This window comes from Seriola dumerili, unplaced genomic scaffold, assembly GCF_002260705.1.
Source record: "Seriola dumerili isolate Sdu_G_001 unplaced genomic scaffold, Sdu_1.0 BDQW01000290.1, whole genome shotgun sequence".
NCBI lineage: Eukaryota > Metazoa > Chordata > Actinopteri > Carangiformes > Carangidae > Seriola > Seriola dumerili.
In genome coordinates, this window is record NW_019174545.1 from 3,640,169 (window position 1) to 3,694,125 (window position 53,957).

Here is a 53,957-nt window from a genome sequence, read left to right on the forward strand (position 1 = left end):
AAACACATTTTATCAATTACTGGTGATTTTCCTCATTCAGCTCAATGAAAAAGAACCAAGTTATCACATTCAACTCTGATTTCTTCACTTTCCTCTCTTCAATCTTGCAAATGTGAATTTGATCAGATAATTCTAATTTTTTAATGAAGATAATGTGTAAATCAATGTATTATACAGAAAATGTATCAATGTAATAAAAAAAACTATTTAACATGAGCAGATGTTTTTTGTAATTTTGAACATAAGTGATGTTTGGTCATACCAGTGCATTATCGCAATTCACAAACTTGTCACAAATCAAGGGAAGTATAAGAACATCACAACAGATATACTCTACACAGTCATTATATACTCATTACTTACCATCTAACATTCTGCATTGTATTTTTATGAAAGTCTAATATATTCAGTAAATGATGGAAAATGACACTGTCATCTCAAACTAAAGCACCAAATGTTTATTAGATACTGGTTCATTTAAACCGTGATTGCAACACTTGTGCAAGTGTTTTAAAATGACATTTAAATTGGTTCTAGTCTGAATAATTTTACTTCCTATAAAGAAAAAACTAAACCATTGATGTTAATAGTAACTGCGCTGATATTAAAAGTTAAATGAAAATCATAATTTATATAGCTAGTAAACTACAATTTTACACATTTAATAAAAGCATGTTTGACTGTAACACACCCCGTAGTTATTGTTAACAATGAATGCATTTCCATTCTGAAAACACTTGAAAAGCCTGTTTTGTTAAATATATATATATATATATATATATATTTTAAATCCTGCACTGTTAACATCCACGGTAACTTGACAGCAGTCTTCTTCACTGCCTTTGTTGGCACATTGCTACATTTTTTTGCATGTTACCACCACCTATTGTCATCAGCAGGAATGGGTATCGTATCAAAACAACAAAACAGGGACCCATTCATAAAATCCCGACCTTTAAAGCTTACACATCCAGCAGTTAGAGCAAAATTAGCATTCATTGGGAGTTGGCGAATGTAAATCCAATATTCACTCTCTTTTAGCTCCGTTTTTGGCCTCTACCAAATCCTGGGTGAATATATCCCTCTCTTCAGCTGCTGGTGCTGAGCAGGTAGTGCACAGTGGGTTTTTAGAGTTTTTCGGTAGAGAAACTGCCGCAGCCAGACAACTAAATGCCTTAAAGCCGAGACGAGCTGCAGATTCGGGTGATAAATCTTTGTAGGTTCATTACTGTGAGCAACGGCTCTCACATTTCCCTGTCATTTGATACATTGTTATTTAAAAAAAAAAAAAATCAATCATAGTTGTTTTAATTAAACATACAGAAATAAGGTTCTGGATGAATTTATTTTCATAGAGGAGCTGTCATTGAATTACATTACAATTACACTGAAATGATATAAAAAAAAAAAAGTGAATCATTATTTTCATAACCAGCAAACTACATTATTATACATCTCAAAGTTTCTGTTATGATTACAGTATCAGTTACATGAAACCGTTTCTGACTTAAATTAAATTAGTCATCAGAATGAAATAACAGATGAATTATGACTTTAGTAAAGCTGAGATTAAAAATTGGTTTATCATCATCACTTCACCCAGTGCATTTACCAAATGTCCGGCAACATTTTGGTTCTTCACTGTGGTAGATTCTTGTTTCTACTGACACCAGAATACCATGACTGATTGAAATAGAAAATGTAATTAAATTCATGAAGACAAACGGTTAATTTCCCCATTAGGATTCTTTAAAGGCAGGTGTGTTAAGTGCACATTCAGCAAGGATGGACCAACCAAGTTAAACTCTAACCAGCTGAAATGAATTATTGCTTCTGTTGCCAAGAACTGAAGATGTGAGAAAAAGTAAAAGAAATCTCGTTTCCCTCGAAACATCTGTATCCATGTGATACAATGAAGGATATTTCCCACCTGATCAACATTTTATGACTGCAGAGAAATTTTACTTAATATGAGAGAGTTCATTCCAAAGTGGTACTAATCTTACTGGATAATTTTTTATGCATTTCTCTTTAGAGGCAAAGCATTTTAGTACGCACACATGAATCAGGACAGAAAGGTGGACAGATGGAGAGAGCTGGTAGGTTGGTTAGTTCCCTAAAGTCATCTGGGTGCTTGGCTGAGGGGCTCACAGTTTGGCGTGGTCCTTAAGGATGACCTCCAGCTTCTGACTCAGCATGATGTTCCCTCTGACCTTCAGCTTGCCTGAGAAGAACGCCTAGCAAAAAGAAAAAAAAAAACAAAAAAACAAACACACACATGATTAATTTTTACCAATAAAGCACAAAGTCTCTTCTGATTTCTAGCCGGTCGGCTGTTTCTTCCTTTCAAGTGCACAGGGAGTCAAAGAGGGCCAACACGCCTGCAGCTAACACTACATACAAATGAGAAAAGCAACAAGCCAGGACTCGGGCAAAAGGGAATATGTGACCATTGTTGCTTTGGCAGCAAAACAAATGAAATAATATTCATACGCATAAAAGGTTCACAGCTGAGAGGTGCAGCAGGAAAGTATTGAGTGAACTGAACCACTGAGGATGTGCAATGAGTTCCTCGGCTAAAATCAATCACGGGATGGCGCTTAGACGGCCCTGGATGACAGCAGTGTCCCTTTCAGCTCCACCAACTAATCTTTCTCCTGCCGCTCCTTTCATCGTCCGAAAGGCTGGGAAAGACCCTGCCTGAGGGATCTTCAGTACCACGGTCTGCTGACGCTCTTTGTAGAGAACGAACGTGCGCACACACACACACACACACACACACAGGCCTCAGATCAATATCAAGGGCTCCAGGAAGCATATAAATTCTGTACAGCGATGGCCACTCCCTGTGACAGATGAGATGCTACAGACATAACAAGTAGCGTCGATTGATTACTCGTTCTGAGTGCTTCCTGAACTTGGTTTGATAGATCAATGCCTTCCATTTTTTTATTTGACATTAGTAGATCAAGGAAGAAGTCATTAGAGATTGAAAGGCTCTGCAAAGACACTTTCGCTTTAATTAAAATGTTAAAGAAGTGATTTTAATGTCAGGAAAAGAAAAAAAAAAGAAAAGCTGTTTCATTTTAACCAACACCTCATTATTTCAAGGCCTTCCGGCATCTGTTTTGCAAAACCGTTGCGAAAAATGCTCCGTTCTGTGAGCACAAAAAGCTTCACTGCAAAGCAGGAGTTAATGTGATACACTCACAAGGATAAACATGCAGAGAAAGAAAAAAAAAAGATAAAACAAGGCCGTTCACAGAACAGCATGTAAATAACTCTTTTGTCAAAGCGTGTCACGTCAGAAGAGATAAGTGAACAGGCCTGACTGCTTGTTTGTCACCTTCTGAGGGTTGAGTTTCCCCTGCACCACCTCCATGAAGTCTTCATCCGACACCGTGATGGTCACATCTGCCTTCCCGCTGTAAGGGCCTTTATGCAAGGAGCCGCTGCCGTTCTTCAGATCAATGGCTACAGGAAGACAGTGAGGTAAAAGAAAAAAAAAAAAAAAAAGTAAATGCAATGCGGAGACGGAAGACGGAATAAATCATATCAACTTGACAAAGCTTCACTTTCCCTGGGTTTGGCTGGCCTTGGTCTGCTTTGCCCCCACAACTCATTCGTGCTTGCAGTTATTTTTCAGTCATTAGCGCAAATTTTATTTGACAGCTTGTTAGCAAAATGTCAATCTGGGTCAAATCAACTTGTCAACTTTACAGCTCATACTCATATTTCAACCTTTGTCTCATGAGCCAGTGTCGGAGCGAATCATGATGTCTGACTGATTTTCTGAGTGTTAGTGTAGCATTAGTCGAGAGACTGACAACGTGTTGAGACCTACGAGGAGGAAAACAGTCACCAACAAACTTCAAGAGTGTGACGATCCAGCGAGGTGCAATATAATCATTTAAAGATGACAGGAGGTTCGTGGTGTTACAGATCCATCACAGAATCAGTCCTGACCCTCTCAGTGAGTTGCTGGTGAGGGAAGTTCAATGTGCAAAGCGGGAATGAACTGGGCAACACTGTCTCATCGGTGAGCAGCAGCCCTCTCGTGTTCAGAAGACAAGCTGTCAATCAATCTTGGCAGAGAGCCCGGTTTCCAAAATGTAGGTGCAACAGGTTGAAGCACTGATTTATCATTTTTATAAAATCCAACATAATAAATTCTCTTAATTCTGACGTACCATAAACTGCGTCTTGCTCCCCCTCAGCACTACCCGTCTTCTTACTGCTGCAAATTTTCTTGTTTTTAATCACATGAATCTTTTATTGTATTCAGTATTGCATGTAAAGTAAAAACACTTTTAAAGTCCAACTGAAATTAAATAGCTTTTTTTTTTGTCTGCTACAGCACATATCTGCTCTATAAATGACTTGGCTTGTGTTCTCCTTTGAGAAAAATTTCGTCTACACAGAGGGAGAACTCATTTCAATACAGCCAATCAAAACTTGCATAGAAGGAGTAAGGCCAGCATAGTATCATATGCAGAGCACAAGCTGAGCCTGCCAGCAGACTGCTACATCACAGCTGCTGTCAATCAAACACAGACTATAGTTTACTAAATTTATGTTTTTTACTGCAAAAAGAATTTCCTCTTGTGAATAAACACCTGAACTGAAACAAACTGATATTTTTCCCATCCTGCAATGGCACTGTAGAATTAAGGGCGTGTTAGCATTCAGTACACTTACTCCACTGTGCAGTGTTCTTGCCATCTTTGGTGATCTCCCAGCCGAACACAGCATTCACCTTCTTGACCAACTCTGAGCCCAAGTCTTTAATACGACGGCCAATCTCTGCAAACACCAGCTCACTCTGCAGGCCTCCTCCCTGCACAAAGGTAGACAGAGCCAACACTTGCGGAGGTCTATCTTCATGTCAAAAGTACAAATCGACTTTATTATCTACAGAACTAAAAGGAAAGGAACTTCTGGGCTACATGAAGGAATGTGATTAAAGGAAAAAGAGGAGGATTGTTGCTTAAATGGAGCATTTTCAGGCCAGCATACTTGGCTGAGATTTACTGGAGAAGCGTCTGAAGCGGCATGTAAATCCACGTAGGCCCCCGATAGCACAACTGCACCGGTCTCCTTCACCTGACGGAAAGAGAAGTGCAGTGATCAGAAGGACACATTGACAGAAGAGCAGAGAGCAGCAGTGAAATGACAAGTCAGACTCATTCATCCACAAATCTGTTAAGATGATTGGAATCCACACTAATGCTAGCTACTGACTTTGCACTGGATGTGAATCCTGCTGCCTTCCTTCCACATCTCAGTCTGCAGCGACTGACCCGGCATCACCGGCTTCACAAAGCGAACCTGAGAAAGAGAGGCGGGGGATCAGAGAGGGCGGTGGAGTCAATGAATCTCTAATTAAATGAATTTATAATATTTAGCTAGACTGATAAATAGTTTATCAAGCACTAAACTCCCATGTCCCCATGGTGCAGGCACAATCCAAAAGATTTTTTTTAATTGTAAAAATAAAAAGGTTAAAACTGTACATGTCAATGGGCCTCATGAAACACATTTTTGTATTCTTATCCTAAACCTCTCTCATTTTTCTATGTGAACTGTGGTCGTATGAGAAGTGACTTACTGGCATAAATTTATTGTAAATCTGTCATTTTAAGATGATGAGGTTATTCATTCCTGTTCATGTGTAGATGCATGTTTCTGAGATTACATTTGCATAATCGACACCCCCTTAAATTGCCATATTACATTGCCTCTTCCACTCCACTTGTTTCAAGTTCATAAAAATGAGTGAAAAGATAAAAATGCAGAGCTTTAAGTCCTACTGTCAGATATCAGGTGAAAACCTGACAAATGTCCACAGTGTCAGTAATCAGTATACAGCTACAGATAATGTCATCAGAGCAGAGCCGCACTGCGACAGAAATAAAGAGGGAACGTTTTGATGTGAAGTTAGATAAAAAAAAATAAAACATTGTGCCTTTTTTTTTCCTGCTTTTGTAGACCAATAGGTCCAACAGAGGATGTTAATCTGGAAAACAACTCACATAAAGACCCTGAGGCAGCTGTTTAAGTTGCCATGCCAAAAGCAATTCATTACATCTAAAGAAAATTTTAAAAAAATAAATGAATTTAAAAAGCCTCTCAGTCAAGTGGTGAGTCATGATGATGATATGGTGGACAGAATATTAACTGTTCCAGTCCATTTTTGTTACTCCATTAGTTTTAGGTAATTCTGACTGCAGACTCACTCAGCTCAACATAACTCCTGAATCAAACAAGTGTTTTCTCCTCCTCTTTTGGAGGAAGACAGACTATCTGTACATGGCCTCGGACTAATAATCTCAAATCACTCAAACCTGTTCATACAAGTGGTTCTTGCATGAGGCCCAGTGACTCATAAAATGTATGACAGGGTTTAAATCATCCAGTGCTTATTTACCTTGATAGCCTTGAATCTGGAGGGATCATTTTCAGCAAACTGCTTGAGGACATGTCTTGCAGCAAAGCCGAATGAGCACAAGCCGTGCAGGATTGGAGTTTTGAAGCCTGACCAAAGAGCATTTTTAAAGTACATCATGTTTAAGCATACATGAGATCAAAATACACCATTTGCCTGAAAATCCCAGGGAAAGACTTAGTCCTGAGCAAAATTAATTAAGACATTTAATTGAATGGAAAAAAAAAAAAAAAAACACCCATGAAGCCACAATAGATGTACAGACTCTCACCTCCCATGGCAGCAAAGCTGGGGTCTATATGAAGAGGATTCCAGTCTCCACTAAGACGGTACAAGGCCGCCTGTGACCGCAGGGGAAACAGACGTTGTTTAGATCTATATCTAATTCATAAACCCCTGAACTTTTCCTACACAAATGTGGAATGAAATTAAATTATCATGAAGGCAATAGAAGAGATACCTAAAATAAGAATGGCTTTGAAGTGATACAGTTGCAGTCATTTAAATTGCTCAAGGGATTTAGTTTTTTTATTCCCCCTCTCTTTTTTATTTTCCGCTGCAAACATACAGTCAGCGTTCTTGTTTTGAGACGGTATGAAAACCTTGTTCAACACTTCGAATTTTGTCTGAAACTTTATGGTTATTACGGAGGCACAAAACAATATGTCCCATTTCCGCCCACATATTATCAATGCAGCTGATTTATTCTGCAACAAAACCCACACAGACACACTCACTTGGTCTCTTGTGGTAGAATCAATCACCACGGCATCTGGTGCCCGTTGAGGTGGCGGCAGAGGAGCCTGGAGGAAATAAAACAGGTAAAACCAATCATATATGAGTCAACATTTATTAATGATGTCTTATTTTTTTTTCCATTTTGGTAAAGTACATCAAATATGGAACATATACCTTGGCTTTCTCAGAGGTTCTCTTCCCTCCAAAGCCTCCAGCTCCGACCACAAACACTGAAAACTGGTTGTAGCACACCAGCTCGTCGCCACTGTAGGTGTTCACTGTAAAACAGCGCACATGCAGAATTCACACTATATACATGATAGAAGTATTCAGAGCCTTTACCTACAGTTTGTAAAATGAACAATACTGTGAAATAATAGGAAAAGTTAAGTTAAAGTCCTGCCAACAAAATTTCACAATCAGCAAAAAACACTGAAACAATAAAAGTACTGATCATGCAGCAGAGTGTCTCCTGTCAGTGGTATATTATTATTCATCATATTTTTTAAATTATTATTACTGTATATTAATGTGTGAGCAGCATATTAATCTTGCAACAGTTTGAAGTGGAGCCAATTTGAACTATTCAGCATTGATTGGGGTAGTTTAATCTATAAAAATCCATCATATTTAGTGATCAATGTTTTAATGTTTGCAAAGTAATCAAAACTGTATCCCTGTGGAGTTTTCAACCACTAGCCAGAATGTAGTTTCTACAAGTATGTTCTGAGTGTTAATCCTGTATTAGAGACACTAGCGAGATGAGGAAGTAAAACATACAACAAAGGTCCTCGGCTAGAAACAAACCAGGGTTGTTGTTGATGTTAATGGTCAGTGTCTTATCCCCTATGCTTTGGGGGACACCCCATGTTTTTGTCTGCAAGTCCCTGATTTGTTTGTAACTCATGTACACGCTTGAGGACACACATGCATCCGCACAAACGCAGCCAGTGTTGGGCTTTTTCACTGATCGATAGCCAAAGGGCAGGGAAGAAGACTGCCTGCAAGCAAATACTGATACTCTATGAGGAAGGAACTGCATTCAGTGTGTTAATTAGGCCTCAAGGACACACAAGATGTGTTTTGGTAAGAAACAGTTTGTTTACTAGAAAACTCCACAAGGTACCTACAATATAAATAAATGCGGTGGAGTAAGAAGTATGATATTTGCCTCGGACGTTTAATGAAGGACCAGTCTTAAGTAGTAGAGAAAGAAAACATTCAAATAACGAGCAAATGTACTCACAGCAGTTAAGTTCCGTCTCTGACTATTTTAGTTAAGTAAATTCTGTCTGTATTTTGTCACTGATAAGCTTTGGGCTGATCCCCGTTATCTTTCAGAAATATAAGCTCACTACTATGTTGAAGATGTTGACTGAAGAGAGGCAAAATTACTCTAATTATTAAGTTGGTATCACTTGCCTGGCAATAGGTTTCAATACTAAGTAACAGAAGTGCCACATATAATGACATTAAGTATAACAATAAAAACACTGAGGATAACACTCGCCCCAGCTACTTTTCTTCATTACATCACATTTATAGTGAAATTAGAGCTGGAAGAAACAGTCACATGAAGGCAGACTTTGAAGAGACAATTAGTAGCTATCAGACGCAAAACAAATCCAGACTACAGCAACTCACTGGCTTGTTCATTTCATTAGGTCAGTTCAAAATATAACCAGGAATAAAGACAAAACAAAGCTACTTCTGCAGGCTGTCACTGTGACATGCTGTCTCAGGAAAAAATGTACTTTACTCGAGGAGGATAACAGAAGCTGACTGGTTTAATGTGTATAAAGAAATTACATATTTTTTTCAGCAGTGACTCCTCAGGGAACGTCAGGTCCCGTGTTATTTGTTTTAAGTCGGATTAATTATAGATCACAGTGGTTCTAATATCATCCATCTCTATGGAATTGTCAAACAGAAATATGAGCCATTCTCAGTCCATTATTTCAATCCCTGCAGACACAGACGGAAAATTAACTTTCATTAATTCAGCCTGAGAGGCAACTTTCAGGAAAAGACACATTAAAGTGATGAAAACAAATGAATATGAAATAAACACACTACATGATAAAAGTTGTGCACCCTGAAGGGCAAAGAAACTCACCGTCCAAGAGGATGACGGCTCCGGACCCTTTGTCCAACACGTCTGCTATGGTGGCCTCAGAGGTAAGTTGACCTGAAAATGTGTTTGACCCACTTACTTCCCACATTGATAACATATCATTATTTAGTCCTGTGCGTTCTTAATATTAGTAAACTAGCTCTGTACTTGATGACATGACTGCAACCAGCCCCACTTATTGCCTGACATGTATTATCGTTATATTGGAGTCACAGACCTACATGTGTCTTAGTGCAGTTTTAAAGGTAATTCCACAATCGTCTCCCTGCTTGATTTGTACTAGAGCTAAAACAAATAATTAGTTAATCTACAACTCTTTTGATAATCGATTAATCACTTGAGTAAAGTTTCAAGTAAAAATGTGTAACACGCTTCCAGCTTCTCCAGTGTGAGTATTTGCCATTTTTACACATCTTTCATACAAATAGTTAAGTGAATAATTTGGGGTTTTTCAATGTCAATGAAACAAACAAAAAAAGTTACTATTTGAAAACATCAACTTACAATGTGGGAAATGAAGATGTTAATTTTTTCACTATTTTAGAGACACAACAACTAATTGAAAATTTAATCAGCAGATTAATCAATAATGAAAATAACACAAAAAAAATATAAAGCATATTTGCGTGAAAATAGACACCGATTGACAGATATTGACAAATATCACTGACCATTTTAAAATCTGGTTCACATTCAAATCAAGCTAAAAGATAAGTCATTTTTAGTTACCACCTTTGTTTGGATTAGGAAATTTGGGGAACAGGTTCTGCATCTTTATAATGCAGTAGTCTAAATATCTGGTTAGATGGCTGGATGGTTTAAAGTGTCATCGGACATTCGTGAAATACCTTCAAAACAGCAGTTTACAGAAGTACAGAAGTACTAGCATAAGTACCTTCTGTTTTTTTGATAAATCGTCAGGGGTTTATCTTTTAGAAAAACATTGTTCTGTGACTTGAATGTAATGCTAATACACAAGAGGCACAGACTGGGGCCAGAGTGGTCCATATGTAGTCCATGCTATAACTGGATGTTAATCATACAGTTAAAAATCTATCATGGCTTAAGAGGTAAACTGGCCCAAATCAGATTTGGTAATCCTGGAGGCATCATAAAAACAGTCTCTCAAAGACCTAGAGAGGTACTCACTTCAAAGTCTAAATAATCTATTAAACTCAGACTGGTCCCAGTTACATGCCTTGTTATACATAGTAACATGAATCCAGGTAAAAAGGCTCAGTGAGGCTGTAAAATAGCTTTTATTAAATTTATTATATGGTAAAATCTATAGTAATTACATGAGGTACTTGTATAGAACGAACTGCATGTACTTTAATAGTAGAAAAAGAAATACCTGAGGTCGGTAGAGGTTTGTACAGCTCCAGATACTGCTCTCCATGCAATACCTGACACAAAACATTAGAACAGCTGTGATATATAATTACACCACAGTTTTAAAGCCTCATTAGCGTGACTAATGTGTGTACTACTATTGTTCTTCTTGTGTGCAAGACCGTGTGAAATATACCATATGGATACAAATATGCATATTACACACAACAATATCACAGACATTTACTTGCACGCATAAAAAAACAGACATTTATATGTATGTTTTCTAACCTGTGTAAAATCTATGTTGAGTCCAGGGATTGAGCTCAGCCCACCATCCATCATGGCTGCCTGGGAGGGAATGACCCCAAAGGTGGGGAGGCAGCTAAAGTCTGGATGGCCTTCATACAGGAACCTTCAAAATGAAAAAGTTGGTGTTACTTAACTGTGAAAAAAATCACACTTTCATAGGAGACAAATAAAAAAATAACAGCACAGACGGCTGCACAGGGCCCGTGTTTGGAGGCCTGGATAGATTCTCTGCACAGGTCAAGGTATAAGTACAGTAGTTATCATTTCTTTCAGTTCACTTTCACAATGGCTGGTTTATGAGACAATCATTAGCACAAACACACTTAGATACACACCTGAGATGGTCTGGGTCTTTGGTGGACATGCCGACCCCCAATGCATAGAGGATACACTGTATGTGGTTGAAGTTGAAAGTGGTCGGTGGTAATTTTTGTCCCACTGCCTCAGCCTGAGAGGAGAGGAGAGGAGAGGAAAGGAGAGGATTTTAGTGTTGACTTTGAGAGCCAAACATGAAGAAATTGTCCTATAATTTAGACAGAGAAACTTAATATGCAATCTTGAGGGTTTGAAGAAAAGTAATAAGGTTCACCTCATGGTAGATTAGATCCACAGCTCAACCTCTGAATACAAATGCTTTAATAAACGCTATATATACGGTCAGAGTGAACTAGCCAGTATTTGGAAAAGCCAGTAAATGGAAACTAGCAGCTACAAACTCGAGGAATATCAGAGACATTAGACACACGATTCAGAATTTTAAAGTGATCACAACTTGAAGGACAAGTCCAAAGATTTTCAGAAATTTCAGATTGAACAAGACTGTATCAGAAGATGTACAGCTCAGAGCTGGCACAATCGCTGGTTTGACGTAATCTGTGATCTGTGGAACCATCCACGGTCAGCAGTTTGAAGACCTGTGGGATCTCACAGAGTAAAGAGGAATCAGCAGTTCAGAAATGTACACCTGGGCCGGACCAGGCAGAGCTTTGCAAGTGATCGGCACATTTTTTTAAGTGGACCCTGAACTTTACTGGTGGCCGGGACAGAGAGGCCAGAAATTAAACAGCGGTGTTCAATTTGCTCTTGCACTTCACTTAACGAGCAGCCTGAAAATGAGCTCAAATTCCTGAACAGAGCATCGCAGCAATCAAGTGTTAGTGACACAAAATTAGGAATGCCTTTTAAAGCTCAGGAAGGTGTATCCCTTCAGTGTATTGTAAATGTTTCAAAACCCTTTTGAATCCCACCCTGAGATCCTCTGTGTGAGCTCTCTGAGATTTCAAGACTCAGTCTGATCATGAATTTTCCATCATGGTTCTTATGGAATATGAAGAAACCAGTCATTATAAAATCAAAGTCATCCGTACGTATAGTTTACATAATATTTATGATCATCTGTCTTTGATCATTTCTTTTGGTCTATATATATATATATATATATATATATATATATACAGTATATAATCTTTTTCTATAACATTGCTCATGTATTTGTTATAGACATGTCCTGTTTTATGTTATATTTGACAACAATTAACAATGCAACTTGTAATTCAACATTTTTGACATTTTTGTGTCGTAGAAAATCCAATAAACTAATTTGTTTAAAAAAAAAAGTTATCTTTGCAGAGGGAAAGGGGAGAAAGGCCACAGTACTAATTAGAGGAATGATCTTTAAAGAGATATTTCTGGTCCTCAAATCTGACTGAACCACACTCAAATATCCTAATTAACAATATTTCTTGGCAGAATGGTGTGATTCACACTATGCGTAACGCCACCTCTCAGCTGGTCGAAAATCACTATAAAGGCCGACCTCTGGAGGCCTATTCTTAATTAAAACTGCATTTAAATGCAGATGTAGGAACCAGTCCTACATCCCTGTACTGGGGATTTAATATCATATGCCCTAAAGCTAAAGCTAAGGACATAAAATAAAAAATCAGCAGTGTTCGTGGTTCATACAAGATGTAAGTCAAGTTAGGAGAAAAATCTGTTTCTCAAAACAAAAATTAGGCTTGAAGCAAAACTGATTTCTTTTTAAGAGCGTCCTGGTGGACAACACCCCAGATCGAGTCCAGCAGAGGACATCATCCCTTATCTGTCTTCACTCATTTCTTGTCTGCTTAATACTATAGACAAAAAAAATTGCCCCCAAAAAATTTGAAAAAGCAGTTGTCTAACTTTCTTCTGTTATTCAATGTTTAATTTATTTGAAATTATGTACTTAAACATGTTACTTGAAATTAGAACTGCTTAGTTTTACAAAATAAAGTCTGCTGCATTTTTGATGTTTGACATACAGTGAAGCCTTGTAATCTCATGTGAGGTGACACAAATAATTAATACAAAACCTGTTAGCACGTTTATAACTTTCTGACTTGTACTCAATACATTAAGACTGGGTCTAGTTACATACTCAGCTTCCAGTTTATTAGGTAATCCTGGCTGAAATAATGTAGCCCTGCAATAACTCTGACCTAATGAAGGCTATAATGTTCAGTTTGTGTGTGTGAAAATGTTTTAGAGAGGTTTTAATTCAACTGTATGATCATTTTGGAGTCTGCAGTTCATGGTGCTGTACAACTGTATAATGCATTTCAAGTAATAATAAAAATGCAATACAGTTGAACAGCACCACAAACTGCAAACTCCAAAACGATCATCACGTTAAATCAACATCCCTCTGAAACACTCCAGTCTTACTGTTATTTACCTCCGCCAACCAGCCAGGTTACAGTGTTAAATAATGGCCAGAGGTGTTTCTGCAGAAAATCATGATGTCACAGTGGAGTTGACCTTTGACCATTTGGATATAAAATGTAATCACTTCATTATTTTATCCTATTAGACATTTCTTTTAAATTATGTCGTAATTAGCAGATGAATTTGTGAGTTGTGGCCAAAAACCTATTTTGTGAGGCCACAGGACCAAAGTGTAATCAGTTCATTCTAGAGTCCAAATGGACACATTTGAAGGGAGTTCCCGAGAGATTGCGTTCACAAGAATGGGACCTGACAGTCGGGCAGACGGACGGACGGACAGATGTATGAACAAACTGAAAATATAATGCTTAAGGACACACAATATAACCATGTGATGCTCCAGATGTTTTGCTTCAAATATCAATCAATCAATAAATTATGACATAGAACAATATTTAAGATGATTAGACCTCTATGCAGTGGGAGGGTTGCGTGAAATAAATGTAAAAACACAGAAGGGGCACAGTGTAGCATAACTTCAGCAATACATGGTCCCAAAGAGGTAACAAAAATGCATGTACACACACACATGCACACTTTTCACAAAGCTATGTCAGCTGAGGACACAATGGTGATGTTTGTCTTGAGGCTACTTGTGACTCTGTTCCAAATCTCCTCTCTAGACAACCACCCTACCACGCACACGCGCATGCACGCACGCACGCACGCACGCACGCACGCACGCACGCACGCACGCACGCACGCACGCACGCACACACGCACACACACACACACACACACACACACACACACACACACACACACACACACCTCTTCTAAAGACAGTGGAGAGGACACTGAGTGTACTGTACATCATTTAACCTTTTAGGGACTGAATCATGATATTACTGAAGCAGGCTGGTGAGTGTTAAATGTCTCACAGGATGTAAAAAAAAATGAGGAGATTTCATCACATACCATTTAAAAAATAGTTAAAATCTTTCTACTATCATACACAGACCCAAAGAATAAGCTAGTTTCTAAATATTTTAGGAATTCAACACAGCAAGGAAAGGTCTCATTCCTCCGTTTGAGTAATACTACAAATGAGTCTTTAAACAAAGTCTCACTATTACACTACAACTATCTTAACAGAAAATGGTGGCTGGTTTCTGTGGATAATTATTTGATGTTATGCAATTATACTTGTGGGTCAATGTTTTATTTAAGCAACTCAGCCATGTGTGAGCTGTAATCAGTTCACTTTCTGTGATTCAGTGACAAGGAACACAGCGAAGTGAAGGAGCATTCATCCAGGGAACCATCGCTGCACCATTGTGCTCTGACATCTTTTGTACGTTACATTTTAAAAGCTAATCTGAGTTGCCACTCGTCTGGTGTGTCACCATTTCATATTTACAGGAGACATCAAAGTACTTATGTATGTTGTAGGAGAAGGTTATTATCGTCTCTTACTAAATACAGTGTGGTGGTATTAAAGAGTCATGAGCTGCCATGTTTCAAACAGTCTAAGAGGTTACAGCTCCAGACTTTCAAAAGTAATTGTCAACCAACCGTTACAAACACTTCCACAGTCTGTGGGGGAAATGACAGAATATAAGTATATGAGAAGGAGAAAAACATTGATAGGCATGAAGTAACTGTGGTGAAAATAAGGTTAAAAACTGCAGAGAACAGAAAATAATGAAGGAATCAAAAAAAAAAAAAAGGGACAAAAGGAGGAAGAGGAGGACAGTGGAACAAAGAGGGAGCCCACACGTCTAAGCCTGACATATATTCACATCAGGGTTTCAGAGAAGTTTACCAAGGACAATTTTGATACCGCACAAAATAAAATCTAATACCTCTTTCACAATCATACCAGCAGTATGAAAGTATGATGGGAAACAAGTAGGGATGACATGGCCTAGAACTATTTATTCACATTTTTTCAATACTTCCCAGCAGTACACGGCAATTATGACTAATGATATAATTGATTATATTAATGCGAGCGAGACCTGCATTAGCAGCAGAAAATTTATGGTAGATATGACCCAATAAAAATGAACAATCCATTCATTCATCGATGAGCTTCCTAGCTACTGTAGCTTGCACTTGAGACGGTGTTTGCTACAGGTCTGGAGGCGCTGACTGAAACACACACAGTGCACACACTCCACTGTCGCAAGCAATCCCACTTTCACTTAACAGGCGTGTAAAGTCTCCCAACAGCCAACACAACTGGATACCACCTTTTTTTTGACGAAACGAATTCATTGATTTTTTGAGACTTTCCAAGACCCGCGAGTACATTACAGTACATTAGTGTCAAAGAAAAAAAGCAGCAATAGCAGTCTCTACTCACAGGATTAATGCCTGAAGTCGAGGCTGCAGAGGCTGCAGCAGCTGTTGGACTTGCACCGACGTCTCCCTCCGACTCCACTCGAGACAGCACACTCACAATTGACTGTAGAGACTCTACACAAAAGGTGAGAGATGACAGATGAGTGGAAGCACACCAGAACAAGACACTGACATAGCAGAAGATGAGGTCATAGACAAAATAATTCATCGGTGTCACCCAATATGCCTTATGAATGTGAATTTCTTATTCCACAGACCAAGCAGAAGGACAGAAATACTTGTATATTACGCAAGTAAATAAACTCTAAAGTGATGATACAACTTTTTGCTGCGTGATACAAAAGGAAAACTCGGTTCTCACTTTCCGTGATGAATATACAAGAGACTTCTGTTTGATGTAACATAATCTACTCCAATTTAAGGGTTCTTGAATGCACAAAGTTTAGCTCTCATGATTGGCTGGCTGACATTGCTCAACGGCTTCAGGCTGTACTATTTTATTGCAGCTGCATATTACTTAATCTAAGGCTGAGCAAACTATATTCTTAAAAGGAAAATATCAACATTTTTGAACATACACTTATTTGAGTCAGATGAGAAGATACAAGTCTTATGTCTATAGGTTAAATATGAAGCTACCACTAGCAGTCAGTTGTCTTAGCTTACAATAAAGAATAGAAACAGGGAAACAGCTGGCCCGGCTCTTATCAAAAGTAACAAAAATCTGCCTCCCGCTAATATACCTCATATCTGACAATTTATTCACATATCAGGTTCATCTTTAAGTCATGACCCAGATAACTATCATGAAACCTGCACTTTTTCAGGAATGAGCTTGGGGATTTTTTTTCTTTGACAGCTAAGAAAAAATGATTAATCTCAAGTTAAATGGATCAAAGCAAAGTTAAATAGAATTCCAATAGAATTTCAATCTAACATATACTGATCCAGGAGCAGCTTTAAAATGGATAAAAGGATGCGAGAGCCACGTGCACTAAGAATAAACATGATGAGTTCCCTGTTCCAACATTAGTTGTTAACACACTTAAGACTTTGAGTCTACACTGTGTGTTCTTTGTTTGTCTAGAGATTGCCTAAAAACAGAATGTAAATATATCCACCCCGGTAACACAAGCTACGAATACCTATGCAGATTCAACACAAACAATGGAAGACGGCTGAGACAACAGAGAAACAGAAACACAGTGAGACTGGGAAGACCAGAGCTACTAATTACCATCACTCAGTGGCAGGCAGTTACAGAACAGAGGCAGCAACAAGTCTCTGTAATAAGCTACAAATGAGGAGGCACCTCAAAGCCATGCTAATGAGCCCAGCTAGTGCCCTGTGGGACTGCCACCCCAGTTCAGTTAATGTTAGCACTGCCGCCCTTTCTTCAATTGTACATCTGAGAGCGTGGAGAGGGATGGAGGAGGCGGAGAGAAACAATAATCAGGAACAACTCTTGTCTTGTTCATACTCATCATCTTATTCACCTCAAGTTCTTTTCTCCACCTCATTCTCTTGATCTCTAACACCATCTTGTCCTCTCTGTACATACAGATGAACTGATCGTAAAAGGGCTCATTCGGTTGAAAACAGAGTTCATGCAGTTGCAGAAGTTTCTCACTCTCACGAAAGTTCAGTCAAACAGTGCGACTACATGACGACAATTTTTTGTTGAAAATAATGGTGTTTGAGCTCTCCAAAGGTGGTGTTTTTTTACCATGCCTTCTGTTCCGCTCCACAGACCAATGACACCTTTAATCATAAGTATGTCCCAACTGAGTATAAACACTATCTATTACCAACTTTCCTTTTTTCCTCTCATATCATAACAATCTACCAATGTCACACTAAAAGCCCCAATAATAAAGATCAAAATCTTGCATTCCTTCAATGTTCATTTCAATTACACACCCATTGCATTATTCTGGCAATTGGTGCAAATCAGTGGAATACTGACACATCTGTATTTTTGACTTTTCGACTCTACTTTGTGTCAGAGATTCTGGTGAATATTCGCTGCATTTCTTGAACAAGATGAATATAAGATGTTTCAAGACCGTTTTGATCCCCCACTGAAAGCGATTCAGTACCTGTTACATGATCATACTGGCCGGAGTATGAACATATGATGGAAAACCATGTGGTTTGGCAAAGAATTATTTATTTTTATTATCATCTATTGTATTCTATTTTTCCCAGTATTTCCCCACGGTATATTACAGTAATTCTTAGTGGTACATTTAAAGTAACGATGCTTGGACCCAGAGAATCGGAAGAAAATGGATGGATGAATTAACCAATTAAAAATGGTTCAATCATTTCAATTTCATTAAAGTTTTTACCAAAACTGACATTATTATGAATTGATGAGCTTCCTAGCTACTGTAGCTAGCAGTGGTGACAGTGTTTCGTACAGGTCTGACGGTGCTGCCTGAACAGCCTCTTGCACAATCCACTGTCAAAGCAACACTTTTAGTTAAGAGGTGTATGACGTCTCCTGACAGCCTGCAATCGTATCAAGAAACGTTTTATAATCAACACTTCTGCCTACAGCAGGCAAGCGTTTTTTGCTGATTAAACGTAAGACTTGTTAATACCTTCTAAGACCTTTTTTCAAGGAAAAGAGAATTCAATGCTTTTGAAGACTTTTTTCTAGACCTGCAAATACCCTGTTTAAGCCACCTTTCTGGGTCTCACCCCTGGGTCTCTGTTCCACTGCTAAAATCCTTTTTGAAAACATGAAAGATAATTGTTACCAAAGAGTACCAGGTTGTCAGCCTACACAAATCCAAAGAGCAATGACCGTGGTTACTTCATTGATAAGTATATTTGATTACATGCAGTGTAGCGGATCTGCAAACTGAATCATTCTGACTCAACACAGAGTGAGTCAAACCAGTGAAAGCAGACCAGCAAGGTTATGAGGCGGATGGGGGCGATCCAACTCAGATTCGGACTCAAAGAAAATCTGTGTGAAAACCTGCCTTAACGGCATCCAAGCAGCAGTTGAGCTGTTACTGGTTTTAAGAGAAATCATCATGTTTGGAATGAAAAAATGACCATTCAAGACAAAAGGAATGAGGTCATGAAGACCTACATCACAGGAAAGTCTTAACATGACATTTACTGTAGGGTCTGCACGTCAATGTGTGTGTGTCTGTGTGTGCATGAATGCACATGCATATGTAAGGTTGCATGTACAGTATGTAAACTTTGTACATACATGCACCAATATATGCGCTTTTGTCAGTTACTATGTGTATTTGAGTGTGTGTTTACTAGTTTGTGTATTTCTGACCTTGTACATTAGTAGGCTTGGTGGCGTCTGTAAAATCACATATTTTGTCCCACTGGTCTCTGACTGCCTCAGGATTCATGGGTTGGTTCTTCTGTCTCACAATGTGGCCCTGAGTACGCTCCCAGCGCACTGCACAAATGGAAACACACAAATAAAGAGGTCGTTGCATAGTGAACATCACACACATCCAGTACTGGTGAACTAGGGGCTAATGAATATCACAGATGCATACAGACTTTTCAGACATTTCCTTAGGAAAAACACACAGTACTTACATTTACCAATCCAGCCTGCTCCGACCTGAAAGGAGATGAAACATGAGCAGATGACACAAAAAAATATTGTCTATTTATGGAAGCTGAATATGTCATTTGTACATTATTGTTCTCAATGACAAAAGAAAAAAATAGACACAAAGCTACAGGCAGTAGAGAGGCAGTGAGACTTTACTCTTATCTTACTGAAGAGAAAGAAAGAAGATGTTTTCTTCTGTTTACCTCAAACAGTCCTCCATTTTCTTGACATTGGTCATGACAGAGCCAGAGGACCAGGGGAGCAACATACTCAGGCTTCAGAGATGCCACAAGGTCTAAATGAGACAAAACAAAACATATAAGTCCTAAACAAGTGCTACCACTTTAGTGTCTCTGCTTGGTAGTTAGTGTATCTTAAAATGATGCAGTGTTTGTTCAATTTTCTCATTTTGAAAATACTAGAGATACATGGTCTGAGTGATTACACAAGCCTAAAGTATTCATCCTCTTTCCACAGAACTAATAGACGTGGATTAATAGTCACTGATTATTCCTTACAAATACGACAGAGGGTGATAGAAAAAAAACCTGCTGGACAAATATTAAATATAAAACAACAAAGTAATACTGGTATAAGTCTGAGTGAAAATAAGTTAAAACTGAACTTCCTGAAGTATTAAATAAGTATGAATTACTATTATACGAAATCAAGTCCTGAACATATTGAAATGGAACAGGCTTTTAATTCCCTGTATGAACCACTAAAGATTTAATCCTACACACCATATGTCTCGTATTAAAAAAATGCTAAGCAAGATGAGTTTTGGTGTCTATTTTTTTTTAGAGAAGCTCGAGTCAGTGAAAGCCAACATATGGAACCATGTCATTTACCAAGGTGAGGCCATCCCATGACAGTTGGCACAGCGCTGTGTGACAGATGCTACTGTCGACCTGCACCGCAGGGCTACAAAACCACTCCTTTAATTTGTCACTTAAGTCCCTTTTAAACAGAGATCCCGTTGTATTGCTGTTAAGAAGACCCTCCATTATGCCAGCTTTGCTTGTTTACACTGAACTACCCAAAGTCTGCATAATGTACAATATGCTAATGATTTATAGACATTTACCAATAGAGTTTAATGGGTCTTTATGGGTTCATTGGATCATTTTAAAACACAGCAGACAATGCTAAAAATTCTCTGACTGGTTGTTATTTTGAATATTGATATTTTAGTTTTTGTTTGATATAAAGTTCATATGCAACACACAGCATCCCAGGCGTATGAGCTGTTCTGGGCTATATTTCATTATTCACTTTATGTATCCAATGGTGCATTACCTGCTGTCTTAGGAAATGTTTTTAACATGAAAATATAAATATTTCATTAGCATACTTACTCATTTTTTTGAATATTTGGAAGCATAGCTAACACCTACAATAAAATAAGGAGGCCAGAGCCGCCTGATTAAATCAAGGGCTGACACATCAAAACTTTTAAAGCACTTACAGGGTGCATGATTTCATCATGGCTCTTGGAACAGCAAAAAAAAAAAAAAAACACAGCTCTTGAATATTAGATGACAAATTTGCATGTCAAACGGGAGTGCTGTTGCCTCAAATTTCATAAATCAACATTACATGGGCATTACATTATGCAGCTGCTCTAAAAAAAAAAAAAAGAAAACATTTGCCTACTTTGGCCTGTCCAAACAACGTGCATATGTGAGAGCATGTGTGCATCCAAATACCTAGCAGAACATCACAGTATGTATTACACAGACCAACTGCATGCAATTATGAGTGTTGTTTAATCTCTGTGCTTACCTGGGGGCATGACGGTCTCAGTGAGGCGTGACCCTGCAACAGGAGCAATAGTGTTGCAGTAGATGTTGTACTTGCGTCCCTCGACTGCCAAGGTGTTTGCCAGCCCTAGCATGCCCAGCTTGGCAGCGCTGTAGTTGGCCTGGCCAAAGTTACCATAGATGCCTGCGGCTGAAGCCGTCATGATGATTCTGGCCACAGACAACCCCAGGCAACAAGTCAGTGTTAATGCAAAGTGACAGAAATCGCTATGGAGTAATGGGAGACACAGACGGCCCCCCACATACACGCATAATCTCACAGAGTGGTACATACTTTTCACGCATGCATAAACACACCACAGTACACACATGTAGGCACCTAGTCATGCAATGCTAGCCCATTCACACACACAGACACAGCTCCCAACTACTTAATCACTGATACACAACTGAACACATTAACATTTTACTTGAACAAACATGAACACAGGCTCAATGCAGAAATAAACGCATGTATGCACAGCGGACACACAGTCTTACACATACAATTTTGCTAGTAATCTCACGCAGATATTTCATTTCAGTCAAGGAAAAGTAATGAAATTAAGCATCAATGCTACATTAACTGTAGGAGACATCTGTAACACACTGTCTCACTGGTCATCAGAAAGCAGTGATCCATATCCCAGCACGCTCATACTGTACACTACCGCTGAACCACCAGAGTACATTTTTCAAATCCATACTTTTTATATACAATGATTCAGTTTCTAAGGGAACCTTTCAAACTATCAAGTGTTACTACAAAAACACATCTTTCAATCCTTATGGCACATCATATGATAAAATGTTGCATTGGGGACCTGATACGTGGTAGGAATATGTATATGTGTTCTTCCATGCTTTCATATAGCTTTATTGACAACCTTGGCTTCTATATCCAGCATTTCTGTATTGTGCAGAGCCAGGCCATGGACCTTTCTCATATTCATTTCTTTCAGCTATGGCTTTACCTTTGAATGCGGCATAAACTTTTGTTTGGGGTGACTGCACAGAAAGATTACATTTTGAGCTTGCCCGTGAGCACTGCAAAATGTATATTCATACTACAAAATCTGAAATGCTGTTGATTATTGTGTTTGTCTCCGTACATCAAAACCTTGATATAAAGCCAACTGCATTATTTGCAACTGTTCTCTACTCAATAATAAGCTGCTCTTTAACTCAGTGCAGTAAAACCTTCTGCAAAATGTCAGTTTAATGTAAGAAAGTAAGATGGGTTGTGCGACCTTCTGCAAATTATGATTCACTCACTAGGCCTTTTTCAGGGAACACATTTTTGCTTGTCATAGCAGGAAACTCGCAGGTGTAACTGCTAACGCTAACGATTGTTCAGTATCACAATGCAGCCATCGTTAGTGTTATTAGTTGCACCTGTGTTTGGCAAGTCTAAATGTCTCATGTGAGAAAGTTATCTAATGTTATCTAAAAAATGTAAATACTGATATTGTGTTAATAATACACTTGATAATAATATTGATAATATTTGTCATTTTCATCTGGTGGCCTTTTCACCATCCATTAAGTGTAATTGTTGTTTCTGTACACCTTTGTACAGACAAAAAAAGAGACAAAACACATAATAAATAACGTTAAAGATGAATACTGATAAACTGATAACAAAATTGATGACATTTCTCTTTTTAAAATTTTCTAGCAATATTTTTTATATACCTATCAAAAATTTGAAAAAAGGTTTGGCAACGATAATTGTGTAGTGACAATCTGGTATCGTAACAGCTCTAAGTACATATCTGCATAGATCCACACTGCTTCAGGTCAGTATTTATTATCCACTGGACTTCTCATTCAAGAGGTGAAGAATCTCAGCCGAGTGGCAAAACACCTTCAATTCTACAAACTTCAGACCACTGGACACTTGAATTTCTTATGCTGTACTACTTGGAAGAATGAGATGAGCCTCCACAGACATCGTTGCTGCTTCTTGTGGAGTCATCAATTTAAACAGTATTTAAAATGTTCAGAGATTAACCTACAGTGCTGCATAACCAAATTAAGTAATTTCCCTCTTTCTTTACTGATTTACATATTCATATTAAATGTGCTGTCTTTGGCTTTTATTAGTATGCAGGGTTTTTTTTTCCATTTTACACCATGAAACCAATGGAGCCAGACATATTAAAGGGTATCAAGTGAAAGTGGTATTAAAGTCAGAGAGTCAGATTATGTGTATAATAATGTGATGGCACACATGCTTTATATAATCATTACCTCAAGTGCACATCCTCAAGAGCCCACTTAAAATGCAGCACATGAAAATCATTGAGTATCTTTTGTACCTTTGTCTGACATCTGAATCAGACCCTGCCACACAGCATTTTATGCCGTACTGATATCTTCTTGAATACTGTCCAGCAATGGTCTGTCTGCTGAGGATACTGTAACTTTGTTGGACCTGCAGAAGTACTACCCACGTAATAGGAGGACGGCCCTCATTTTGTCCATGTCAATAGCTGTCAGTAGCTGGGCGAGTTACCTGCCAAACTTTTGGTTTTTCATGTGGTTCCAGGCAGCTCGAGTCACCAGGAAAGAGCCTCTCAAGTGAACTCTTTGAATCAGGTCTGAAATGGAGAGGAAGAGGAATGACAGAACATTACACAAATATTACCACACAACACATAACATTATACACTTCTGCTATTTCCCATCAGAACACTGTGGATCAGATCCAGCTTACAGTAGATTTTTAAACTCCCACACACACAATCTGTTTTAAAAGAGAAGGTACTTGGACAACAAACCCAAGTTAAAAACAAATGTAGTGTACTACATATAGCATAGTGACACTGTTTGATAATGAGGTGAGCCAAACAAAAGGAGATAATGTGATGGTATGAGATGACCCCATACACAGCATGAGTGAATGAGGGTGAATGTAAATAGCAGAAATAATTTAATTACCCCAGTCCAAATCACTCGTCCTGGCAAATGATCGGTCCCGAAGTATCCTTGCCGAAAAAGAAAAAAGAAAAAAAAAAAGTAAAGTCTTCTCACTCTTTGTGCCAAACTTAAGGTTTTCTTTTACATGATTATAGTGGCCCATATGCCCATTAATAAACGCCAGCAATAAATGGCCACTCTGAAAACAGATAAAGTGTGATTATTGCTGTGAAATGACTTACCCAGCATTGTTTACAACAATATCTGGAAGAAAAGACAAATTACTGAATTTAATTATGTATAGTAATAACATTACTAACAATCATTTAATTTGAGTTATTTTAATTATGCAGCACTTAGGATAGGTATCAACTTTGACAGCCACAGCTCTGCCATACAAAAACAATACGCACCTATTCTTCCAAATGCATCCAGCGCTGCCTGGATCAGTTTTTCTCCATCTTCTACAGAATCTGTATGTGCACAATAGAAAACCAAAAATTAATAAGTGATGAAATGTTAACTTAATAATTTTTTACTATATTTTTTACTATGTAATAATCATTCATAGTTTGGCTACAGTTATAAAGCTGATTCTAGGCTACATATTTCCTGTTTGCATGTAAGTTTACAGATAAAAACAATGTTACTTGTTACAGTTACAATAAAAAAAGCTTGAGAGAAAGCTTGTGAGAAAGTTTTATTGTATACAAGAGAATCTCGATAGGCTTCCCTTGCTCAGTTTGTTAAGTAATGATGTGTGAAATAACATTTTTATTGACCGCTGGACTTTGCTTTAAACTGGCTAGAAAATATGAAAATTTTCGGGTAAATGATGCCTTTGTATCAAATCCACATGCAAATCTGGTTCAAAACCACCTATGAGACACATTGATCAAAGTCTTGCTTTGTTATTTTAAACTTTTTTTTTTGTACGTATATGAGATGCACAAAGATTAAGTAGGGAATAGATTTGTCTTCAATAATCGCTAACAGCTTCATCAGTGAGATAGTCAGACTGAAAAAAAAATCAATATTGTTTTTAAGTCGACAATTACATAAGCTTACTACACAGTAAGCAATAAAAGAAAAAAAAAACACAGACGTAGATAATGATTTATCAGAGAAGACTCAAGACAAGAAGGCTAGTCCAAACTTCTCACCATAGTTTGCCACGGCCTTGCCTCCCTTCGCTCTTATCTCCTCCACCACCTTATCAGCAGCTGCAGAACTCTTTCCACCCCCTTTAGTGTCTGCCCCAAGGTCATTCACTTTATTGCAGCAAGAAGAAAAAGATTAGCAATAATGGGGTGAGTTCTGCAATTCTCCACGAGTGATTAGGTTAGGAGAAGAGTATAGCTAAGCTGATTCCTTGTCAGAGTTCAAGGGCAAATCCAGTCCAGGCAGCAGGGAAAGCTATCATTTTGGGAAGGGCAAATATTTATGCCAACACCTGCAACTGTGTTGTCTAAAAAGTAACATCATTACTGTGACGGTCAATGCGATGCATATTTCTGAATGGAATGCCACATTCTGTGGTACAACCTATCTCAAAAAATCACTTAAATCTATTGATGCACCGATCAAACTTTTCCTCTCGCAATACCAATTTCGATACCTTCGCTCGGGGTCATCTGCTGATACTGAGTCCCAATTACATGCAGAAGCCCTTCTTTGTTTGAAATCTTTCTAACTCACAGCATGAAACTCATTGGAATATTATTTCAAGTAATTGAACTTGAAACCAGGGATTGTCTAAAACTGAAAATTGAGTCTGGTTTGTGACTGAATGACTGATGGCATAAAGTGTATTTTCATAACGACATTGTATTTACTTTTGGACACTTTTACCAAGATTTGTAGATGAGTTATGTCAAGGCTGCCACTTATCATATCGGTGCATCCCTGAAACCCAGGACATCTCTAAAACCTGTGATCATCTCAAGCATTGAGTCATGCAGGTGCAAGAATCTACACATCACATAAATGAAATCAATGCCACTGCTTTTCCATATGTGTAGTCAGCAGCAAATGATTATGAACATGTGTTAAAAAGCCAACATTTAAATAAGATTGCTGAAAAGGTATATTTGATAAATGAAACTGATGTTCAGTCCCTAACAACTCACATAAAACATCTGGATTCATGCTGGGCCAAATGTCAACATGACACAGATGGCCAAAAAACAAAAAAAAACATCAATTGAGGTTACAAGGATTCAGTTTCAGCAGGCATTTCAATAAGTACATAAGCTCTAGTCCTGGCTGAACTAACCACAGTATATCCACTAAACCTGTTCTAAAAAATGAGATATAAGGGGCTCAAAATGATGATCCTTTTTTTTTACCTATAACTGAGGCTCCTCTTTCAGCAAAAGCCAGTGCATATTCTCTGCCAAGGCCTGCAGAAAGAAAGGCAGATTAGTCTACAGAATGAAACACACCCATCAATATCCACAGTTATCAGGGGGAACATACGAGGTAAATAGTGGAACCAGGGCCCCACAAAACCTGGAATCAAAACATTGATTTGAACTGTAATACGGAAATTTTGTATTATTAGCATAAGTAAACCATTTATGTTGGCTGAATAAATAATTTGACATACCATTTCTTGTTGTGAAATTAAAAGCAGCCATGTCATAAAAAATAAAAATAAAAAATTAAGCTACCATGAGAGAAAAGACAGAAAACTAGAGCTCATAAACTGCATACTAAAAGTTATTTCAGACATTTTCAGGAGTTAAAACTGAAAGATTTGCAACACCAACATCAAGTAGTCTGTTTTATTGTACATTAGTTTATTATAGTGTTTTGATCTGTTTTAATGAGGGAAATAAACCTTCAGGATTATCAGATAGCTTTAATAACTAAGGCTGGGTTATTATCAATCAATTTGAAAATGACAGTAGTTTTTAATTCTTATTCTGTGATTTTAGATTTAATACATGTTACCTATTTTATATATCTAATGATCTTAGGGTTTCTAAAATTTTAATATGCTACTTCTATGTTGCAAAAGCCTGGCCAAGCACTTGTTGAAAACTAATTTACCTTAATTCTGCAAATAAAACACTACTCCAGTGAGGTCTTGTTTGACTTTCTTTTATTATGAAATACAGTAATCCTCTCTTGATGTAGGGGGTTAAAATTAGTGACAGAAAATCTCACAGTGAAAGCTTCACTTGAAATATCTCAACATTTCAGATTGTTCAGATACTCTTATATTTGTTTGAATATGTTCATTACTGACATGATAAGCCCCACAGATGCACTGGTTTACATACTTGGTTTATTGAATGGGTAATACGAGGCCCATATATTTGTGCTGGCCACTGACTGTGGGTTGTTGGTGGATGTGCCCTTTCACATACTTACAGTGGAATTATTTGGAGCCATTGCGTTAGGTGTACTTTGCTCTCTGCGTTATTCAAATGCAAAGACTGACAAACGTCTGCTGCTAGTCCAATTCATACAGTATTGGTCCTATAGCAACATCAACAAAGTTGTTTCATTGTTTCCAGGAGGTTCATAGATTGTTTATTTTAACGACTTTGCGACTTGCAGCTGTTTGGCCAGTGTTAGCAATCGGCAAGATACGAGATTATCTGCTGGGCAGCTCATACAACAGACAGAAATCGAGACTTGTGCATTCACTGTTTTTATCGTTTGCCTAACAGAGATCTACGTAACTAACAAGTTAGCATAAGGAGCTAACGTTACAAAGCCTATTTTAGCGTAGTTACAGTTAGCAGCAGTGACAGCCTAGCTAACGACCCGTTATGTTTGCACAACGTATTTACCTCCTCCGGCCCCAGTGACAAGAACGACTCTCCCCTCGAAAGACAAAGACATTCCTGTGGGATATTATTCTCTGATTCAGAACAGTAGCAGCACAGTGGCTACAGGACCAACACTGCTTTTCAGAGACAGCAGGGTGAACTTCTGTAACTTACACTTCCGCAATCACGAGGGGACGGACTCAGCAGTGACCAATCAGAAACCGGGATTTTATTAACCCTGTTTTTTACCACCGTTGAATTTACACATGTAGTCTTCTTTGAGTATGTTTGAATCACAGCTGCAACAACTAGTTGATTAAGCGATTACTCAGTACTGATAAAAACCTGTAACTATACTTACATTCTGACTGAAAAACTGTAATGGACATTTTTCACCATTTTCTTCATTTTATTGACTAAATGACCAATCGGTTAATCAAGAAAATAATCAGCAGATTAATTGATAATTAAAGTAATTGTTAGTTGCAGATTTTTTAGTTTTAATTCTTAAAAAATTGAATTCGTTATTTTATGAGCTTTCACCATTAACACATTCTGTAACTTTTCATTTTACAGCTGACAGATTTTTACCTTATTACAGCTCTTTTCACTATGTCTGCAACAAAATGAGAAAAACTTTTTTTTAAAGTGATGGTGACTATGATGACAATGATAAAGGCAGATGTAGTTACTATTCTGCCAGTGAATAAACTAACTAACTAACTAACTAACTAAACTAATGATTATCAGTTGTATTAAACTAATAAACAATTTGAAATTGCGTTTGAGCCCTTTAATAGGACTTGGGAATGTTAAAATTGTAAGAGGTTTAAACCTGATGTCTGATTGAAACAGTCACAGTGTAGCTGATCTTATTCCTCACAGTATATTGCATATCATCCAAATTATATTTCTGCAGAAAATTAATGAAAAAATGAAGTTCTCCACACAGCATGCTCAAGTTAACTTTACTTAGAATATTAGTATTTTGAGCTTAGATAGATAATAGATGCTGGTAGGTAAAACAAAACCATGGATGGACTACTGAACAAGCCTACAGGGCACAGGTCCAGGGGCCCAAGAGGTCAGGAGGCCCAGAAAGATACACAAAACAACCACAAGGTGCACAGCAACTACAAAGAGAAATGCAAAATAAAGAGACACAAAACACACAAAATGTCCATAAGAGACTCAAGATGAGCACAAAGACACACAAATAACCAGAAACGGACACAAAATGAACACAGATGCAAGGCTACCACAAAGAGACACAAAAATATGCACAATGACCACTAAGAGATGCAAAATGACCACCAAGAGATGCTAAGAGACCACAAGAGACACAAAACAACCACAGAGATGCAAGACAACCGCAAAGAAATACAAGGAGATGTGAAACAACCAGAGGAGAAAGAATATGGCCACAAATAGACACAAAACTGCAAAATCTATGCAAAATGACCAAAGAGAGGCAAGATAACTACATGTATAGCCTACACAAATGAAATAATTTTGTGTCTCTGAGTGTCCTATAGAGGAGGAGTTGGGGGCCTTTTACTAGTCTGTACCCAGGGGCCCATTTTCTCATGATGCGTCCTTGAACACAACAGTCCTCGTCATAGCACTAATAAATGGGGGACCTCTTCAACCCTGGCATGCCTGCGTTATGAAATGGGAACAAACTAACAGCAGCCGTGTCAAGAGAGAGAGAAAAAGAGAGAAATAGAGAGAGAGAGAGAGAGAGAGAGAGAGAGAGAGCAAGAGCAAGAGCATCCTCAGCGCCTGTACGTTGGCTGCTCAGACTCTCCAAGGAGGCTGCGATGGAGACAGGATGAAACTGACGGGGTGTTTTTCGGAGGAAAGTCCCTCTGGGGTGTCGGTACTTGGCAGTTTTCAGGGGTGTATCACAACCAGAACCGTATACTATTTGAGAAAAAAAGGGGACTGTATTACCATTTTGTCGATGCCTGAGGATTATGGACCATTAAAATAACGACCGACGGTGTAGCGGTTTGGATAACTGCCTGTGGACTCTTTCCTCCTGTTCTTCTCTTTATTTACTACAGTTAACACATTTTTTAACGTGTTAGTGTTTGGCCATTTCATTGAATTTAGCGCTCTTTCGACGTGAAGGATATTCCTGGCACGTCATCTTTTGTTGTTGCTGGACATAGACGTGTAAGGTGCACAAACCTGTGGACGGTTTCTCTCACAGTATGATACAATATTTTAACATAACCGTAATTTTTGGTGTTACGCTCTATTGCGCATGCCTAGTGGTAGATACACAACACTGCCCGACGCCACTTCGCTCCGTCCTGGCCGTGATGTAGGAGCAAAAGTAAAAGGGAGCGGAGGACTGAATAAAAATGCGTTGGCAAAGTGGCAGCGTGGCGACCAAAGGATTTGACCTGAGATCCTTCACGAAATAGACTGTGCCCGAAACTGAAGAATGTCAGGGACACCAAATGCAGACGCTGAAGGAGTAGTCTCCAAAGTACAAGTGAAAAAGGAGATCAAGACAATCGTGGAGAATTTGGAAACCATCCTGGGAGACCTCAAGGATGTAGCCAAAGAGCTCAAAGAGGTAAATGAACAGGAAACGCCATAAGACACCTTGCATATATGCACTAGTCTACCATATGATGTGTTACAGCTTTTATACAAGCTTGGTTTGAGGATGATCTTTCTAAGCATTCTTGTCTGAGAGGAGCTGGGAGGCTGATGTCCACCTCACTGGGGCCTGGAAACGGCTTTGACAATACACACACACACACACACACACACACAAACACAAAACATACAGCCTGTGCTCCTACCCACTAATGTATTTGATCATTATCTCCCATATGAGAGACATTTGGCACATCAGGATGTGGGGTGTGAAATGACAGGACAGCTCCTTCACCCTGACTCACAGGCTCTGATGAAAGTGAGAAAAATGTAATCACAATTAATATTTAATGGACAAGTTGGTTCAACCAGGAAAGCGCTTTTGCGTTGCATTTCATCATCTTAATGCTGACTGTTGTTTGCTGTGAATTATCTCTTGCCAAATAATAGAGCAGTTGTCTTTTCACTTCTCATCTCTCTCTGTATCTCGTGGTGTCTTCTCTGTTTCTTTATCTTCATCTTTCTCTGTCTTTTGTTATCTTCCACCACATGTCTGTATTTATCACAGCCACTCATCTTCATCCTTTCTTTATCTCATTGTTTGCTTTCCTTCGTCTTCCTCTCTCTACAGAGTCCTTGTTAAAGATCAAAACTCTCAGCTGTCTGATTGGTTATTCAAATCTCAGTGATGCAAAGACAGGGGTGCTGAATAGGAGTTGGGGGGGGGTCTCTCTGAAGGAATCGGGGATTATATGAGCATATTTAATGTTTTTATTTGCAGTAAATTGTTCTCAGAGCAAATAATATCTAGAAGCACCTCCGTGCAGAGGTTTTCTGTTTTCACGTTTCAGTGCTTGTTTCAAATCAGTGTTTCCTCTCATGCCAATCACTGAATCCTTTGCTGCTACCTCAGCTGTAATAACCTGCAGTCCTACCTGTTTTTTATGTTTACATTCCTCTACCAGCCACCAGGCACCTGGCCTGCTGTGCCAAACATCTCACCCTAACATGACAGGCTGTCATTCTAATAAAACCCTATTGCGTACAGCCTCTGGTTCCTACATTATGGATGGGCAGTCGACACAGCATCTGTCTCCTTCTGCCTCTCTGCTCCCCTTTTCTCAAGTTGAGCTGAATTAGACTTCTTTTGTGTTTTTCAGCAGTTTACAATGTCTCACAGCAGGCGCAAGAGATAAATGAGAACAAGAAGGCATTGTAATCTATGTTGTGATTTTTTTGTGATGTGCCCTTTCTTTCTTTCTTTCTTTCTTTCTTTCTTTCTTTCTTTCTTTCTTTCTTTCTTTCTTTCTTTTTTTTTGCTTGCAGGAAATTGTGTAGATGATCAGTTATTCTGACACTGCACACACTAAACACATACCTCGAGGGAGTTTTGCTATCAAAGCCAGTGTTTGGGGTATAATCCATTTGAAATGCAGTTATCTGTTATAACTCACAAACAGGGCTGGAGCAGAGCCTGGCTCTGAGGAGACACCCTGCCCAGATGCTTGGCATAGCCATTGAGGCTGCCTGGCCCACAGCAGGGCCTGCACACTGGGATACTGGTATTACCTCTTGTGTGTGTCCCAACAAATTATCCATTTAAAGACTGCATGGAGAGTTTAGCTCCATTGCCTTCTCTGCCCCTGCTCTATCTTTCTATTTATCTCTCCCTCTCAGTCACTCGCTCTCTGTTTCTCTCCTCATCACTCTCTCTCTTGATTTCTCTCTCAGCCTCTTCTCCAGCCACTGTTTGGACATGCATTTTAAACCCTTAGATGATAGCAATGGTGGTTTATAGTGGGCTCCTCTGAGATAAGCATCACTAATCCAGAAAATGAACATAAGCTCATTGTCATTATCGTAATTATTTTATGAATGTTGTAAAAGGAAATATATTAACTTTCTCTTTCTGATGAGTTTTCCTTGCAGGTTATTTCTACAGTGTTTCATCTATAGGATACTATGAACTCAGCTCATTTTATATTAGATTACACTCATTGACTGCTGGATCCTTAGTAATCAGGCAGCTAGTAATAAAATGTCCAACACCGCACTTCAATTCTGGGCATCAAAGCAATAATAACTCCACTAATGGAAGTAAACCAGTAAGGAACTCTTCTCCAATGGGAATATTTTTTGATAGACTTCAGGAAAATGGCTGAAGGACATGGACATTACATTACAGTACATCAGTTATTCATTCACAGCAGAGTCTAGCACCATGTGTATTTCCTTTTGTTAAACTGCTTTTTTAATTTCATTCCCCATGCTAATGGTTCCTTGGGCGATGTTTATTACATGTGCTTGCAATTTCAGTCCTTGCAGCTTCCATTATTGCCTCAGCACTGCACACATAAATGTATGGGAGAGTAACTTTGGCCATGGATGTGCCCACAGTGCAAGTGGACAAAATGCAATATGTTGTACATCAGTAGTTCACAACTAGAGGCATTTCACTTAATGGTGTGTGGCACTAATGTCACTGTTTAGTTCTGTAGTGGGTTCCTTGTTTTCCTTTTAGATTGGTTCATGTTGATTGGTGGATATTAAATCAAATTCAGCTGAGCACCGCAACCACAGTGTGTATGTATGTACTGTGTGTATGTTTTATGTATTGCCTCCACTTGTGCTGCTGCATCTTTACATCATTTTCCAGCGTTGCCTTTATGGTGCCAGCAAACCGAATTTCTGCTGCAACAGTTCTGTCATATTTCCCTATGCAGGCTGTGAAAACAAATTTCCTCTTAAAGGACAAAGGAAGTATCTTTCGATCTAAATATCTATCTACACCTGAGACAAAATATTATATTAATTTTTTTACTACAATGAGCTGAGCATCTCTGCCATTTCCTCTTTATTACAATTTTGTTTATTGTCCACATTTGGAATGACGGTCTACAGTGTATCGTATTCATAAATGATGTCACAGTCCTAGATTGCAAATTCATTCAAATATTTCAATAGTTCTTTGTTTAGCCCTGTTCCTTTCCCAAAAATATTCAATGGGCTATGCCACACTGCATTTCTTATGTCTTCTTTCCCACCCAGGGACACTATGTGCATTATTGCACCACTACAACTGACAGTATTTGCTCTTTCAGATTATGTTGCTTGCAGAGTGGATTGCTGATGTGATTTTGCATGTCTTTTGCTTTCTGTAAAATATCTGTTTGTTTCTTTGTCTCTTTTTCATACCAGAGTTGCTTGGAGTTAACTCATGGCATGATGAATTGTTTCCTGTTGTGCAGGCTGTTGTGCTCATATTTTTTTTTTTTGCAGTATTTTAAGTATTCTTGCTTACTTTCAGCAGAATATAACAAACATTTGTGCTAATTTTTCCCAACAGGAGACTTGCAGTCTATTGATTTTTCATATCTGTACTCTTTTCTATTTGTTATATCCCTGTGTGTCTTTGTTAAATGTTGACAATGTCTTTTTCATTCATCCCTAACACTGCTTTTGTATTCCAAATGATCAATTTTTCAAGAAAATAGTTGGTATCGTTACTTCTCTCAGTTCTGAAGGTGCATGGAATTGTTGTAGTATATCATTTAAGTCAGAGGCTGGCAGGCTCATGGCTGATCTCATAAAATGTAGTGATATTTCTTTTCACTCTGGCATGGTTGTCATAGTGATATCTTAATCAGTTTTTAAACTCATAAATCATAAAGTGTATCTTTAAATTTTATATAATATGTTTTCTTATTCATTATTTAGGAACATGAGGAGATAAAGACATTAATTCTAAACAAGAGTAAATTTTTCATCTTCTTTTCTCACCTGGCTCCTATTACGATCATCATTGTTTTCCAAGTTAGCAGCGTCAGTGTTTTTTTTTTAGCTGTGTTTGTCGTAGGTCATGCAACATTGTTTATTATTCCCAACCTCAGCCGTCACAGTGACATGTCTTCTTCTTGTCACCAGGTTGTTCATGAGATTGACACCCTGACTTGTGACCTGCAACTGGAGGAGGACGGACTGACAGACAGCTCTAAGACGGACACGCTCAACTCCAGTTCGAGTTCCACCACCACCACCACCACTGCTTCCAGCCTGGAAAAGATGAAGCTCTTCCCCGATGACTGCATCTTTAAAACACCTGCGCCCATCATCCCGGTCCCTGTCACCCCTCCTGCAGTACTGACTGTACTCAAGAAACCCCACCCGCCCCTACCACCACCGAGACATACCACACTAAGAGCCGAGGATCACAACATTAAGAATCTGCCTCATCCAACATTAGTGTTATCAGGGAATATATCCAAGGCTAACGGGTCTCTGTTGAGGAATGGCGGGGTTTTCCCGTTGAAACCAAACAGGGATTTATTCTCCTCCACACCGTGTTTCATTTCTAGTGACAGCGGGATCCCTGAGTCGGGGCTTGTTCCTACATTGCCTAGACCCATGCCACTACTCCGTCATGAAAAGAACAAATGCCCCAAGGCGCCCGGCAGGGAGCCTCGCGAGAGGGAGCGTGTCCGTTTCAGTGAGAAGGTCCAGTACCACGGTTACTGTCCTGACTGTGACCTCCAATATGATGTAGACGACACAGAACTACACTTACAGGCTGAGCTGAATGACTTGAGGCTCAGCCCAGTGCATTGCTGCTCTTCCTCCTCCCCTCCTCCACCTCATGCTCTTCCTCATGATCTAATGTTGGAAAACGGTGGCCTCTCCGTCAGCCACAGTTTCCCGCCGACAGCAAATACTCCTCCACCTTGTGTGCCTCCTCACCCACCTTCCCTCAAGCCCCAGAAAACAATCCTACGCAAATCAACCACCACAACGGTTTGACACAGAATCCCTTGTTCTGTCCAACTTAAACATTCTTGAATCATTCATAGTGTTTTCTAATTTAAGAGTGCTTTCTACTCCAGTTGAACTTTGGATTATCCAAACAGAGAGAGAGGAAAGGATGGAAAATAGGAAACAAAAGGATGGATAAAGTGAGTGGAATAGCGAGAAAGGCACCGCCATGGGCGCTAAGACGCACGCAGACAGATCAGGAAGAAGCGGTGAGTGTTTGTGCATGTATGAGTGTGTTTGTCAGGAAGAGAAAAGGAGGAAGAAAAAGAGCAGTTGCATGCACTGATGCACACCTGTGAGTCTATGCATACACGTATTTGTTTATGTATATTTATGAGTGTATATATTTGTGGGTAGGTGCATAGATGTATGCGTGCCAAGTATGATGCATGTGTGCTGAGTGTGATGTTTGTAGGCAGTGAGCATTGACTGAAAAATGTACAGGGACTTTAAAATTTTCACGAGAGACTGCTGACAACACTAAAACTAAATTGTATCTGTGTCTTTCTGGAAGCTCTTGGTACTAACGAGTCTCAAACTCAGGAAGTTCTTTCAGAGAGGAGCTCTAATTAATTCATGTCCTTCTGGTTGAAACAAGAAAACCTGCTTCCCTCAGATTTCATCCAAAGCCTTAAGATCTTCCTATACACTGACACCTAAGTAACTCTTTATTGCACACACATGTATTACACATATACACGAGTAAAGGCTGTTACAGGAGACACAAAGAGATACACACAGGTAGTGGAATCTGTACCTTTGCACAAGCCTCTGCAGATGAACAGTTAGGGTTGTGAAATAGATGAGTGAGTTCATTCCTCCTCATCTTGTGTCTTCCTCGCCTCTTGTGGGGGCGAAAATTAGAGAAAATGAGAGTGACTCGGTGGGCTGGGGAAGAGAGAGAGACGTGTTAGTGGACAAAACTGATGGCTTTACAGTAAATTCTACATGAAAAATCTTGTATTTAATTATCAGATATAGTTCATCCACAGGCTGATGTGAACATCGCCACCAATCAGCAGCACTCTGCGTATATACATACACACACACACACACACACACACACACACACACACACATCTGTTTAGAGTTGGAAGCTCGGAGGTTAAGGCTGAAAAGTATGAATAGCACACACTGATGACTCTAAATCCAATGCATGACCCCGCCGGCCTCACAATCTAAAATCAGCGTCTGGATTAGGGATCAGTAGATATTCAGCCATGAGAAATACGAGAAAGATTGAGAGGGTGGCGGGGTAAGGATACAGAGGGAGAAAGAAAATGTGGGACAGAGAGAAAGAAAGAGACAGGGAAAAGAGAGCATGTGTGATGGAGGCAGGCAGAGAGAGAGATGGTGAAAGAGAAACAGTAATGCAGTGGAGGCTAATGGTGTTTGGGCTGTATTGTGTTGCTGCAATGTAGGAGCGTGTGTGGATGCATGTTCGAACTCAAGATGATTGCTCTCAGTGTACAACATTCACTGTATTTACCTTGTATAAATGGATCCTAATGAGTTTGGCAGCAGCATGCTCACACACACAGACACAACAGACACACACACACGCGCGCGCACAAACACACACACACATACACACACACACACACACACACACACACACACACACACACACACACACACACACACACACACACAGTGTTGGTGCAGTGTTTACTAGGTCTGGGTATTGTTCCAAATTTTTCGATACTACTTCCTGTACAACACCTGAGTTTTGGTACTAATACCAAAGAAACCTTTTTTTCTCTAACTTAGAAATACGGCATAAACATATGTATTTATGGGTACTTTTGCACTTTAACAAAATATGCCATTAAGTCGTAGCCTATGAATATTAATATGCTTCCAAAATGTATTTTAAATTTTATATTAAGGTCATTATTTTACATGAATCAATTCAAACCTTAACCAGCTGCCTCATTTTTGTGGAGAGAATGCATTGATGGAAGGCGACTAATGTGTATGCATTGATGGCACCCAGAGCGGGAGGTGGGAGAAACACTTGCACAAGTTGACCAGCTATAGACGCAAAAATGGGTCTGTCAGTTTTGGATTCATCGTTCATTGTTTAATACAGCCATGACTTGTTATCTGATTGTTCCTGTTACACACAAAGCTCTGCTCCTCTGACCATGGTTGTAGGTGTTTTTCACTGTTTTTAAAATGGCTATCTGAGCTCCAGTGCTCCAGGCTTGAGGATGAAGTTGTAATGGGCAAGGAGGAGGTGGATCTTCACCGCCTCCATCATGAGTCAGGACTGACTCAACTGCACTGACCTACTCCCTACAGCTCACAGCTCTAGTTCATAGCCCACCTCTCTCTCTCTCTTTCTCTCTCTCTCTCTGTGTTTCCCTCTCTCTCTTTCTCTCTCTCTCTCTGTGTTTCCCTCTCTCTCTTTCTCTCCCTGACTCTCTCTCTCTCTTTCTTCTTTCTTCTTCTCCCCTTGGATGGTGTTTCACTCCCACTAGGCAGCAGCTGTATGCATAACAATCTCTTCTGTGCACATGTATCTCTATATACATGTGGGTGGGGTAACTATTATTAAAACATATCAGATACTTTGTACAGCGAACACCTTTGGCAGCATTTCCATTTGTATGTTTAATCAAAAGGTCCACTGACTTTGTCTTCCCAGAGCTGCAACAGCCTCTGTATCCCTCACTTCTTACCTTTGGATTACAAATGACCTTCTAGCGATGAAAAAAAAACCTGCTCCTTGATGCTAATGAATTATTGTGTGCCTTTGCTCCTCCATTTTAAAGGTTGCGTGCTTTTGATTTCAACCCCACGTTATGCCAACGTCACTAGTGCGACACCTCATTTAATCAAGTAAATGAGCGAACCTGCTGCTTCCATAATTAATTCAAAATATCATTGAGGTGATTGGTTAGATTGTTACAGCTACATTTGTAAACATAAACCTGTAGCTCTGATTTGTTGTCCTATAACACAATAGTCATATGTGTGCATATAGTGCGTCTCCTAACTGTATTGTCCTCATCCCATTTCCCAACCTGGCAAGTGCACGGTGTGCAATTACACTCAATAAATGTGTCAGAGTGAGACACATTTTGCCAATGAATATTAATTAGCTGTTGTTTCTCTGTCTGATTGTTAGTGGTGATAGTCTGCCAAGAGACACAGTTGTCTGTTTGCTCATCCCCATTCTGCATGCATCATTTACTTAGATTTTTGTTTCCTTCGATCAACTACATTTCATTATGATCACTGAAAAGCATTAAACAAAATGAAAGGTAAATAATTGCGGTGTTGCATGCCAGAGGCATTACATCTGTAATAGAGATACTGTATGCAAAGTTCACTAGAATACAAAATAGACATGACCTACATTGCAAAACATCAGAGCATTCAAAAGTAAATCTGGTGCACATTAAGCATGGATACCGGCTTGTCCTGGTGCTTACAGTATATCTGTGACTCAGACAAAGTTATGATGAAAGTAAGTGGGTGTGTCACACTCATATGCATATATTTTGATATTCAAGCTATACATGTGCATGTGTTTAAAGGTGCATGAGAGTGCAAAAAGGCATGCATGAGTACATGCAGCCATGTGTGTGAGAAAGTCAAAGGGCGTGAGATGGCTCAGTGCAACTTAGAAAGCTATGGTGGTGAAGCAAACTTAATCGGAGGATTTCACGCTCCTTTAGAGATTGTTAAAAGTTAGAGGCATCAGCTGCACCTTACTCAGAGAAGGTAAACAATATCTCAACAACAGGATCAGATTTATAAGAGCCACAATGACCCAGATGGGTCCTCTGCTCAATGAACCAGTCCAGACTTGACTAAGAAAAAACTGAAAAAAAATCACAGCTATTTAAGGAGAGTCAGCCGTCCCTTTTGTCTTTTAACAAAACGGAAGGTTTTAAATTTTTTTTAATCCATAGAGAAAATGTGCCAGACAGTTCAGTGCTATTAACTTTGATGACTTGTGTAAGTGTCTGGATGCTTGTGTGTGGGGAATGGGCATACCTTGGTATATTTTCATTTTGCTCTGTGAAAAGCGACTGTGACTTCTCTGTCAAGTGGCTCTCCTCTGTGCAGTCAGATTTTCACACTAATGTGTTTCCCCTTTTTCCTCTGCAGGACCCATTGAGATACTTGAGATACGAGTGGGAGGGATGCTTGTTTCATACACTGATCGACCCTGGTTGATCGGGGACGGAGGAGCCACAGCTGAGGCCAAGCATCAACCTTCTCTTACATAAAGCACTAATGGCTCTCAATCAACTGGAGACATGATCTTCTAGACAAATTCATACTTGGACTTTTGAGCACTAAACAACCGCCAGGCTCATGTTACTGTGAAACTGAAGCAACAGCAAGGGCAGTCACTGTATGTAAGTGCATACAGATAGATGAAATTATAGTTGTGGAGGGGGTATTTTTGTTACATAGAAATTGTTGAATTAAAGATTAAAACGCTGCTGAAACCCTATCATCAAAAGTGAAGAGGCAAGTTTAAATGAAGAAGTACAAGATGAGGTGAAATGATGTCAGCCACTATGTGATTCATGTCGACACAGACTTCTTCTCTGTGTATACTCAGATGGAAATCAATAGCTCCACTCAACCGATGGAATTTGCCTTTTAAGAATTGTAATTGTTTGTGTCGTGAGAGTTTGACAGGTCTGCCTGTGAGCAAAACAATGCTCTGCTGGACTGCAGATAAGGAGAAAGTGATATTCTGTCAGCGCGTGCCATATGCACAAATCACAGCGTATTTTGGAAAGACTAATGGTTTGAAATGAATGATGACGTGGTCACTGATCTGTGTCCAGACATTATGTTCATTACATCAAAATCTATGTGCTAAATTGGTGCCATGCAAGCTATGTTTTTTTCCACAATAACATGCAGAAATACAGAACAGTGTGGCATAGTTACAGCTTTAAAGGATCCTTGAAGAAATAATAATTTGCATCAGATTTTCTTTGTATACAAATATACATGTACATGTTTGATATCTCTATATTTCAGGCATTTTTCTACAGAGACTTTAACATTTAAAGAGATGATATTTTTGATATTGTTGTGTTGGATGACTGAGAGGTATTTTGACGAAAGCTGACATTCCCTCGAGGTACGTGTTTTTCAGCAGAGCATAGCAGGACGAGTTATTTATATATAGCAACAGAATAGAGTTTGTATGGTTGAAAAACAAGTGCTTCAGTATTATCACTTCAAGAAACTTAACAGAACGGGCTGTACCATGAGAAAGAAAATGTAAGGTGGAGAAGATGAATGGCGTAAACCAAATACCTAGTTGTGCTTTATCAGACAGGAGGCATGGGACTGAATGAATGCATGACTGACTCTTCACTTTGTCCTGCCATCACTGTGTATTTCTATGCATTTCTGTGGAGAGGCTGTCTGTTGGTGGGTCCAACATGCAGGGTGCTCTGCTCTCCATAATACAGAGTTAAGGAGTATTCCCTCTCATTTCCTCATATGATGTCCATCAGGTTGATTCTGCAGTCACTATAAACCTGACAAATTTCCTGGGTATTACCACGCTGCTTAGGCCAATGAGGCATTGGTAATTAAATAATACTATTAAAAGTTTATTTATACAGCACTTATCAAAACCAGAGATTACAGAGTGGTTTATAAGGACAAGATAAAAATAAAGAAACAGAGAACAAAAAGGAAGAATTCTAATATGTATATATAGAGGTGAACTTTTTCAGAAGCCATTTTGGATCAATAAAAGGGTGAAAAACGTACATTGGAGAGCAACAAAAAAAATTCTTTAATACACACAGCCTCTCTCCACATTCAGACTGGAGACACCACACTTGTAAACTCCACCTCTCACTGGACACAGAGACTGAATTCATGACCAAACTCTGGATCAATCAAGAATCAGTTTTAAAGATGATTGGAAAAAAAAAAAGCTGTCCGTGATAGTTTGTTTTGTGTCCACAAACTGTTGGAAAAAAACTTGTGAAAAAGTAAACACTTTGCACTTAATGTTGGTGTGTCTGTGTATATTTTATGGACTGAAAAATCATTTCAACTACAGAGAGTGTTGATGATTTTATGTTTGTATTTTCTATTAGAAACGGTGCTCTTGCAAATTAATCTTTCATAATATCAAAAATCTATGAACTAGGAGTCAAATAGAGGAAATTAAACTGACTGCAAGTGCATCACACTTAATCAAAGCTCCCAAAAAGCAGTGCGAATAAACCTTTCAGAAAGAAAAATACATTAAATAGCATCAGCAGTTACATCAGTTAATTGAAGATTAGCGTGAGGAGATAGCAGGCTGGTGGTGATAAGGCCATCATCTGTCTCCAGATGATATTCTAATGAATTCATAGTGGCCTGTCACGGTCATACACGCTATAACAGTCCACAGCCAGCAGTTCAGGATGAAGGATGTGGTTGTAGCAACAGGGCAGAATGTCACAAGTTCAAATCCATGAACTGGAAAAATCACAACTAGGGTGCATGTGTAACTCACTGCCTTGGTGCCCTTGAGCAAAGCACCCACCTCCAAAGAGGACTGGAATTGTACTGTGCAGCTCTTTGTGGCATATGTGAATGGAAAGCAAATCTTTAGTTGCTTTTAGTTCATGAGTGCTTTGTTGGCATTTCTGTCAATGTACAATTTTGCCAAAGCAGAATAAATGGACACAAAGAGGTGCATACACACACACATACACAAACACACACACACACACACATCATTTATTTGTATTAAACCTTAACTCTAAAGTTCTGTTGTTGGTCGACTCAATTTTGTTTATGCAGGACATGAAGAGAGACTTTCTACATTCTCGCTAAACCTTCCTGCCATAGCAGATCCACACTAACTACTCTATTTTTTTAGGAGCTACAGCTCCTAAGATTGACATTTTGCATGTAAAAGCATATGATCGTCTCATAAAATATGATGCATTGTTAGAGATTAAACTATTCTACAGTATAAAAGTTTTAATTAGCTTTTCTTTTACAAGCTATGGCATTTAAATGTTACTTACGTGTCAATACATCACTGATATAATCTACCGTTGCACTTGCTTTATGCATTTCACTACGTTTTATGTTTATGCCTTGCATATGTTCTGTGTTTTATCTGGCTTTCCCCTTGGAGACAAGAAAGTAGTACATGTTGCTGCCATATCTTTCGTTCAGTGAATGAAATTATGAGTATTTTTACATTGAGGTATTGCCAGTTATTTTCATGATTGATTTACCAGACGTTTTTTTTTTTATTAACTGAGACAAAGAATGGCACATTTGAGAGGCTGGAACAAGAGAATGACGGATGTATCAAAACAGCTGTAGATTAATATTCGGTCAGTCAATAAATCAATTCATTGTTTCAGCTCTACAAATATTACTCAAGTAAAAAAAACTAACTGCAGTGGTGGATAAAGACAAACAGTAAAGGTTAAAGAATAAATGTTGAATAGATGTCAAAAATGTCAGACGCAGTCATTCACTTTTCCATCCAGACAAAAGTAGACCAGGTCTACGTTTAAAAAATCCTGCATTTATATTTGTCAAAACTGGCCATAATGACCAAGTAGACTCCAGTAACTCCAAGATTTGTGAAACCTTTGGTTTGTGAAAACCACAAGACCTCAACCACATTAACCCAGAGAAGCTAAAGACTGATAAAAACACAGTTTCAGTTTTGTGAAAGTTTTATCCTATTTGTGAAAACACCAGAGAAGCAATTTAGCAACTAGATAAAAGCCACTATAGTTACTCTTGTCATATCTGGACCATATTAACCGCGAGAAGCTATAAAGAGTGTAAAACACTGTTTCAGATTAGTGAAAACACAATAATTGATATTTCACTGTTTTTTTTCCAACCAGACCACATTGTACCAGGTCTAGATCTAAAACCACCATAGCCTACTTAATCTTGTTAAATCTGGACTAGATTAACAAAGAGTGTAAAGACTATTTAAAACACTGTTTTAGATTTGTGAAACATTTATTCTATTTGTGAGGACACAAAAAAGGGCCATTTCACTGTTTTTCCCCAACCAGACCACATTTTGTACCAGGTCTCGATCTAAAACCACTAATACACTTGTCAAATTCTGGACCACATTAACCAAGAGAATCCTGTTTAAAAGACAGTTTCAGATTTGTGAAACCGAAGCATCCATGGTCCATCCGTGCAGGTGTAGCGGCAGAAGCAGCAGCAGCCGGTGGCAGCTGCCCACATGCCGCATTTCCAAGGGCAAAGACGTGGTGCGCTTGTTTTATGTTACCGCTCATCCGTATGCCAAACGACTAACCAGGACGGCAGCAAGGCTGTAATGAAAATCCCTCCCAGTCCAGCTCGCCGCGTACCATATAACATGTACCCTCCCCGCAGGTCACGTGACAGTGAAGAAACGAAGAAAAAAAGAAAGCCAGAAGGAAGAGAGATAAAGGGGGAAAAATAAACAACGGGGGAATATCAGCCTGACAGAGGGAGGCGTCTTCATCTGAAGGTATTAATTAGTGACGCTTAGCTTCTTAGCTTAATGTTATCATAATGTGTGGTTTAAACTCACTGCCAGAGTACAGCTCTGTTAGCTGGTGAACTCAAAATGCTGACGCTGGATGCACATTTGTATTCACCAAAAGTGGCTAAATGCGTTGGCACAGAGTCGTGCTTTCAGACAGTGTAGCGTACATCTGTAGCATTGTGTGTGTATTAACTGAACGTGTTATTTCTGTAGCCCGAGACAAACCCCCACAAAGTGCTGATGTGTCAAAATCTTGTGACCAGTCAGCCCGCTTGAGACTGAATCATTCGTCCAAAACACGATTAGCTCGCAGAGAGGTGGAAAAAACAGCTCATATCTGTAACATGTCAGCCTCTCGTGTCTGAAACCAGCTAACCGTCATTTCCACTCGGGGGCTCGTGGGAACCAGCGACACTTCAGTCCTGTCGTGTCGCAGCTGGTCAACCCGTGGATGTAACTGACAGTTTTGTTGTGAGCATAAGTGTGTAATACGCCTGAAACCGTTGTCTCCTCTAGCCTTCATGAGGACAGACGGAGGGAGACAAAAGAAGATGGAGATATGATAAGTTGTGAGCTCCTGATGTGACGGGAGGACAGGGGTGGATGGCAGCTGGATATGAGAAAAACACGTAAGTACAAAAAGCGTAGTTTGATAGCATTTCGTCCGGTCAGCAACACAGACAAATTAATTAGAATAAATAAGGTGCTAGCTGAAGTTACCAGCCTTACTTTAACCTAACTGCTTCCTTCTTATCAGATTAAAATTGGATTAGTTGTTGTTTACACAGTTTGAGCCCTAGCTTACCATTGAACATGTGATTACAGAGCAAATAACCCAACAATTTCTCACAGTAGTACAAGTCAGCCTTTCAAGGTGGCCTACTTTTGCACCGGATCAAGTCTATCCAGTATCTCTTCTGTAATATACTACATTTTGATTTTGGCAACAGTGTGTATTAGATTATGTCTGCACACTTGTTCTGTGACATATCAAATGAAAATAAAAGATCAGTATTTATGCTGCCAGGATGGCTCAGCAAGGAGGAGACCAGAGGATGTAGGTTGAAGTCTGGTTGGCATGCATCTGCTCCCTCTAACTCTTTTTTCTTTCTTTCTTTTTTTCTTGTTGCTGACCCCCCTGCCCTGACTTCCTCTTAACAGGAGCAGAGCAAAAACACATTCTTAGTATTGCTGTATTACCATGTCAATAAACTAAAAGTGTACATCATGAAGTACTGAGAGCAGATTTCTCTTTCAGCAACCACTGATTAGTACAACTTAAAACAGAAAATGCAACTAATAAGAAAAATGTGCTGGTGCAGTGACTCATTGTAAATAAAAGCTGCAGACTCTTGTTGCATCCTTGAATATGGCTTAATCCATTTAACCTTGGAGATGACCTCTGTCTTTACGTTGTTCTTTAGGTAAATAAAGTATCCTCTGAGGAAAAGGAGAAGGGGAGAAGATGAAGCTGAATGAACGCAGCGTGGCGCACTATGCCACCTGTGACTCACCGCCAGACAAGACAGGCTTCCTGTTCAAAAAGGGTGAGCGCAACACAGCTTATCACCGGCGCTGGTTTGTCCTGAAGGGTAACATGCTCTTCTACTTTGAGGAGCGCGAAAGCCGAGAGCCTATCGGTGTCATTGTCCTTGAGGGATGCACTGTGGAGCTGTGCGAGTCAGCTGAGGAGTTCGCCTTCGCGATCAAATTTGACTGTGCCAAAGCACGGGTGTACAAGATGGCTGCTGAAAGCCAGGCAGCCATGGAGTCATGGGTGAAAGCGCTGTCCCGGGCCAGCTTCGACTACATGAGGCTGGTGGTGAAGGAGCTGGAGAGGCAGCTGGAGGAGATCCAGGAGGTTGCAGGAGGTGGCTCTGTCGGGTCTGGAGTTGTAGGCTTGCAGGGCAAGCCTAAGTCCTCCAGGCGAAACCAGGTGGCACGGTCCAGGTCTGGAGCATGCTCTTCTTCATCATCGTTATCTTCCTTATCATCATCATCATCAAGTGCCGCTCCGATGTCAGGCCCCTTCTCTGCTCAAAAGGGCATCCAGGATGAGGTGCAGCTCATCTCTGGGTGTTCCAAAGAGAATGGAGTTGCGTGGAGTAAACCACCAGTTGCCTTGGCTAACGGTTTTGTTGAGGGAGGGTCTTCCTGCGTGGCCTGGGAAGGCTATGGAGACTCTGGGAATGGCAGTGTGATTGGTTATGGGGCTGATGGGGTGAGGGCTCCACCGGTGCCACCCAGAAGAAGGGGAGCATCTCTGGAAAGCCCGGTCTCCCCTGGCACTGGCTGCTTCTCCAAACTCCATGACTGGTACGGCAAAGAGGTGGAGGAACTGAGGGTGCAGTGGCTGCAGAGCCAGTAAACTGATGGAAATTGATCAGTTCTTTTTCCACAGTTCCATCATTCATTCTTGAACATCCTGAAATGTTAACACCCTTCTGAACCCAACACTACGGGGAGGGAACTGTGACTTAATTGCAAATTGCAGTCTTATCACCAATCAAAAAAGACAAATAAAAATTTCAGATTGATTCCAGATCTTGTCTGGCACAGGGGAATCAATCGCTCTTAAAGAATAACACTATCCATTGTACAATCCCTTAAAGTTAAAAATACATGTAAAATACAAAAATGCTCTTTTCCACAGTTTTGTGTGATTTGTCAAGGACATGTAAAAATGCTAAAAGTACAGTTTTTAAAATAATCTGTTTTTCTAACAAGATGCAAAGAGTTTGGCCTTCTAGTAGATAAAACTCCGAAAAATATTCTGTTCTATTATTATACTGTCAAGATTTCTTCTGCCCTTCTAGCTTCCGAACGTACTTCTGGGGATGTAATTTTGGGGTCAGTTTTCTTTAAAGCTATAGAGACCTTGAGTCATGTTTTTCTATAGTTACACATAAATAAACAAATCACCACAGTTAAGTATTTTTCTAATGGAAGGGAAAGGCCCTGGATGGTTTTTGTTAAATGCAAAGGAAATAACAAATTACAGGTTGCTATAGTGATACATTAACCATAGGACATAGAAAACACTGCAGCTGTATGACTGAAGTCCCCATGTGGTGATGTCAAAGCTTTCCCCTGTCGGAGATGAAACAATGCACAACTGTTTGGAACAAAGTGTTTGAATCTGGAAATTAAGAAGATAAGATAAAGAGGTAAAGAAACAGCAGAGCAGAGACAACTGAACGGTTGGTGATATTTTTACAATCTAATGGCATGAGCACCAGGACAACTCGCATCTAAATTCATGATTTCGAGTTTCCTGCAACTTTGAACCGCCTCAACACTGAGATCATTTTAATATACACACTTATAAAGAATCGTGGATAGTCTGGAAATAAGAAGTGGTGTTGGAGAAAAACTAGTCCAGATTCTCCTCCATACTCCCACCGGGGCATATCTCGCCCCAGAGGCCTTGTGGTTTGCTAATGTCAGAACATCCTCTCGACAGTCACTGGGGACTGTGGTGGGAGCTGGATGTCTAGCTCAGAGCAACACACCCCGGTATTTTTAGCCCTTGTTAGCCAGCGGCCAGATGATGCTGTTTCATAAGAGTGCTTGTCACTTAGTTCTCTTTTGACTCTCTTTATCCTTGAACTTACAGGACTTAACATTTGTCTTCATAATCCTCTGATAATTTCATGTTACACAATCAAATCATCTTAATTTTATGCAACTGTTGGTTTTGTTTGTTACAACATATTAACCCTTAATGTTACTGAATGAGTGTAACTGTTGGAGGCCTATACTGTACGTGAACATCTAACCTCTTGGTTTTTATACAAATATTTACTATTCCATGTTGGAAATTAACACCAGCAGTCTGCATCCAATCACATAGCCGTTTACATTTTTGTTTTATAGGTGCCTTATTTTATCTTTATAATGTTATTGCACTCGCAACCATTATCATAGGACCACAACGATGGGAGGGTTAACTTTTGACTCTTTTTCCACTGTACTGCTGTTATTTTTTTTCTATTTTCTTGCCAAAGGCTCATCTCTGCAATCACTTTTTGACAATGGCTCAGCTCCCTCAGTCTGCATCAATGCACAGCACTGTCATTACTGTTATACTCTTGGCTTGTGCAGAAATGACGATGTGGGAAGGAGTGGTACAGTGTGGATTGTGTTTCTTTAAAACAGCAATATCAAAGCAGCATCTAAATTTATGGTTGTATTATTGCCAATTGTATCAATTCCAGAAGTCTATTACTGTAATCACAGAAGACAATAATCTTTTTTACAATAATATTCAAAGGAATATGTGAATGTGTCAAAAATAACCATATAAATGATAGTAGTATCTATCTTTATTCAAGTGTGCCAAATGAGGAATGCAACCTAAATGCACAATAACCAATTTGTCAGTTTTTTTTTCATTAACTTTTATGATTCTAGTAACAATTTTCAATGTTATAATACACATTGAGTATTATATTGAATAATAAATAATATTTAACACATTGTCTTGATATGGTACCCTGAAAAGATGTTTGTTAATGAAGAATGAAGCATTTGCTGTAAACAGCTCAATAAACTGTTAATATGTTATGTTGTGAGTTTTTCTATTATCACAATATCTGCTGAAGTTTAGTTGTCTTTATTTATAATAATGTTACTTATGTGAAAGCCAAGTTTTTACTCACTAGTATGGCTGATGTTAGCATTAGATGTTCTTGTTATTCTTTTTAAAGAAAAGAGCAGTGTGGTGGGTCCTCTGCGCTCATGCAGGGGTCTGGGCTGGCCTTATGAAACCACGTACATTCTTGGTGCTGTTCAGCCTGTCTCTCACAAGGTGTCGCTGTGCAACAATTTTAGGCAGTAGTCTTAACCCCCTGACATCAGGTAAATCGATGACTAGTTTACACCTTTTGGGACAGGGCTGGAGACAAACTAGCAAAGGTTTGGATCTCCAGAGAAGAACAAAAACATTTTCAAATGTGAACCTGCATAAACTGTGTGTTTAAAATTTCCTTGTTCTTCTTAAATATACAATATTAGTATTAATACAGACAAAGTATCGTTACTTCATATTATATACTATTCTGGTTGATGCTGTTATAGGACATGGTATCCTCTTACTCGTAGATAATATACTTTGTAATATACTTTGCTGCTATAATTACATCACTATCACACTTCACTTGAGTCAGTACTGCACTATTAATTTATTTTATTTTATATACTTATATTTTTTTGACCTCTTGACCCACAGGTTTCAATACATTATTTCTGTATTTTATTTATCTTTTTACTTCTGTCTGTTCATCTGTACTTTTTCTATTCTTGTTCTGAACCTGAACTTCTTCTCTGAAGATCAGTAAAAGCTTATCTTATCTTGTATGTGGTAAGCGCTTAGTAAAACATTTTTGTCATCAATGGGAAGATCAGAAACATGGAAGATAAACGTGATGTTTAACTTGTCTCCTTGCACGGTAGGTCAGTATGGTGTATTTAGTTGCACAGTGTTACACCACTTGACTTGAAGTTGATAGAAATGTTTTTCTTAATCCGCCTTTGTTCTGTAATGGTCAATCAGTTTAAGGAATTATTATAACCAGATTTTAGACTATATGATAGGAGCAATGTAGGATGTGAAACCATAGAAATAACTATTGAAGGACTGACAGACACCTATGGTTTACAGTAACAGAACTAAATGTACAGTATCTCAAAAGACCTGTTGATAGAGTCTGGACAGTTTCTGCATCTTGCACGTACTGTACTTGTCAATGGGGCAACTGGCTGCAGACAACACAAAGTTTCCTGTCTGATAATTTCAACATAAGAGTTCTGCAATAATACAGCTCTGCCATAATATCAATTTTTTTCTAACACACTGTGACCTCAGTGGTAAAACATATCATTTAATTGTTACCTCTATAATAGTCTCAACAAAAACTTTGCATTATGCACATCATAAAAGTTAAATTCATGACAGAATGTTTGTATTGGACAGCATTAGACTCTACAGGTGTACCTAATCAAATGGACACCAAGTGTATGTGAGGTAGAGGACGTGTTTTCCACAGACATATCATTCGTTAATATATTAATAAAATTCAGCTGAATAAGCTTGTTGCAATTTATGTCTGACTTATCACAGTCCCCTGTATAGTTGGGTTTACATGACAGTGTATTTCGTAGTATAATTTATTGGATTAGACATATTGTGTTACCAAAATTAATATGTGCCTGTCTATGAAATCAAATAAAAATCTGGGCAAAGGATTTGCAACTTCCAAGAAAGCAATAGTCATCATTTAACTACTTAAGCCAACGGGCATTGACAGAAAGAGCAAGAGTCGTATAATATTTGCCTTTTCCTAGTAAAATTTTAAAAATGGTCTATTAAATCTATTAACCATTCTACGATCTTGCAGATATTAGACCCTTTAATGCTTGATAAAAGGCACATGTTGACATATAAATTAACTGCACCAGTTACAACGAGTCACAGTGGCATGTTTAAAAAAAGAAAAGCTAAACTACTTCTTGAAGGTGGACAGTGTTTAGAATTTTCACTTCACAGCAATACCACACTGTGAAATACTAAATTAAAAGTTCTTTGTTACAAATTTTACTAAAGCAAAAGTACTAGAGTGGGTGTCATCAGAAAAAAAATGTATTGCAGGAATAGGACTAAATCATCCACCTATGTCAACTATGTCTCAGAGGTCATTTGTGCCCAGGGGCCCCCTAGTGGGTTAATCCGGCCCTGGTTACTGGTGCCTCCTCTTGGTATACGTCTCTTATTTTGAAAAGACGGATTGGGAAGTGATGTTTTGAATTTCCTCTAACTTGACAAAGCTGGACCGCGGCACATTTTTTTTGACAGCGGAAATGAGGAGTCGCCACTTTTTCCGCGTCAAGTTCGTGGCTGAAAGTTTTCTTTCCTCCTTTTTTTTCCTCTCTGTGTGCGGAGGAACCGTCGCATGCACGCACAATGAGAACGAAAGCGACGGGTTTTTTTAGCATGCAGCTTTCTCCTCTGATGCCCAGTGTCTGTTGGTCCTCGCCGACGTCGTTTTGAGTTACTTTAGATGCTTCTCAACACATTTCCGTTATGCGAAGTCCAACTTGTTGGTTAGTTGTCGTGCTGCGGTGGGTGCCCATCCGAGATAACGGAGAACGTGAGTATGTTGTGAGGACTGAGCTCCTGTCAGCTTTTATTACTTTCCTGTCTCAAAGTGCTAATAACATCACTAAACTCTTAACCACATGTGGGATAATTGCAAAATGACGAACCGCAGCAGTAATGTGGACAAAGCTTCCGTCCAAAATTACATATTTTTTTCTTCACTAATCGTCGAAAAAAAAGTGCTCGTGTGAAATTTAAAGGGCTTTTGCCTCTCTCCGGCTCGGGGCCGGTGCTGCAGGCGCAGACTTTTTGTCTTACGCAGAAGTTTTCTTTTAAAAAAAAAAAAAAAAAAAAAAAAAAATAGGGCCCTATCATACCACCAACAAGGCTGGATTACCGACTGGGCAAAGTGGATAATTGCCCAGGGGCCCCAGACCCATAGGGGCCCCAAAAGCCATAGGTTTACTCTACTTTATTTCTATGTTCTATATCTACGTTAGAAATGTGCAGCACTGAAGCAGAATCTCAGAATCTGCTTTCAATACCTTATGATGTTTGAGTTATATTGAGCTCATTTGTTGTAAAGTTATGTTTTACCAAATCACTTTACTCTTTTTTTTTCATGCAGAGTAATTTACACACAGAAAACCTTGGACAAAGTATTCGAGAACTTTAAGGCTGCAACCAACTATTATATCCATTGTCAATACATCTGACGGCTATATACTAATCAATTGACCGTTCAGTGTATAAAGTGCTGGAAAATAGTGAAATATGCCCATTTTTATTCCCTGAAGCCCAAGTTCACATGGTCAAATCTCCTTTTTTTTTGTCTGACCAACAGTCCAAAACCCAAAGATGTTGAGTTTATTATCATAGAAAGCTATGAAACTTGCAAATGTTCAGATTTTAGAAGCAGGTACCAGATCATTTTCAGAATTTCTGCTTAAAACATGACTTAATGACAGTTAATCGATTGTCCAAATTGTTGCCGTTAAATTTCTGTGAATCAACTAATCAGTTGAGCCCTAGACCGCTGGTTGGTTTTGTGGGTGCCAGAAGAAGTAATGAAACTTCCATGTGTAGTAGAGTCAAGAGGGGTCCGACAACACAATTTTCCCTCTGTGCCCCTCAGGAGATTAATCCAGCCGTGGCCACCAAGCAGGGTTTTTCTGCCTTTGAAATGCTTGGCATCACATCATGGGGGACAGTTGGCACAAAAGATGTACACAACATGTGCTTGATGTAACTTAGTAGTATCTTAAGTGTACTTGAACATCTGTGACATTTTCAACATTATTTGGCACCAAACTATTAGTGGTCACCATGGTGATGTCTCAGGTCCTCCCTCATGACTGCTGGATGGAGAACAGGAACAAATGGGGAGCAGCCACTTGGTTTCACAATCCAGTGTTGTGTAGCAGCAAATCAAAACAGTAATTTTGGTGTGTGTGTGTGTGTGTGTGTGTGTGTGTGTGTGTTGGAAAGGATTCACTTCTATTCATATCTCCTGTGTGCGCACGCATAAATACAGGTTGGTGTACAGGAGGTGCCCCGTCACTGTCTGTTTGCTTAGAGACTCTCAGGCTACAGGTGTGTAGTTGTGGTGGTTCCCAAAACTAAAATAGCTGAACAGTTGGCAGGGGTGGCAGCTATTGATAAAATCCTTCATACAGTGGTGGAAAATAACAATGTATCATTCAAACACTGTACTTGAGTACAATTTTGGGATACTTTAATAGTACTGCATTAAGATTTTTGATACATGTTGTGTATAATATCTTTATACTTTTGATACAGGACTTTTACTGGTAACTTAGTTAGGTAAAGGTAGTAATAGCAAAGTGTAAAAACACTAAGGGTTTGTCAAATAATCCATTATACAGCTGCAGCTAATGATTATTTTCACTATTAATAAATACGTCAGTTCTTTTTCTGATTAATTGATTAATCCCTTATACATGCATTTCCTGGAAAATCAATTGACAAACTGTAAATTGATACAGTCAGTGATGTATGATTTATATATGTTTTGATGTCTGTTAATCCTGCCAATGAAACACCTGACAAATTAGAGATGGTGAAAACACATTGAGAGTGTACATATTTATCAGTAATGGAGTAATGTCAGCAACAGGCTGAAGGTGACACTCTTTGTTGGTTCAGTCATTTAGATGTGAGAGTTGTCACACCTTCAGTCATTAAAGCACAAAAGACAGAAAAAACATGCCTCTCGGGTGGGGAAGTAACGCCAGCTACACTGTACTTAATGTTTTCCATGGCAGACAGGCTTAACCCCAGACAAAAGGTTGACTATAATTTAAAGGTCCAGTGCAGTTTCACACACCTAATTGGCCTGTATATTCTCAAGTGTGTCTGATGAATTTCAGAAATGTTTTTACTTCCCCACAGACCTCCTTGGTTTTTGACAGTTGGACATTTTGGTGCTGTCTTTACTTCTCTTTTGCTCAGTGTGGTATAGACAAGAGAAGTTCTGTTCTGCCTGCATAAATGTGCACGTGGACCCATACACAGCCTAATATTATTAAAAAAAAAAAAAAAAAAAGATATATAAGAGAGAGATTTCCCCTTGGTTTTTGACAGTTGGACATTTTGGTGCTGTCTTTATTCTCTTTTGCTTCAGTTGGTATAGACAAGAGAAGTTCTGTTTCTGCCTGCATAAATGTGCACGTGGACCCATACACAGCCTAAATATTATTAAAAAAAAAAAAAAAAAAAAAGATAATATATATATTATATAATATTATATATATATAAAATAT

At 39.0% G+C, this 53,957-nt stretch overlaps 4 protein-coding genes across 4 annotated transcripts in view; 3 read left to right on the forward strand and 1 right to left on the reverse strand.

The window, feature by feature from the left end:
• Nucleotides 1–1,326: 1,326 nt before the first annotated feature.
• Nucleotides 1,327–28,326, reverse strand: hsd17b4 (hydroxysteroid 17-beta dehydrogenase 4). The gene is made up of 25 exons (XM_022757739.1): nucleotides 28,163–28,326; nucleotides 26,708–26,761; nucleotides 25,523–25,630; nucleotides 24,773–24,832; nucleotides 24,602–24,623; nucleotides 24,381–24,427; nucleotides 23,956–24,040; nucleotides 21,421–21,608; nucleotides 19,839–19,930; nucleotides 19,617–19,641; nucleotides 19,342–19,470; nucleotides 16,036–16,148; nucleotides 11,297–11,409; nucleotides 10,941–11,064; nucleotides 10,672–10,723; nucleotides 9,300–9,371; nucleotides 7,358–7,461; nucleotides 7,183–7,248; nucleotides 6,717–6,786; nucleotides 6,428–6,534; nucleotides 5,242–5,328; nucleotides 5,017–5,103; nucleotides 4,699–4,837; nucleotides 3,347–3,474; nucleotides 1,327–2,237 (listed from the first exon to the last, which is right to left on the reverse strand). The coding sequence occupies exons 1-25, from the start codon at nucleotides 28,212–28,214 to the stop codon at nucleotides 2,148–2,150; spliced, it is 2,214 nt and encodes a 737-aa protein (XP_022613460.1). The 5' UTR covers nucleotides 28,215–28,326; the 3' UTR covers nucleotides 1,327–2,147.
• A 2,267-nt stretch (nucleotides 28,327–30,593) lies between these two features.
• On the forward strand, nucleotides 30,594–35,548 carry prr16 (proline rich 16). Its single transcript, XM_022757832.1, has 2 exons — nucleotides 30,594–30,728; nucleotides 34,679–35,548. Exons 1-2 carry the CDS (start codon nucleotides 30,594–30,596, stop codon nucleotides 35,546–35,548), a joined length of 1,005 nt encoding a protein of 334 aa, XP_022613553.1.
• Nucleotides 35,549–43,973: 8,425 nt separating this feature from the next.
• fam109a (family with sequence similarity 109 member A) lies at nucleotides 43,974–48,642 on the forward strand. The gene is made up of 3 exons (XM_022757843.1): nucleotides 43,974–44,060; nucleotides 44,595–44,707; nucleotides 45,503–48,642. Exon 3 carries the CDS (start codon nucleotides 45,544–45,546, stop codon nucleotides 46,444–46,446), a length of 903 nt encoding a protein of 300 aa, XP_022613564.1. The 5' UTR covers nucleotides 43,974–44,060; nucleotides 44,595–44,707; nucleotides 45,503–45,543; the 3' UTR covers nucleotides 46,447–48,642.
• A 2,333-nt stretch (nucleotides 48,643–50,975) lies between these two features.
• The window catches only part of sh2b3 (SH2B adaptor protein 3), a 54,176-nt gene continuing 51,194 nt past the window's right edge, over nucleotides 50,976–53,957 (forward strand). Inside the window, exon 1 of the mRNA XM_022757619.1 lies at nucleotides 50,976–51,226. The gene's annotated coding sequence lies outside the window, so the exon portion shown is untranslated. The remainder of the gene's footprint in view (nucleotides 51,227–53,957) is intronic.

Bases quoted from the DNA above. Each gene is read 5' to 3' on its own strand.
- hsd17b4 (XM_022757739.1), bottom strand. From the start codon at position 28,214: ATGTCTTTGTCTTTCGAGGGGAGAGTCGTTCTTGTCACTGGGGCCGGA. The intron at 21,609-23,955 runs GTAACTCGCCCA...GTCTGTGGCCAG, and splicing joins AAAAACCAAAAGTTTGGCAG to AATCATCATGACGGCTTCAG. The intron at 11,410-16,035 runs GTGAGTAGAGAC...CTCTCCTCTCAG, and splicing joins CGACTTCAGGCATTAATCCT to GCTGAGGCAGTGGGACAAAA.
- prr16 (XM_022757832.1), top strand. From the start codon at position 30,594: ATGTCAGGGACACCAAATGCAGACGCTGAAGGAGTAGTCTCCAAAGTA. The intron at 30,729-34,678 runs GTAAATGAACAG...TCTTGTCACCAG, and splicing joins TAGCCAAAGAGCTCAAAGAG to GTTGTTCATGAGATTGACAC.
- fam109a (XM_022757843.1), top strand. From the start codon at position 45,544: ATGAAGCTGAATGAACGCAGCGTGGCGCACTATGCCACCTGTGACTCA.